General features: G+C 41.7%; 3 protein-coding genes and 2 non-coding genes across 7 annotated transcripts in view; 2 read left to right on the plus strand and 3 right to left on the minus strand.

Annotated features, from left to right (window-relative positions):
• Nucleotides 1-169, minus strand: part of LOC113030143 (complement C1q-like protein 2) — a 4,466-nt gene extending 4,297 nt beyond the window's left edge. For all 3 annotated transcript variants that reach the window (XM_026181313.1, XM_026181314.1, XM_026181312.1), the window contains exon 1: nt 1-169. This exon is cut by the window's left edge. The gene's annotated coding sequence lies outside the window, so the exon portion shown is untranslated.
• A 9,774-nt stretch (nt 170-9,943) lies between these two features.
• LOC113030974 (complement C1q-like protein 4) lies at nt 9,944-22,540 on the minus strand. Its single transcript, XM_026182787.1, has 6 exons — nt 22,374-22,540; nt 13,890-13,952; nt 11,860-11,937; nt 10,374-10,505; nt 10,074-10,270; nt 9,944-9,988 (listed from the first exon to the last, which is right to left on the minus strand). The coding sequence occupies exons 1-6, from the start codon at nt 22,432-22,434 to the stop codon at nt 9,944-9,946; spliced, it is 576 nt and encodes a 191-aa protein (XP_026038572.1). The 5' UTR covers nt 22,435-22,540.
• On the plus strand, nt 21,750-21,822 carry trnav-aac (transfer RNA valine (anticodon AAC)). Its single transcript has one exon. It is a non-coding gene; the product is annotated as a tRNA-Val (tRNA).
• Nucleotides 21,881-32,193, plus strand: LOC113030116 (uncharacterized). Its single transcript, XM_026181263.1, has 2 exons — nt 21,881-22,134; nt 28,459-32,193. The coding sequence occupies exon 2, from the start codon at nt 28,615-28,617 to the stop codon at nt 31,285-31,287; it is 2,673 nt and encodes an 890-aa protein (XP_026037048.1). The 5' UTR covers nt 21,881-22,134; nt 28,459-28,614; the 3' UTR covers nt 31,288-32,193.
• An 18,070-nt stretch (nt 32,194-50,263) lies between these two features.
• On the minus strand, nt 50,264-50,356 carry trnai-uau (transfer RNA isoleucine (anticodon UAU)). The gene is given in 2 exon segments: nt 50,264-50,299; nt 50,319-50,356. It is a non-coding gene; the product is annotated as a tRNA-Ile (tRNA).
• Between the last annotated feature and the right edge of the window lie 21,733 nt (nt 50,357-72,089).

The raw sequence follows: 72,089 nt of genomic DNA on the forward strand, positions 1-72,089 counted from the left end.
AGTGAGCAGAAACACAGAGGAGAAAAACACAGCATTGTGACGGTATGATGGGGAACAGGTGGAAACACAGCTGGGACTAATCTGACATAATGAGACAGGGGAAAGCAAAGCTCAAAACACTGGACACAGGACACGAGACTCTCAAAGTAAAACAGAAAACACAAGCGACACTCACAAGGGTCGGCTGTCGCAGGGAAATGAACTGGAATACAGGGGGGTCATCAACCCAAGGACAGTCAGGGAAAATAGATGAAGATCTTTTTAGACAGGACAGCTACAGCTGTCCGTAGTGGACCTTATCACAGCCACAGAAACTGCCATAAGAATTAATAAATTAACACAACCTGAAGCAGAGCAAATCAGGATGAAGTTTTCAGCCACTCCCTCCAGTGCAACAACAAGTAACCCGATCAAACAGCTCCTTTCAGCTAAGCCGGTGTTTTCCTGGTTCATCTCTGTTGTTTTTAAAGATATCACCATTATCTAACAATCATGCCAACTGATAAGCTTGACACAATACAAGAAACATGAGGATGTGGAATAGAAGACCAGTAAAAGGGGAAAGTAGAGCTCTCTTTCTTTCCCAGCAGAACTTGGTTAGCTTTGGTCTTTGTAATGTTTTTATACAGAGATATCAGTTGGATATGTACTATACATATGTGCATGAAAACCACATTGTTCTGAGAAAATGGTTGTGAGTCAAGTAATAATTAATCTGACACTCAGGGGCTATAAATCTACCCTGTGATCTTTTTCAGTTATGATTAGGAATACAACTTCTGCTTATTAAGTGGTAATAAGCATACGGTAGCGTTCATACAACTAATTTCATTTCACCAAAACACAAAAATATGTTTTTTTAACTAAACTGATAATAGAGTTTTAAAGAGGGCTAGAAATGACTTGTTTTCTACACTTCTTCTCAGTGTTGCGCTCTACCACTTCCTCCTAACGTTATCCGAACATGGGCATGAGCATGGGTGTCTTGCTTTCTATTAAAGAACACACAAATTATAGAAGAAACACATTTAATAAAGAATGAGTTTTAATTTTTTGTCATTTTAATATAATTAGTTATACAAATTTGTTAAACTGCAGGAATGTCTTAAAGATAGAAAGACTTGGGTGACCTCTAATTTCCTGCTTCTAAATTCAGATAAAAAATTATACAATAACTTGAAGTTATTGTACTCAGCCCCCAAAATCTTAAATATGCTCTCTGCTTGTTCTAAATGGCATTACCTTGGCCTTCTTGGAGTCATTTTTTAACAGTATATGTCTTTCGGTGTGCATATGAAACAACTATGTAGGACTGCTTTCTTCCATTTGAGCTGTGGTAATCAACATGTTGTGCAGCTCTGAAGCTGACACTCAAGAAATACGGCTGTTTGGGTCGAAATGTCACTATTAGCTTTGGGCAGAAATCCTAAATTCAGTTTTGTGACTACAGAAAACAAGTGCAGGATATTTGTTTGTGAAAGGGTGACGGGAACTGATGCCACTGTAGGACACTTCCTCATACTTCTGGAGTTTGACAAACTGATGCCAACCACAAAGTCAGCAGGTACTTTTTAATTTTTTAAGTCTTGAAAAAAGAAATTTAGAAAATTAGATTCTTTTTCTTTCATCAGTTGGCTCACTCATGTTGGCTGATTCTTCACGTTGCAAAATGGAGCAAATACAATTTTGTCAAGCACTGAAAATGTACCCTTCTTTTTCTAATAATATTCACGAAGGGAAGCATGCATAGTACAATGTAAAAATACTGGTCCCAGCACTATTAAATAAGGGTTTAAGATTTAAAAGCCTATCTACACAGCCTGTTCATACATTAATCACATTAATTTATAGCAACAGCTATAAACTTATGTGCATTACATCAGTTTCATGCTTTGTACTTGGACTATGTTAAACTGCACTTTCCCTTTTAAATAAATAAATTCAAATTCAAAATTGAAGCATTAATTCATGGGATTGGGCTCTAAAAGCACACCGACAGGAACATATTATTGAAGTTAACTTGAAAGAGTCTAAGTAAATAGAAGTAATTATTAGTGTTTCTGCACATAACGGCACATTTGTGGGATGGCTGAGAATATTTTCTTTTCAATCAAACAATCAATCAATCCAAGCTTTATTCGCCACATGCAGGTTGCCCTGCATTGAAATGGGACCCCCCCCCCCCCCCCCCCCCCCCCGACCTTATACACACAACACAGACATCACATGGGGATACAAGTCGGAGATCGGTAGCGTTACAGAAAAAGCACTGAAATGTACACTACAATGGGAAAGTACAAGAGGAAAAAAAGAGACCTGTTCTCATGCTGGGCTCCCGTGGTAGGACAGCATGAGAACAGGAAACAAAAAAACTCCTCTGCACAAAAAGCACATAAATGTCCACAGCACAACGTTACGAAAGACATAATAAGCCACAGGGTTGGGTGGGGGGTGAGGAGTAATCCGAAGCGAACACAGCAGCCGCCCTGCCCAGCGCTACCATTCCAGCGTGGGCGCAGACCCGCCGTGTTCCCCCGCAGGAAACAAGCATCGAAGGCGTTTGGAAAGGGAGGGGGATGAGTGTGTGCATATCAGTGTGTATGTGTGTGTGCGTGTCCAGAGTTCAGCTGAGACAGTGTCCTTCGCCCTGCCAGGCTAAGTAAACAGTCTTCCAGCCAACCCATTAGATCATTTTCTAATGATCAAAAGAATACTTCAAGCTCAACAAAGTTCTTTTTTCCACACACTAAGACTGTAAAATTACAGTCACTAATTTAACACAATTCCATAAATATGCCATGAAAAAATAAACTATACATATCTAAAATTTGATGCATTGAGTGTAAAATGGAAGCATTTACCCACAAATGACAAACCTTTGAACAGTGGTTAAGTGTTGGGAAATTACCCCAAGGATGCAGCGACGACTCATCCAAGAGGTTAAGTTCAGTGTTCGAGTTCACCACAACAAAGAGACTGGGCAAAAATGTCCTGCATGAGTTCAACGACAAAAACCACTGCTGAGTAAAAGGAACATAAAGGTTCGTCTCAGTTTTGCCAGAAAATATGTTGATGATCCCCAAGATTTTGGGAAAATACTTGGAATGGAATACGTGGAATGACCAAAGCTGAACATTTGGAAGCTGTGTATCCTGTTACACCTGGTGTAAAAGTAATCACAGAAGAATACTCCAGTAAAAGTTGAAGTACAGATTTAACTCATTTACTCAAGTAACAGTGAAGGCTCTGAAATGTACTCAAGCTAAGAAAGTAAAATAATCTCTTTGAAGGAAGTTTCTATTTTTGTGCAAAGCTAACTGAACCAACCTGCTTTATTAACATAATAATAAAATAATATCAGTAGATGGGAATACAAACTGTTTAACTGTTTTTTGTTGTTGTTGTTGTTTTTAATTGTACTCAGATTAAAGAAAAAGAAAGAAACTGAGTTTTGATCTCCTCCATATCTGCTTCATGCCCTGGAGGACGGGGCTGTGGCCCCCCACACCTTCTAGCAGATCATTACTGTTAGGATGCCTGGGTCGTTGACCCAGGGTTTTTGAGTTTATTATATTATTTATAATTTCTAGTCTTTGGGTTTTTGTTAGAGTCATGTCTTATGGTTTGTCTCTGTGTAATCCTTAGTTGCTGTCTCCCCTGTCCGCTATATCCCCGTGTCCAGTCAGTGTCTGTCTGCCCTGGTCCCACGTCTCTGTTCCCTCTGTTGTAGTGCCTGCCTGTGAGTCTGTGTCTTTGTTCAGTCTGTGTTATGTGTTTCCTGTTTTACTTTGAAGGTCTCTGTCTTATCTCATTGTGTTCAGTTTACGCTTCCTGGTCTCGTCAGTTCTGATTTGCCCCAGCTGTGCTTCCCTCCTGTTGTCCATTCCCTGATTGCTCCCTCTATGTATTTAAGCCCTGTGTTTCAGTTTGTCATTGTTGCGATCTACCTTTATCTTGCTGTGTGTTTTGTATTCTTAGTTTTTGTTACCCTTTTGAGTTCAGCATTAAAGCTGTTTTGAGTTACTTTCTGTCTCTGGAGTCTGCACTTTGGGTCCTTCTCCTGCCTGCACGCAGCCGTCACATAACAATTACATGAAGGAACCTTTTAAAAACAAGCGCGTCCATGCTCACAGGTGTACACACGGGTGATCTCACACACACAAACTACACCCTTTTTGGCTCCTACCTCAAAGCACACTGTGCGCTGTCGATCATACGTGCTGCACAATAATGTTTAATATTTAGTATTTACTGTTATATTCCCATATATCATTGTGATGTTGTTTATTCTATTACTCTCGTTCTCTTCTGCTTGTTTTCTTTTTTCTTTCTCAACAGGTGATCCAGGTGATCGATAGATGTGTTTTTTTGTCTACTTATTCTGTTGGTTTTTGTTTTTTGCCCTTCTCCCCCGTCCCTCTTCTCAGCTGTTTTTCTTTCCCCCAGTCAAGTCTGTCCGTATTCAGCAAGTGAAAATAAAATAAACAATAAAAGGTGAATCAAATAGACCAATAAGGCAAAGCTGGGATGGTCCATTTGGCAAAGTAAATTTACCAAATGGACCATTTCTTCACCTTTAGACAATAATTCTGATGCAAAAGAGCCAAACGGGACAGGCAAAAAAAACAAAAACAAAGAAACAAAAAGAAAGAAAAATCCAAAAAATCTCTATTTTCTGTTACCTACACTGTAGGTAGGTTGACTTTGTCTCTAAACAGTAAAATGTGTCCAGTCAGGGGTTAAAATGGATTCAGCAGTTGGGGGACCCTAGAATTGGTTGTAGTGGCTCAGTGTGTGGAAAAGAGTCATAACTCACAATAATTTCTGTTGAGAGCTCCTGTACATTTTCTTAGTGTACAGGCTGTGATCAGCTGACCTGCTGCTCTTTGTGGATTTACACAGCTGAATTGAACCAGATGTGAGCAGATGTTTTATGAGTCACCTTGGCTGATTTCCATCCTCTACACTGACACTACACTGTTTGTGCTGTCTTTTTTCTAGACGATATAAAGTTAGTCTGAAGGTGGAATGCAGTCAGAATCTCGGCATCATCAGCTAAAATTCATATGAATCTCTGCTGCACTTGATGTAATCTTCCTTTCTTTTCTCTCCATGTGAAATACAGCAGCTGGACCTTTAGCAGCAACACACTGTGAGACAAACTGCACACAAACAGTTTTTGTGATAGAAATACTGCAACTTATGGACACCTGCAGTGTTCTGGTGTTGTGAGAAAAACAAAAGCCTTTTCTGTGTTCCTGTTTAGATTCAAATTGGTTTGATGTTTTGAGGTTCATGGTGACAAAATAGTAACTCCCCTGAAATAGGTTAAAGCAAAAGTCACAATTTCATTTTGAATATTTAGGGGGTAGAAAGAACAGAAACGTGTTTCAAAAATCTAGGGAGGAAAAGTACAAAGTAGTCAGAAAAAAACTACTCAGATGAAGTACAGATACCTGAAAATTTAGGTATTTGGGAAGTACAGTAATGAAGTATTTGTACTTTGTTACTTCCCACCTCTGGTTACAGACTTGTTCAAAAATGAATTAAACTCATTTTCAACTCAAAATCCTGCACACAGTACCCCACAATGACATTCTTTTGCTCAGTTATTTGTTGAATCAGTTCAGCCTCGGGTCTTTTTGAGTATGATGCTACATGCATTCTCCTTTGCAGAACCTCTCAAGCTCAATCAACTCAGAGGTGGAGAGTCAGTGGAAGAAGGGAACAGTGTTGTTCACTGACCTCAAGAGAAAGCTTATGAGGAAAGGTGCCAGAAATCAGCCCATAAAACTCTTGTTTTTTAGGAGATCAAATCGGGTCCACATTCCCCTGGGTTGCTTTGAAACAGCCCTTTCCCACTGCACCTCTTCCTCCTGTAACTCCACTGCTGCCTGTATCATTTCTGTGCTCTCCTCCCCACTTACCCTGTTCAACTGGTGAAAATGAGCAGTTCCCAGCCCCTGCTGCCCAGTACAGGCTTTCTTCCAGCCTTACTACAGTGTCTGCTGCCCCTTTGTGGCCTGTTGTGAACCCTTAAAAGCCTGAATTATGAAATAACTGCCAGAAAAAGTAACTTAAAAAAATGAACCTCCTGTTTGTTTATTGAACCTTCTTACAATGAATAAATGAATGAATGACTGAGTTAATATGTACATATGGATTTGAATTTGTATCATATTTGCTCCATCTGGAGTTGTTTTAGCAATTCATTGCTAAAAAATTTATTTTTGTAATTTATTTTATTATTATTTTTTAATTATCATTATTACTATTTTAATTTTTTCACTGAAAATAAATATCCCACTGATGATGTAGAAGTCTGAAAAAGTGTAGGTATTAAATATAATACAATGACAAGAACTGAACGTCACCACTGCTCTAATCTGGCTGTCCAATTAAATCACTGTTCAACTTAAAACCAAGGTCAGTAATAGCAGGTTTAAAATAAACTTCCAGAGGTCCCAAATCAACAGAGGACTCACAGGGACCATTAGGTCCAAACACCAACACCTCTGTTCTTTCCCATTCCCGACTGTGGCAGGAAGATGGCGCCTTTGCTCGGTTTGACTTCAACCTGCCTGCATTGTATTGTATTTTATGCTATTATATCAGCCCTTTAATATATGGCGCTATGCTGCTGTGATTTATGAGCATTCCTCCTTGCTGCACATCGGAGAGTCTATGGAACGTCTTTATGATGATTGGGACAGTTATACGGAAACTTTCCCCCAACAATGTTTTTATTTCTTCCATATTTTATTTCTTATTTCTTCCACATGACATCTTATTTCTTCTAATTTATAAAAAATTCAGATACAGATGAAAAATAAGGAAACATTTCAGACACACATTTTTATATCAAACTAAATCAGCTGTTTACATTTTAGTGATATCATGATAGTCAGATTAAGTTTAACATCTGTTAAGAGTTTAAGAAAAACACCTGCATGATTATCAAAGAAGAGAAAAAAGAGGAACCGTTGTGTTTTGCTCAACTTAACAGGAAAGACTCCAGTTAAAAGCAAACATGTGGGCCAGCAGTCACCAAAATAACAGACTGACCAACACAGGACAGTGGAGCCAATAAAAAACGATGCAGTTTACCAACTTATAGAAAATAGTCATGACCTAATGGAGGAGCAGCACTTTATGAAGAGCCGACTCAAAGAAAGGACAAAGAGAAGAGAATCACTGAGCATTTACAGTTTTTCTCAGTCGCTTTGGTGCTTTTCTCACATCACTATTAACATTTGCACAGCAGTTAGTGTATTTCTCCAACCAATTGGTGCAAACTGCCAAACCTAGTGGATAGGTCACTTGCTCAAAATCGATAATCCATTCCTCAAAAGCAAGTATTCATGTCAATGAAACTGCCAGTGTCATCAAAATGAGAAGTTTTGACACCATCTTGATGAACATGATAGTCAAATGACTTCGTCATGTTTTCAGTGTTTTGCAACGCAAAAAAAGGTCAGAACTCGGCCACACTACCTGAAAATGCTCACGACAGCACTATACACTTTTTGTACAGCCATTTACAGTAAAACCTACAGTAAAGTTAGACATTCCTGTAGTTAGGGAAGTACTTTTACTGTGAAGGCTGTTTGTAATTCTACAATATTGTGCAAAAGAAAAGTTCTCTACAGTCACTTACAGTGGGGCAAAAAAGTATTTCGTCAGCCACCGATTGTGCAAGTTCCCCCACTTAAAATGATGACAGAGGTCAGTAATTTGCACCAGAGGTACACTTCAACTGTGAGAGACAGAATGTGAAAAAAAATCCATGAATTCACATGGTAGGATTTGTAAAGAATTTATTCGTAAGTTAGGGTGGAAAATAAGTATTTGGTCACCTCAAACAAGGAAAATCTCTGGCTCTCACAGACCTGTAACGTCTTCTGTAAGAAGCTTTTCTGTCCCCCACTCGTTACCTGTATGAATGGCACCTGTTTGAACTCATCATCTGTATAAAAGACACCTGTCCACAGCCTCAAACAGTCAGACTCCAAACTCCGCCATGGCCAAGACCAAAGAGCTTTCGAAGGACACCAGGAAAAGTATTGTAGACCTGCACCAGACTGGGAAGAGTGAATCTACAATAGGCAAGCAGCTTGGTGTGAAAAAATCAACTGTGGGAGCAATCATCAGAAAATGGAAGACATACAAGACCACTGATAATCTCCCTCCATCTGGGGCTCCACGCAAGATCTCATCCCGTGGGGTCAAAATGATCATGAGAACGGTGAGCAAAGATCCCAGAACCACACGGGGGGACCTGGTGAATGACCTGCAGAGAGCTGGGACCAAAGTAACAAAGGTCACCATCAGTAACACACTACAACGGCAGGGAATCAAATCCCGCAGTGCCAGACGTGTTCCGCTGCTGAAGCCAGTGCATGTCCAGGCCCGTCTGAAGTTTGCCAGAGAGCACATGGATGATACAGCAGAGGATTGGGAGAATGTCATGTGGTCAGATGAAACCAAAGTAGAACTTTTTGGTATAAACTCAACTCGTCGTGTTTGGAGGAAGAAGAATACTGAGTTGCATCCCAAGAACACCATACCTACTGTGAAGCATGGGGGTGGAAACATCATGCTATGGGGCTGTTTTTCTGCCAAGGGGACAGGACGACTGATCCGTGTTAAGGACAGAATGAATGGGGCCATGTATCGTTAGATTTTGAGCCAAAACCTCCTTCCATCAGTGAGAACTTTGAAGATGAAACGAGGCTGGGTCTTCCAACATGACAATGATCCAAAACACACCGCCCGGGCAACAAAGGAGTGGCTCCGTAAGAAGCATTTGAAAGTCCTGGAGTGGCCTAGCCAGTCTCCAGACCTCAACCCCATAGAAAATCTGTGGCGGGAGTTGAAAGTCCGTGTTGCTCGGCGACAGCCCCAAAACATCACTGCTCTCGAGAAGATCTGCATGGAGGAATGGGCCAAAATACCAGCTACTGTGTGTGCAAACCTGGTAAAGACCTATAGTAAACGTTTGACCTCTGTTATTGCCAACAAAGGTTATGTTACAAAGTATTGAGTTGTATTTTTGTTATTGACCAAATACTTATTTTCCACCCTGATTTATGAATAAATTCTTTACAAATCCTACCATGTGGATTCATGGATTTTTTTTTTTTTTCACATTCTGTCTCTCACAGTTGACGTGTACCTCTGGTGCAAATTACTGACCTCTGTCATCATTTTAAGTGGGGGAACTTGCACAATCGGTGGCTGACTAAATACTTTTTTTGCCCCACTGTATTTAAAATAAACATAAGAAACACCCTTTTGGTCGGGCTGTGCACAAATGTGAACAGTACAACAGTACATATTTTAACTGAACATATGTAAATCATTCTGGCACATCCAGACGTTCCTGTCTGTCTGGCCACATATTTTCATCTACATCACAAGAGATATTTTCCCTTGCAATGCAGCGAGAAAAGTATATCCTGCAGTGGCGAATTCAACCTCTGCATGACTCTGCTGTGATGTCATCACATGCTACATCCATGGCTGCTAGCAGGGCCATTTGCGCATGTGAATGCCAGTCATAAACCTTCCACCAAACCACTGTCTGACCAGATGTGAGTGGTGACAATGGACATTATCCCACACAACAACATACTTGTTGAGTTGGCCTCCACCCCTCTCATTCTCAGGGACAAATGACTAGATGTTGTGGAGGTTGCACTAATGGTTTTGAGAATTTTCATTCTGATCCGAGAAAAGCACCAAAGCGACTGAGAATCATTGAGCATTTAACTGGATTTATTTGAATCAAAGATAACAAGAAGAAGTAAATTATCTGAGTCAGTAGAATCAGAGGAGAAGTTGAAACAAATAAACACAAAACTAGAACCCAACCAGAAAGCGAGAGAGAGCAAGAAACTGATTTCAGCAGGTGATTTACTTCCTGTTTTACTTCTAAAAATGGCTACGCTCCGCCCACACAGGACAGGCCAAACAGGAAGTGTTGGAGCTGTCACACCTCTCACATGGTGAAAATCAGATGACCACTGAAGGTTATGACTGTCATATACCGATGAACTAGCCCAGAGACGTACAGTCACCTGATCTCCAACCTCTAGAAGCAGTGAGGCTCCATTAGAGGCGCTTGGCCACCCCCCAGTTGATTGACTTTCATATGCAAGAGAAATTTTCTCTTCATTCCTGAACAAGAAAGCACCTACAGATGCGCTGTCACGTCCTAGTACTTTCCAGTCAAAGTGGTAGACTCCTCTCACTGGTGCAGTGAAAATACCTGTGGGACATTTGTTTTTGTTAAATGGAAAATCAGCTGTTAGAACATCTGGAACATCAGCCTGACATCAACATAGCTGAGAAGTGACATTCAGTGTTATTACCTGTGTTTTTGTTGTAGGCATTTCCAATGTTTGTGACAACATGTTTGAAGATCAGAGTAGTGTGGCCATTGAAGGGTCCAGTATTTCCATCACCTTGATCCAGCAGAGAGGCTGAGAAAGCCACCTGTGTGACTGAGAGAGAGAGAAAATTCATTTTAAACTTCCTGTTTTAGAGTTAGACTCTTCGCACAAAAGTGACCATGACAAAAACTTTACAGCTGAAAGCGTTTCACTGTCACAGAAGAAATCAAACTCTGTCAAACTGAAATTTGATTGAATCTATTTCAATCAAACTCGTCCTTTAGATCAGACAGGAAGGTATTTTGTAGCTTCTGCCAAGACAACAAACTGTGTTACTCAGTGTTTTAGTTGCATCTTGGTTTGTGCTTCAGACAAACATGAACTCAGTTTAATGTCATTCAGTAAATTAGATGCAGTAATGAACTTAATGTGTGTTCTGAAGCTTAAAGAGTGCTTTCACTTTGATGACCTGCAGAGAGTGGGGATACACCTGTAAGCAACACCTCTGTTAATCACAGATAACAATCACAAAAATCCTCTACTCGCTCTCCTGCTCCCACATTATTAGAACTACAAACATGGCTGCAGTTTTTATTTATTGCAATATCTGAGAGTCAATATTTTACGGTTTGGACTGGCTGTAGTTTCAAATACTAATTTGTGGTGGTGCTTGGACTGTGGTGCCGTGCGAACGTGGAGTTTTAGGCTTAAAATTAGAAACTGGTTGAAGGACGTACAGGCAGACAAACAAAAATCATCCATTCAAAACATTCTGACATCCTGTTGCCGGTTTCACACTCATCAGTATTTGACTACTCAATCACTTGGAGTAAATCAGCAGTACTGACTCTAAATTGTAATTCATATATTGTAATTTTAAATTGCTATTGGGAAGAGTTGTCACCATTAAAATTATGATTCTGCTTAAAAAAAACTACACCGATACCTAATAAACCCTCTCTTAAAATCATCACTGGTAGGTCTAAAAACATGACGGTGGTCTACAACTACCAAATTTGTATCACTACTTCTGATCCAATAGATTAAAAATTGATTAAACCAAGCTTATTAGACAGCTCTTGGCTGGACCTGGAACAAATTTCTAATCTGCCTTTCATATACTCCAGTATCATGACTTAGTTATCTTAATTAATTCCCATCAGGCTGGGAATTCTTAAAAATAAGAATTTCAAGTCTTCACTTATCCCATGTAAATGAACACCCATTAGGAACAATCCAGGTCATAAAAGGAAGATATGAAAATGTCGAGTCATGAGTAACATGTCATAGTCTAGAACATCTTATGTGAAACTGAAACTTGAATTAAAATATGGAATCAGCAAAAGTAATTTTCTTGAATATCAGCAACTGAAAGCCTTCATGTGAAAAATGTGAAATGTGTCTGAAAATGTGTCAAATATAGAGATATTTCAGCATTTCTATATTTCAGATTTTGACACAGTACCATGTTGCTGCTGCTGCTTCATCTGGTTGGCCTCAGTCCTCTGGTTCTGCAGTTCAGTCTTCAACTTTCCTGCTTGTTCTGAGAAAAATGTGAAATTGTCCTTGAGCACAAACTAAAGACATTTAAACACAGTGACACCACTTTATGGACAGATTATAAATTGATGAGCCAAATGTGAGTCAATTATCTGCACCTAACATTTCTACAGAGCAGAGCCCACACCTCCAGCAGAGCTTCAACAGCATCCCGAGGGAGAATGGCAACATTGAGTCAGAATGGACCATGTTCTGCGCCATCATTGCTGAAGCCATGGCCCTGAGCTGTGGTCGCAAGGTGGTTGGTGCCTGTCGTGGTGGCAACCCCCGAACCAAATGGTGGACACCGAGGGTGAGGGGATAGCCACCAGGCAGAAGGAAGAGTCCTATTGGGCTTGGTGAGCCTGTAGGACTTTGGAGGCAGCCGATAGATACCCACAGGCCAAGCGGAACGTGGCTTGGGCAGTGGCTGACGCAAAAACTCGAGTGCTGGAGGAGTTCGGAGAGGCCATGGAAAAAGACCTTTTGATTGCCCCGAAGAGATTCTGGCAAACCATTAGGCGAATCATGAGGGGAAAGCCGTGCTCTACCTGCACTGTGTATAAGGCAGGTGGAGCACTGCTCACTTCGATTGAAAATATTGTTGGGCAGTGGAAGAAACACTTAAAGGACCTCCTTAATCACACTGGCATGTCTTTTGAGGAGGAAATATAGTCTGGGGATGAGAGGAACTATTCGTCTATCTCTGGAAGTGAGGTCACTGAGGCAGTTAAACAACTCCTTGGTGGCAGAGCCCCTGCGGTGGATGAGGTCTGCCCTAAGTTCCTGAAGGCTCTGGATGTTGTAGGGCTGTCTTGGTTGACACGCCTCTACAATGTTGTGTGGAGATCAGGGGCAGTACTTCTGGATTGGCAGATTGGGCTTGTGGTTCCCATCTTTAAGAAGGGGACTGGAGGGTGGGATTCAACTATAGGGGGATCACTAAGTCCATGCCAGGGTGCTGGAAAGAAGAGACTGTCTGTTAGCTGAATCTCAGATACAGGAGGAGCAATGCAGTTTTTGACCTGGTCATGGAACACTGGACCAGCTCTTTATCCTTTCAAGGATACCTGAGGGTGCATGGGAGTTTGCCCAACCAGTCTACATGTATTTTGTGGACTTGGAGAAGGCGTTTGGCCTTGTCCCTCGGGGTGTCCTTTGGGAGGTGCTTCAGGAATATGGGGTTATCTGGCTATTGCTACAGGCCATTTGATCCTTGTAAGACCATTGCTTGGTCCACTTAGCTGGCAATAAGTCAGACTTGTTCCCAGTGGGTGATGGATGCCGTCAGGGCTGTCCTTTGTCACCGATTCTGTTTATAACCTTTTTGTAAAGAATTTCTAGGCATAGCCAAGTGGCAGAAGGCTTTCATTCGGGTGGTCTCAGAATCTCATCTCTGCTTTTCACAGTTAATGTGGTGCTGTTGGCTTCATCAGGTGATTGCCTGCAGCTCTTACTGGAAGGGTTTGCAGCCGAGTGTGAAGCGGTGGGAATGAAAATCAGCACCTCCAAATCTGACGTCATGGTCCTCAGCCTGAAAATGGTGGAGTGCCCATTCCGGGTGTGGCGCAAGTCCTTCCCCAAGTGGAGGAGGATCTCGCCCCTTTAAGTATCTTGGGGTCTTGTTCACGAGTGACGGGAGAAAGGATGGGAGATCGACAGACAGATTGTTGCTGCACCTGCAGTGATGCATGCACTGTACCGGTCCGCCGTGGTGAACACAGAGCTTAGCTCTGGCTTGGCTTAAAAGATAGGGTGAGGAGTTCGGGCCAGCTGAGAGATATTAACTCTCAGCTGGCCTTTAAACGCCTTGGTGTACGGATAAGCTGGAGGAGGTGGGTAGAGATATGGTGGGCTGAGCTTCTGTGCTTAGGCTGCTACCCCTGCAACCCGGCCCCGAATAAACGGAAGAAGATGGATGGATGGAAGGATGGATGGATGGCTTTCATACAGTACCTTCTGACAGCTGCTTCAGCTGGTTCATCTCAGTTTTCTGACTCTCCAGCTTTGCTTCTAGTTCTGAGAAAATACCATAGAAATAAAAAGAAAAATCTCACTGACAGCACACAGTAATTCACAGGTTTTTATCTATAAGTAGGAAAGTAACTGTGGCTCTCATTCTGTTCATGCTACACTGAGCAGTGGCCTCCTCCACGTCCCCACATCCTCCACCTCCACCTCTTCTTTATCCACAGTCTGTGAACTCTGGCTGTCCACTCTGTGTTTTCTGAATGTATGTAAAAGATGGCCACTAAAGCTTACCCCAGATCACTGGAAGAGTGATTTGGGTTACATTCTGCCATGTCCCGTGTGTCATTTTCCTGTCTACTCTCCACTGTTCCTCCCCCGATAATGACTAAAAATGCCTGAGGAAAAAATATAAGATTTGAAGGCTAATCTTTTGGTCATATGTATATCCAGAACTCACATATACTTTTGGAGATATTCTCAGCTGCAACATTAAAAAAACCACCTTGTTGGAATATTGATGTTACACAGCTATGTCTTCATCCATGAAGAGTTTAAAAAATCTGGATGTCTAACAAGTAAAAAGAGCAACTTATATCTGCAGGTAGAGATATAACACAGACTTTAAATGATGGTTAGAATTGTTGTATCAGCAGAAACTGGTGTTTAAGTAAATGTTGAATTATTTAAGCGGAAGCGAATGGATGGATGGATGGATCAGAAGTAGTGATACAAATTTGGTAGTTGTAGACCACCGTCATGTTTTTAGACCTACCAGTGATGATTTTAAGAGAGGGTTTATTAGGTATCGGTGTAGTTTTTTTTAAGCAGAATCATAATTTTAATGGTGACAACTCTTCCCAATAGCAATTTAAAATTACAATATATGAATTACAATTTAGAGTCAGTACTGCTGATTTACTCCAAGTGATTGAGTAGTCAAATACTGATGAGTGTGAAACCGGCAACAGGATGTCAGAATGTTTTGAATGGATGATTTTTGTTTGTCTGCCTGTACGTCCTTCAACCAGTTTCTAATTTTAAGCCTAAAACTCCACGTTCGCACGGCACCACAGTCCAAGCCCCACCACAAATTAGTATTTGAAACTACAGCCAGTCCAAACCGTAAAATATTGACTCTCAGATATTGCAATAAATAAAAACTGCAGCCATGTTTGTAGTTCTAATAATGTGGGAGCAGGAGAGCGAGTAGAGGATTTTTGTGATTGTTATCTGTGATTAACAGAGGTGTTGTTTACAGGTGTATCTCCACTCTGTGCAGGTCATTAAAGTGAAAACACTCTTTAAGCTTCAGAACACACATTAAGTTCATTACTGGATCTAATTTACTGATTGACATTAAACTGAGTTCATGTTTGTCTGAAGCACACACCAAGATGCAACTAAAACACTGAATAACACAGGTTCTTGTCTTGGCAGAAGCAACAAAATAACTTCCTTTCTAATTTTAAGGACGAGTTTGGGATCCTCAAAAATAGATTCAATCAAATTTCAGTTTGACAGAGTTTGATTTCTTCTGTGACAGTGACACGCTTTCAGCTGTCAAGCATTTCTTTCATTGGAGATTAAAGTTTTTGTCATGGTCACTTTTGTGCGAAGAGTCTAACTCTAAAACAGGAAGTTTAAAATGAATTTTCTCTCTCTCTCAGTCAAACAGGTGGCTTTCTCAGCCTCTCTGCTGGATCAAGGTGAAGGATATACTGGACCCTTTAATGACCACACTACTCTGATCTTCAAACGTGCTGTCACAAACATTGGAAATGCCTACAACCCATACACAGGTAATAACACTGAATGTCACTTCTCAGCTATGTTGATGTCAGGCTGATGTTCCAGATGTTCTAACAGCTGATTTTCCTTTTAACAAAAACAAATGTCCCACAGGTATTTTCACTGCACCAGTGAGAGGAGCCTACCACTTTGACTGGAAAGTACTAGGACGTGACAGCACACACACAGGTGCTTATCTATTCAGGAATGAAGAGTTCATTTTTCTTGCATATGAAAGTCAATCATCTGGGTGGTCAAGCGCCTCTAATGGAGCCTCAGTGCTTCTAGAGGTTGGAGATCAGGTGTCTGTACGTCTCTCAGCTTATTCAAGGATTTATGAAAATCCAGATAATCATAACACCTTCAGTGGTCATCTGATTTTCACCATGTGAGAGGTGTGACAGCTCCAACACTTCCTGTTTGGACTAACCTGTGTGGGCGAAGCTTAGACATTAGATAAACAGGAAGTAAATCATTTGCCATAATCAGTTTCTTGCTCTCTCTCTCTCTCTCTTTCTGGTTGTGTTCTAGTTTTGTGTTTATTTGTTTCTACTGACTCAGATAATTTACTTCTTCTTGTTATCTTTGATTCAAATACATCCAGTTAAATGTTCAGTGATTCTCTTCTCTTTGTCCTTTCTTTGAGTCGGCTCTTCATAAAGTGCTGCTCCTCCATTAGGTCCTGACTATTTTCTATAAGTTGGTAAACTGCATCGTTTTTTATTGGCTCCACTGTCCTGTGTTGGTCAGTCTGTTATTTTGGTGACTGCTGGCCCACATGTTTGCTTTTAACTAGAGATGGCACGATACCACTTTTTTATGTCCGATACCGATATCATAAATTTGGATATCTGCCGATACCGATATGAATCCGATATAGTGTTTTTTAATCAACAAAACTGTTTTTTAAATATCTTGCTGCATTTTGTATAAGTTCATACTCAAGTTTAAAACAACAACTACACTAAAGCTATTCTGTTATACCTGTATGCAAAAAAAAATATTTCATAGTTCAGCAATACTGATCAATCTAATAAACTTAAACCTACACCATCCTCCCTATTCTGGTATTTTAAAGAGTACTTAGCGTAAATATTAAGCAACCTAACTAATAGGGTTCCAACTCCCAGCAACAACAAAAATAAATAAATAAAAAATAGGGAACCACCCCTCATGCTCCACCTCATGATGCTTAATCGACGTAATCAACCTTAATTTGATGCAGTGTGGAAAAAAATGCACAGAAATCAATTATTTTTCAAGAAATATTAAATAGATTCAACATCTTTCTTCAACAAAATTGCAGACTGCACAGATGGTACCTTCCCAAAGGAAAAAGTACTATAGCTTACTAGGGTATATATATTAGACTTAATAGTTACTATGTACAGTAATTGACTTCTATTCATTTTACATCAAATTAAAACTTTGGGTGTCAGATAATTATTTATTAAAAGCTCTTTCTGGTGCAAAGTGGGCCAAAAGCAAACTAGAGACACGGACTCGCGACAGAAAAGCCGATCAGCTGATCGTTAAGCAGTTTCATGATTGAAGTAGCAGCCGGAGAGCGAGAGGCAGTCGCTCGTTAAGCTTGACGCAGGAATGCTTTACAAACATTCAGAGATGGACTTACACACTTGCTTTACTTCTCTCGGGATAACTTTGTCGGAGATGAAATGCCGGGTTGCTAGCGAAGCTCCAAATGCTATCCAGACCACCGACAGGTCCCGCATGCCACAGCCGCTCTATCACGTGATGCATACTGCTCCGACGTGCTAACGTTCTGAGGTGAGTTACGGCGTGTTGCAAGTTTTGTGAGGTGCTTTCGTGATATTTAATGGATCGGATTACATTTTTTATTTTTCTCCGATATTCGATCCAGTAATTTAGGTCAGTATCGGACCGATACCGATACGTAATATCGGATCGGTCCATCTCTACTTTTAACTGGAGTCTTTCCTGTTAAGTTTAGCAAAATCCAACAGTTCCTCTTTTTTCTCTCCTTTGATAATCATGCAGGTGTTTTTCTTAAACTCTTAACAGATGTTAAACCTAATCTGACTATCATGATAAAAATGTAAACAGCTGATTTAGTTTGATATAAAATGTGTGTCAGTGCTGTGGAGGAATGTTTCCTTATTTTTCATCCAAATCCAGACACAGATAACTGACTGTAAACTTACTCGGGGTTATTTCTTTCTATTCTTTACTTTCAAAATAAAAGCATCATTGAACTAACGCTGTTGATTTCTTTATGTGTTTGATCACTACCCACAGCTCGAGATCATAGGTGAGGGTAGGGATGTAGATCGACCAGTTAATTGAGACCTTTGCTTATTCACTCAGTTCTCTCTTCACCACAACGGATCTGTATAGTGTATTTATCACTAACCCTTCTGTTGATCTCAGAGATGAGATACTACCCAAGTGAAAGCCTTGCACCGCTTGGCTAGCTAGACATTGAAAGAAAAGCCTTCCTCTATGGAAGACGTGTCAGTGGAAATAGGGAGGTCCTCAAAGTATTCCTTTTTTTTTTTGCCTGTCCCGTTTGGACCTTTAGCCATTGTTGTCTGAAGGCCAAGAAAGATGCCAAGTGGATTTACTTTACCAAGTGGATCATCATGGCCTTGCCATATTGGTCCATTTGATTGACCTTTATTATAATTATGTATTTATTTTATTTTCGTTTTTTAAAGACGGGACAGACATGCCTGGGGGATAGGACAGGGAGAAAGAATGAAAGAAAGAGAGGGAGAGAAAGAAAAATAGAGGGGAGAAGAGATGGTGAGAAAGGGGGGAAGAAAAAAAAGGAAAGCAAACAAAACACCTGGATCATCTGTATGGAGATAAAAAACCAAAAGAGAAAACAAACAACAAAGAGCAACATAATAAAAACAACACCATCACAATAAACTAGCTAACAGTAGATAACAGTAGATTTTACCTGTTGAGAATGAAAAAAGAAAACAAGCAGAAGAAAACGAAAGCAACATAATAAACAACATCACGATGATCTATAGGAATATAACTGTAAATACTAAATATTAAACATTATTGTGCAGCACGTAAGATCAACAGCGCACAGTGTGCTTTGAGGTAGGAGCCAAAAAGGGTGTAGTTTGTGTGTGTGAGCACCCTGTTATCATGGTTCCGAATAGGTAGATATCTTCAGCGTCCTCGATCGACAGTCCCGCCAGGCACACGATCCTCCATTTCTGCCACCCGTCCATCGTGTATCCGGCAGGGAAAGTCCCTCCAGGACACTCGGGCTCTCCCGAGCCCAGACTTGTCATTGAGAAAAGGATGTCAATAGCATCCAGAGACCAGTTGATCAAATCCATAATTCTCTTTAGGTTTTAGAAACAGACTGTGAGAGTGTGTTCCAGGGAAAGTAATACAAAGAACACGAGACTAGACAAGGACACAAGAGGCTAAGCAGGGAAGCTAAGGGAGAGGAGGAGAGGAGAAAAAGGGCATACGCCTCCTCTGAGAGCCATTTGTTACATTATGCAGAGCTTATCCTTCACTTTGGACCACTCATTTATTTTTATTTTCAGTTGTTACAGACGGGACACACATGGCAACAACTCCACTTCATTGTTAGTCCATTTAAAAAACGTGGTGCTTTTCCTCTGCCTTTTGCAGCAGTTTCAAAGAGCCGGAAAGTAAATAAACGGCAGACAGAAATGAGGCAGGTCAAATTGTCTTGTGTTTCACACATGCACTGTACTGGAATGTAAGTGTTTTCGGCCGTTTCAATGTGGACACACAACTCTGTGAAAACAACTGAAAACGATAGTGTGGACGCAAAGCGTTTTCAGACGAACGCGCCGTTTCCAAAGTTATCCGGGCTATAGCCTCAGACTATGCTCTTTGAGCGCAAAATTGATAACATTTCGGAGAGGCTCATGGACCCCCAATGGGTGATTGAGAGACCAGTGACGGACATTTGTGGTGGTGGGTCTCATTAGCAACAGGGATGAGACCAACTACAGAAGTGAGGTGAGACGCCTGGCCACGTGGTGTGCTGACAACAATCTCTCTCTGAATGTGGAGAAGACGAAGGAGATTGTTGTGGACTTCAGGAGAATGCACACCCAACATGCTCCTCTGACCATTGACGGAGCGTCTGTGGAGAGAGTGAGCAGCACCAAGTTCTTGGGTGTGCACATCACAGAGGATCTCTCCTGGACGTACAACACCACAGCACTGGCCAAGAAATCACAGCAGCGTCTCTTCTTTCTCCGCAAACTAAGAAGAGCAGGAGCTCCAGCCCCCATCATGCACACTTTCTACAGAGGCACCATCGAGAGCATCCTGTCGAGCTGCATCACTGTGTGGTTTGGAGCCTGCAATGCGTCCTGTCATAGAACCCTCCAACGCATAGTGAGAGCTGCAGAGAGGATCATTGGTGTCTCTCTCCCCTCCCTCCAGGACATTTACAGCACCCGTCTCACTAAAAAAGCCCTTTGCATAGCGGCTGATCCCACGCACCCAATGCAAAGCTTCTTCAAGCTGCTGCCATCGGGGAGGAGACTGCGGAGTCTCCAGGCCAGGACCAGCAGGCTGAAGGACAGCTTCATCCATCAGGCTGTCAGGAAGCTTAACTCCCTCCCGATTCTGCCCCCTCTCCCCTCTTCTCCTCCACAGTCTCACTGAACTCTGTCACACACACACAAACACACACACTCTCTGACTCACTCACTGGCCTGCACCAGTTACCAGTCACTTTGTGGAGCATTGGACTGCCATTACCTCATAAGACTTTGTTGTTACACTTTCTCTTACCGTACATTACTAAATCTCCATTTGCACTATTTGCCTATTTGCACTACTCTGCCTGGTTTACACTCAATGTCACTTACCCATTATATTGTATATTGTATAGCTTTCTTGTTATATGTAAAATTGTATTTATTTAAATTTTTACTTTTTAATTATTTTACTTGCATTTTTAATCACTTTTATATTTAATTATATTTAAATGTTCATTTGCTATTTATCTAGGGATTGAGAGTAACGCAATTTCTATTCTCTATATGTCCTGTACATGTGGCAGAATCGACAAATAAAGTTGACTTTGACTTTGACTTGACATTTAGATCGACTGTAAATTCGACATGCAGTTGTTCGCACTACAGGAAAACACCATCATTTCATGTGGCTACCATATCAGCGCCAACCGTGGTCTCAAGGCTGGAGCTTAACAACAAATTCTTCCCTGATAACAGACTGTTTAGACTCTTTGCCGCCATCTTACGCACCCCCATCCTGGACTCCAAACGCCTTCGAAGGCTTCCAAGGCCGAGGTCAGACGGCAGGTCTAGGCCCAGTGCTGGATTAGTAGCGCATGGCAAGATGGTTGTGTCTAATCAGCTCACTTCTCACCCCCTTACCCATCCCGTTGCTTGTCATGTGCTTCATGGTGTTGTGATGTCAAGATGTATGTGCTCTCTGTGCAGAGGAATTTTTTTTGTTTTCTGACCTCCCACAAGGAGCCCAGTATGAGTAGAGGTCTCTTTTTTCCCTCCTCCATTTGCCCATTGTATTGTACATTTCAATGTTCTTCCAAATTACTACCTGTCTCCGACCTGTCTGTGCTATGTATGTATGGTTGGTTGTCCAATTCCACTGCAGGTGCAAACTTGCATGTGACAAATAAAGGTCTGATCGATTGATTGATTGATTGATTGATATTTACGTGTTACCATAGCGACCAGAGACCCTTAAGGGGCAGAGAGGAGTATGTTACTCTCATTGTTGTTGGCGTATTTCAGGAGGACCCTGCTGATAAAGTTACACAATTACACAGTGAATTCGCGTTTATTATTATATTTACAAACTAACACTGTCTTGGTCGTATAATTTTATTTTGTTGTATTTATCCGTGACACCTTAATGGTCGGTGAAAATATTGTCGGACATTAAACCGGTCCATGCCGCAAAAAAGGTTGGGGGCTGCTGACGAGAAGTAAACACTCGTGCAACCGAGCTGACACCGGTAGACCGCATACGAGCTTTTAAAAACTATGCTCAGGTGACTTTAGCTGCCACACGGTTTCCGTAGTGTAGTGGTTATCACGTTCGCCTAACACGCGAAAGGTCCCCGGTTCGAAACCGGGCGGAAACATCATTTATTTATCTTATTTCACTTTATTTTTTTCATTAATTTGTCTTCTTTAAGTAACCAAACCATATGCCATGCAGTCGTGTGGTCTTGGTGCGTTGTGGGTAACAAGTGAAACAAATATTAACTGACTGTGTGAAAACTGAATTGTCCGACATGTGTCCCTGAACGCGACCCGTACTCAGGAAGCACGCATGTGTTGCTGCAGCTGTTGTTTAGCGCCGTGTTGCAGTACGTGCTTAAAAAAACTATGCAGCCACAGACTTTCTAACTCTTACCAACCACCGATGTGTTCGTTTTCTGCTTCAGCTGTAGGTAAGTGCTTGTATTTCTGCCCTCGGAGCTTCCGTCCACCCGCCGAGACAACCCACAGTTAGCTTTGCAGTCCTAAGCTAACGTTAGCGCGGATGCCGATGTTGGTGTTTCTGCAGCTCCATAAACTCAACAGGAAACTCAGGGAGTTCGCTTTTAACATAAATCTGTGAAGCTAACCTTTCACCCCTGTCCCCACGACATGCGCAAGAATAAGCGAAGAATCTAAGATTTTCAAATACCTGAAATCCGCTGGTTTGGTGCAGAACTGCAGCCTATTGCGGCAAAGAGTAATGCAGCCATTCCAGGTGGAGTAAAAGTTTAATTTGACGCCAGGGAGGATAAATATTGGAGAAAACAATTCAATGAAGAATTCAAGATTAAATCTGTTCGTTCATTTTAAAAATTAGACTAGGAAAATCCCATATTCATACGAAAATTGTCATATTTTAGCAATTTCTTAAAGTCAAAGTCAAAGTCAACTTTATTTGTCGATTCTGCCACATGTACAGGACATACAGAGAATAGAAATTGCGTTACTCTCAATCCCTAGATAAATAGCAAATGAACATTTAAATATAAAAGTGATTAAAAATGCAAGTAAAATAATTAAAAAGTAAAAATTTAAATAAATACAATTTTACATATAACAAGAAAGCTATACAATATACAATATAATGGGTAAGTGACATTGAGTGCAAACCAGGCAGAGTAGTGCAAATAGGCAAATAGTGCAAATGGAGATTTAGTAATGTACGGTAAGAGAAAGTGTAACAACAAAGTCTTATGAGGTAATGGCAGTCCAATGCTCCACAAAGTGACTGGTAACTGGAGCAGGCCAGTGAGTGCGTCAGAGAGTGAGTGTGTGTGTGTGTGTGTGACAGAGTTCAGTGAGACCGTGGAGGAGAGAGGGGAGAGGGGGCAGAATCGGGAGGGAGTTAAGCTTCCTGACAGCCTGATGGATGAAGCTGTCCTTCAGCCTGCTGGTCCTGGCCTGGAGACTCCGCAGTCTCCTCCCCGACGGCAGCAGCTTGAAGAAGCTTTGCATTGGGTGCGTGGGATCAGCCGCTATGCAAAGGGCTTTTTTAGTGAGACGGGTGCTGTAAATGTCCTGGAGGGAGGGGAGAGAGACACCAATGATCCTCTCTGCAGCTCTCACTATGCGTTGGAGGGTTCTATGACAGGACGCATTGCAGGCTCCAAACCACACAGTGATGCAGCTCGACAGGATGCTCTCGATGGTGCCTCTGTAGAAAGTGTGCATGATGGGGGCTGGTGCTCCTGCTCTTCTTAGTTTGCGGAGAAAGAAGAGACGCTGCTGTGATTTCTTGGCCAGTGCTGTGGTGTTGTACGTCCAGGAGAGATCCTCTGTGATGTGCACACCCAAGAACTTGGTGCTGCTCACTCTCTCCACAGACGCTCCATCAATGGTCAGAGGAGCATGTTGGGTGTGCATTCTCCTGAAGTCCACAACAATCTCCTTCGTCTTCTCCACATTCAGAGAGAGATTGTTGTCAGCACACCACGTGGCCAGGCGTCTCACCTCACTTCTGTAGTCGGTCTCATCCCTGTTGCTAATGAGACCCACCACCGTTGTGTCGTCCGCAAACTTGATGAAGAGGTTGGAGCTGTATGATGGAGTGCAGTCATGGGTCAGCAGAGTGAAGAGGAGGGGGCTCAGCACACATCCCTGCGGGGCCCCCGTGTTTAAAATGATGGTGCTGGATGTGTTACTGCCGACCCGTACTGCTTGAGGTCTTCCGGTGAGGAAATCCAACAGCCAGTTGCACAGTGAGGTGTTGAGCCCCAGCTGGACCAGTTTTTGAATGAGCTGTTGGGGGATTATAGTGTTGAATGCTGAACTGAAGTCTATGAACAGCATTCGAACATATGAGTCATTTTTGTCCAGGTGTGTGAGTGCTGAGTGGAGTGCAGTGGAGATGGCATCATCGGTTGAGCGATTGGGCCGATACGCAAACTGGAAGGGGTCCAGGGAGGGGGGCAGGACAGTCTTGATGTGCTGCATGACTAGTCGTTCGAAGCACTTCATCAGGATGGGAGTAAGTGCAACAGGACGGTAGTCATTAAAGCAGGAGGGAGATGACTTTTTTGGGACCGGAATGATTGTGGTGGCTTTAAAACATGTGGGGACGACAGCCTGGATGAGTGATATGTTGAAGATGTCTGTGAAGACATCAGTGAGTTCCACTGCACAGTCTCTCAGTACACGACCAGGAATGTTGTCAGGACCCGGAGCTTTACGTGCATTGATCCTGCTGAGGGATCTCCTCACGCTGTCCGGTGACAGAGTCATCACCTGGTCACCAGGAGGGGGTGGGGTCTTCTGTGCAGTGGTGCTATTTTGGACTTCAAAGCGAGCAAAGAAAGTGTTCAGCTCGTTCAGCAGGGGGATAGTGCTATCACAGGTCTGTGGTGGGGGCTTGTAATCTGTGATGGTCTGAATGCCTCGCCACAGGCTCCGTGAGTCTCTGCTGTCTTTGAAGTGATGAGATATTTTCCTGGAGTACTGTCTCTTAGCCTCTCTGATGCCACGGGAAAGGTTGGCCCTAGCTGTCCTCAGGCTTGCCTCGTCTCCATCTCTGAAGGCAACATTCCGAGCTTTCAGCAGCCTGTAGACCTCTCCTGTCATCCATGGTTTTTGATTGGCCCGGACAGTTATGGTTTTCGTGACTGTTACATCCTCAATACACTTGTTGATGTAGGCAGTAACAGTCTCTGCGTACTCCTGGAGGTCAGTGGTGTTGTTATAGGTGGCAGCCTGCTTAAACATGTTCCAGTCTGTAGTATTAAAGCAGTCCTGTAGAGCCTCTGAAGACCCCTCTGGCCACACTTGTATCCGCTTACGAACCGGTTTGGTCACTTTAACGAGCGGTCTGTAAGCAGGCATTAGCATGACAGTGATATGGTCTGAGGCGCCGAGGTGGGGGAGGGGAAAAGCTTTGTAAGCTCCTCTCTCGGTGGTGTAAACAAAGTCCAGTGTGTTATTTCCCCTTGTTGGAAAGTCAATGTGTTGTTGTATTTTTGGAAACACGCACTTTAAGTCTGCATGATTGAAATCCCCAGCCAGGATGAGAAAAGCATCAGGATGGGCTGCTCACTGATGTGCTGGTACAGTTCATTCAGTGCCTCATTCCTGTTGTTGACATTGGAGGAGGGAGGGATGTACACAGCGCACAGGAGTATGGCTGTATATTCCCTCGGTAGATAGAATGGCCGGCACTTAATAACCATAAACTCCAGCACTGGTGAGCAGTGTTTGCAGACCGCAACAGCATCGCGACACCAGGCATCATTGATGTAAACACAAAGTCCTCCCCCGCGGGTCTTACCTCCCGCGACGATGACTCTGTCAGCACAGTAGCATGTTAGCTGGTCGAGCTGAATGGCGCGGTCCGGGACACTGTCGCTGAGCCATGTTTCCGTGAACACAAAAGCACAGCAGTCCTTTACGTTCCTTTGAGATGAACGTAGCAGTCGGATGTCGTCCATATGATGCATATGCAAGAAAATCTGCAAACAATTGAACCATGATGCACTTTGACCCTTTTTTCTTAATGAGCATTAATGCCATTGTAACAATCATTTCAATGTTTTTTTTTAAGAGGTAAAAGTAAGTATACTTAAGAATACTGTTAATGCATGTTACTGTTGTTATTAGATGTCAATAAAAACTGAGGGGTTTTGCTTGTATGAAATCTTTATTTGCTTCTTAAAAATATGAGCCACACTCACAGTCGTGACAGAACAACAAAAGGATAACAAACTTGTCTTATTTGCACATTTTCTTAAATGTGCAAACAGCGCCTTCACAGCACGCTTATGGCCACAATTATGTTACACCCACAGTGATGATAACTACTTCAGAGAATAAATAGGAGAAGCTAAGAAAGATGAGCCATGAGTCCATGTGCTGGACTTTGAACGCTTAAAATATTAGTGGGCGGATCGATCCAAATATCGATGATATTGAAACCTATCATTGTATTGATATTGATCGATATGAGCTTAATGCGACTGATACTTTAGTTTCTGCGGTTTCATCAAAGAGGCAACCTGACTGTCTAAGTACCGCTGCAGCACAGAGCAGTCATCTAACTGAAGCACGTTGTTTAAAGAAAAACATTTAGTGCAAATGAAAATTCACCAAATATAATATGGCTCAGGTTTGATTGAATATAATTACCCTTTTGTGTTACCTGTGAAAGTAGATGTGCTGCAGACTTAAACATTTTATAATTTATGTCCTGGGTTTTAACTAATTCATAATCCAAAGGAAAAATCCCCCAAAAACACTTAATGGTCATGAAAATTTATTCAGATCTGGCAATTTGATGATGAATCACCCTTAATTATTAAAACAAGTATTAGTATAATTGATCCTGGCCCTGTAGTTTCTTGCTATCGGCTCATTACCAAATCTTGCAGTACTGCATGCCAGTAGTTTAAAATAAATTAGTTTCTCAGTGTACTGTGGATTTGAAGTGAACACAACTCATGTGTGTTTTACTGTTTAAAAGATAAAACTGAGTTCCTGAACACATCTTTTACATCAATTCTTTTTTTCCATTAAAATACTTTAAAATACAAAACAGTAAGCTAAAGTAATATTTTTACTTACAGTAAAATATTCACCAGCTGAAGTAAAACGTTATTGCAGGTTGAGCTTTAATAATTTCTGCACTGTGCATTATCTCGCACAACCTTTTTCTTGAAGCTGCATTAGTGACACATTCACACAGTATTTTGGTGTCTGGTATCTGCTGATACTGCAGTGCTCTCTGTCAATATGTAAAATCCTCATGACCTTAAATCTATTGACTTGTGTTGTCAGACAGTCTTTCTTTTTACTGATTTGTGCTGATGTGTACAAAATGAATATTTTCCACTTTCAAAAGCGGGAAGAAAAGAGTGCGGCAATCTGTGCTACGCAGGCCTTAAACAGTGTGTGCACAGTACAATTAGCTCAATGTACTGTGCACAGAAAAGAATAGAGAATAGATAAAAGTATAGCTTTTCTTATGTCTTTTTTATACTCTTTTCTTTATACTTTGACTGCATTTTATTTTGACTTTGCACTTAAACCACTTAGGTGTGGCATATTTTAAACTAATTTTCAAATTCTTTCTGTAGTTTAAGATAAGATAACCTTTATTAGTCCCACATGTGGGAAATTTGTTTTGTCACAGCAGAAAGTGGACAGTGCAAAGTTAAATTGCAAAAATTAGAATTCAATACGAATAATATACTGAACACAACTGTATAGAATAGAGTAGAATAAAATTAAATACTATACAGTAGAATACAATAGAATAAAATAATCCAATAAGATTCGTTTCAATCCTAACAATAGGATAAAAATAGAATACAAATGATATATACAACTGAGTAAACATACAAGTTTTTAGAAAAAGAGTATTGCACTTAGTGTTATTGCACGTGTGTGGGTTTGTGTGTTTGATCAGCTGTAAAAGTCTTTGTTGTGGAGTCTGACAGCAGTGGGGACACCGTGGGTGCCGCAGCCACCAAAGGAGCTGCTCAGTGCTGTCAGAGTCTCCTGCGTGGGGTGGGAGATGTTGTCCAACAGGGATGACAGCTTAGCCACCGTTCTCCTGTCACTCACCACCTCCACTGGGTCCAGAGGGCATCCTAGAACAGAGCTGGCCCTTCTGATCACCCTGTTCAGTCTCTTCCTGTCGCCAGCAGACCACACCATAAAAAATAGCTGAGGCCACCACAGAGTCATAGAAGGTCTTCAGGAGTGGGCCCTTCACTCCAAAAGACCTGAGTCTCCACAGCAGGTACAGCCTGCTCTGCCCTTTCCTGTAAAGGGCGTCCTAATTATGAGTCCAGTCCAGTTTATTGTTCAGATGAACACCAAGGTACCTGTAGCTGTCCACAGCCTCAATGTCCATACCTTGGATGTTCAGTGGTTGCAGTGGAGGATGTTTGTGCCTGCGGAAGTCTAAATGGTAGAACATGATTGCAGAGTCTAATTGCTAATATGTTAGTTATAAAAATTATGAGAAAAAAAAAGATGAGAAAGAAAGAAACTCAGAATGAGCAGAGCTGCTGTAGCAGGCTGCCACACACGGGGGCGCCGGAAGCAGCTAAATGAAGCTCCAAAAACGTATTTTTAGATTTTAAGTCTGTGTTACTCTGTTTTTATTAAGCACGGTTTAACTCTATTTTACAAGTGCTCAATATTTTTTAATGCATACATCACATGGATTTTGATGAAATCAGATCCTGTTGCTTTAAGATTTTTCTAAGCCTAAATAATTGAAACTGTTTTGTCTTTACTTACAGACTGAGAAGATGTGGCAGTGAAGATGATGCCTTCAGATAATATCTTGTTTTCTCTACAAGAAAGCTGTCTAGGAATCTAGCCAGGTGCCTGAGCAAGGACCAGGATTTTTGACATAATCTAGCAGTTTCTAATGACTTTGGGCTTTAAATGTCAATATGGATGGCATTGAGGAGAGCTACATCTGGGAGCGCCGCATTGCCCATGGCATTAGGTATCAAAAAGGAGCAGTCCCCTTCCCAGAATTGGTTGATATTGGTCTGGAGTTCAATGCGGCACTTGAAAGGAAGGAGAAGTTGGATCAGAGCCTGCTGACGAATAGTGTTATGCTGGAAATTTGTCAGTTTGCCAAAACAGTGAACAGGTCTGAGAAGTATTTCCTGTTCGAAATGCTGGAGTTCAACTTCGACCTTGGCTTTGACATAAACAATGACAGTCTGTGCTACATCTATGCAGTTCGTGTCCACAACAAAATTAAACACCTGAAGGAGCAAATAAAGATGAAGCCAAATAGATGGAAAGAAACATTTCAGTTGCCAAATCCAAGTGTTTTAGCCGGGTCCAAAGAAGACGTGTCAGGACGATACTGTCCTAAATGGAACAAAATTGCTGATAGTTCAGTGCTCACTGTCTCCAGCAAGAACTGTCAGTCTTCAGACAACCACGAAGCTGAAACTACCAGAGATGCTAGCAATAAATACACTGTAAAAAAACAAGGAGGAATCCGTTTAAGAAAAACACTGGGCGCTAACCCTTTCTGTGCACAACTTGGTGTGACCCTAGCTATTCGACCAAGTCACGCCCCCAAACAGAAACTGGACCCAAGTCTGCTCACCAACGGTGTGATGATAGAGATGCTTGATTTTTCCCGAGTGCTGTGTGGAAAACACACTTACCTAGTTTATGAACTGGTCAAGCACAACTTTGGTTATGCTTTTGATAAACCTCAGTTCCGAATGTGTCTAAACAGGGTGATAGAGAGAAAATACACCTGTCTGACAGCTGAGGACAAAGACACTTTCAGAAAGGAACTTTTTAAGATCCCGGCTGAGAAGAATAAATTGGAATATAAAGGTAAAAAACGAAAAACACCTGATGCAGATAACCAAGAACTGGAAGCACAAATGCTGGCCACCAATAAAAGACAAACACGGAAGCAGCAGGCTAGCAAAATGGAGGAGATGAGGGAGGATGATTTGTCATACATGTGTCCTGTTGAGTTTGAGACTGAATTGCAGTCAGAAACAGAAGCTGAGCCAGAAAATGTGGAACCTGAAAGTTGTTTGTCAGGAAAAGAGGTAGAAATGAATGTGCTGCAGGATGTAAAGCCAGAAGAGGAAGAAGTCTTCATCTCACCGATGCAGCCTCTGAGTTATGGCCACAAATCTTCTTTGTCACCCACACAGACAAAGGATGCAAGTCAAGAATCGTACTGGTGTCTGTTCTCTGAGGGAAGATGTGCAGAAACCCCAAAGCAGAGGCTGTGGCTGAGGCGCGCCGCTCGCACACAACAGATCCTGATGTCAAGCCGAGTCAATGATATGTTCGCCCACTGCAGAGAGATCGGATTAGACTTCAACTTTTGCTCACCAAAACGGAGCTTAGATCTACAACTGTTGACCAACTGGGTAATGTGGGAGGTTTTCAAGTTAGGAACTGCTTTGTCGAGGAGTGTACGCAGTTTTTTATTTGAAATTCTCTTAAACAACTTTACTCTTACGCTCCAAGATGAGCAACATGAGCGCAATTTCTTAGTTTACATGATGGCAAAACATAAAAATCTTGTGAACCACCCGAAGAGTCAGAATATGGATTTTCTCTGCAAGCCTTTCAAACTCCCTGAGATATACCACATGGTTGATGTGACCAGCAGTTTTCAGACTCAACAGGAACTCCAGAGTCAAGGGCAGAAAGGGTTAGATTCATCAGATTCAGCAAAGAGGGAAGAAGCTGAAAAAGAAGAACACCCTTTTTGTAAAAAGTTGGGTCTAAATCTTTGGTCAACCGTAGAACGCCCGTCAGACCAGAAGCTTGATTTGACCATCCTGACAACAGGCGCTGTGCTTGAGATCTTCAGCTTTGTAAAGGAGCTGTGTGGTGAGGCCCGCAATACTGTTAATGACATCCTTGAGCACAATTTTGATCTTCATCTGCAAAGTGGTGAGACTGAGGCCGCGCAGAAGATCCAGAGATGGTACACAACACAGAAAAGCTTGATGAAAAAGCAAAACATGTCACCGAAAATCAACAGGTGGTTAAATATGATTGTCCCGCTGAATGGCAACTTGCAAGAGATTCCACACTCACCAACCGAAGATGGGGACCCAGATCTAGAAGGGGAATTGGATGGCTTTGGTGGATTTGTCAAACGCTTTGACTACCAGAACTGCAAGGAGATCGGACTGGACCTCGACCTCAGCTCCAAATCAGAAACCAAAACGAAACTTGATTTGAAGGTTCTGACAAGAGGAGTTTTGTTTGAGTTGCACCAATATGTGCAACAAAATTACAACCGATACGTTCCTGCTCTGTATGAGATTCTGGAGTACAACTTCGACCTGAGCTCTCAGAGCCACCGGAAGGTCGAGTTCGCCTGGTCCATCGCCTCACAGGTCCTAGCCATGACTGGCAAAAAATGCAGAAAAGGGGATTACCTGACCAAAGTTTTTGAGCTCCCTTTCGAGGCCCCCAAGTTCCCTGAGTCTTCCCAGGTGGTCTTTAAAGAGGAGCCGAAGGATGACTTTGGCGAGCCGGACCTTAATAATGACAATGATGACCTTGTGTTTGTCCGAAAACTGAAGCCTGTTGATATGGAAGTCGAGATAGAATAAAGTTCTAGCTGCTGTTTGTATTTCAAATGTCAGTTTTCAGGATAGAGTTGCGACTGAACTGCTTTATATCTACCAGGTTAAATCAGTTAAATTCACCTTTACCCATTCATATAGAAATGGGGATCCTCTTTCTGTTTCTGTTCAGCATGTGCCTAAAATCCAACTTGACCTTAACCCTGGTGGGCATAAAGAGGATGAGACTGCTTGATCGAGTTTTGTTTTGGTCTATAAAGTGGCAAAAAACAGCTCTCGCAATCACATTTTTCTTTTTTTAACTGTTGACATCTTGGGATTACTTGTAGCAAATATCTTTTAACTTGAAGAAGAAATACTTGCATTTAAAAAACTGAAACTTGATCATGTTTGAATTCAGTCAGGAAGGCCAAATACATTTTTAGGATGTGCTGCAGGTGTTTACAGGGGCAGGAAAAATAAAGATTCTCTAACTTGATTTCTTGAAATCAGAGTTTAATGTTAGTGCCCAGCAGATCCAGCTGTGTCTCAGGATGTGGGGTCTTTGCAGTCTTAGACGATAAAGGTTCTAAAATGTGAACGACGTGTTACTGCTGGGCCTCCTCGACTGGTTCAGTGCTGCTTTAGAGTAGAGTAGAGTTCTTTTGCTGTAGAGTTCTTTTGCTTACCATTAGGTGCGTTACGACTGGAGTGTAACAGAAAAAAGCGGTGCCACTTTTTTTTTCTCCAAACGAGGAAGTAGACTATCCACGTTAATGTAAACCGGTCGAAATTCAACCATCAGTGACGTGAGTTAAAGAGGACAGAATGAATGGTCACGGCTGGCATTGGTATTTAATTGTTTTGACTGATTCGTGATGTCACCTCCGTCATTTAATAAAATGTGAAAGAAAACATTCCACCTTAAAATTTGGTCAGTGTTCATTATTATTTGTCTCTTGACTTTATTTCAGTAGTAAAGATCAAAAGTCGGTGAAATATCCTGTTATTGTAAAAGTTTACATAAAGCCGCGCTCACTGCTGTGGTTTAATGTTCACGTCGCTCATTTTCTTGATTTACATGAAAAAAAGAAAATGAGTTTTGAGCTTTCGAGTCATGACCAGATGTTTTGGCAGGGGGTACAGATGTTCCAGTTCATATTTTGTTTATTTTATATGTGAAGGAAAATCAGAAGTCATCATTTTTAACTTTTATTGGCAAACCAAATTTATTCAAAGATTCAGTGTTTTCTAGCTTTTGAAATTGTCTGTGTGCAAAATATCGGTTTGTTAGTCTGGTCAGCCCTTAAAAAGTTGGTGGATACTTTTTTAAACTTAGTTTTTACATTAAACGTGACATGCATGGCCCAGGTAAATAAAAGTGATCACAACATGCACATTAATGGGACATCGAGTGCTCTTGAAGTTCTGACTGCAGGATTGTAGCTTGCAGCTCCTGCCCAGGATGTTAAATCTTTTATTCCTTACTAAATATTGTAAATGTGTTAAAAACACCTGTTAAAAATGTTGAAACCTGCACAAACATGTGTGGACTTGTAATAAATCACAAATGTGCTTCAACTAAACTAATGCAGCTTGCAGTGTGCTGTCACAATAATTACAGGCTTCCAGTGGATTATATAACCAACCCTGCAGATTTGAACTGATGGAGTCAATTTGCATTTTAAGTGATTCAATTCAAAGTGTAAAAATAACCCAATGAGACTAATTGACTTGTAAACTTTCATTAGTATATCCTCACATGATGGGTACATTAATTTTTAAGTTGATCATTACACCATATTTAGTCAGGCTTTTTCAGGGCTTCCCATCATGCACTCTGTCATGGCCCATTTATCCTCTGCAGGCTGCAGCTGGGATGCTTTTGGTCTCAAATTAAACAGGTGTCACTCATCAGTTCCTCTGAAAGCCTTCAGGACATTTAATAAACAAAGGAGAGGAGATGAAGCTGCAGTGTTTCTGTTCAGTGTCCACTAGATGGAGCCAAAGGCCAGGTTTATAAATTTGCAACAGGACAACTGATATAAAACGATGCACTTAGATTAACTGCACAGAAAATGAAGTTTTACATTTTGATTATATTGGAGAGGTTTTTTTTCTCACTGGAATTTCAGCCGAGTGCACGTCAAACAGAAACCGTCTGCAGCTTTTATTTTTCGGTAAAGGAGACGCCATCTTGTAGCCCAAACGTCCACAGAGCAGCCCAGCTCAACAGCCATTCATCTCGCTTTGATGAGAAGCTGTTGTGTTCCTTTCTGGCACCAGCAGAGTAGCTTTGCTTGATTCACAGTTCAGAATAATCCTTTCTGTCAGTCTGGGCCTTGATTTCATTCGTCCTCTGTTAAGTAAGTGGTTTAGCTTCTCCGTTAAACCAACTTCTTTTTCATGAACTGTTGAAAAGAAACGCTTGAAGATCCAGTGGGTGGGGCTTCTGTGCCTGAGATAACCATATTAGGAGCTTCGTCTCTGTGTGACATCAAACAGAAAGGATACACACACACACATATATACTGGCGTGAGGAGAAGCAGTAAGGATCCACTTTAAGGAGGATTCAGAGTCTGGGTTTTCTCCTGGCCTGCTGCACGTGCTCAGTGTTTTATTCTTCTGCCCACATTGATTTTTTTTTCTATTGTGATGACATCACAGAGAAAAAACACATTTTTCTGAATCCTGAACAAATCCACTGAAACCTCACTGGATTAAAAGCTCACAAAAGTCTCATTTTTAAGCTGAAAGTTTTCTTTTATTTTGAGTGACCCCTGGGTGACAAAGAGAAAAACCTCCACGCAGTGTCTTAGCCGGGTGCTGGGCAGCTTCAGCGCTTCTTATCATTGACTCTCAAAGTATCCTGGAGGATGGACACTGAATTTCCCACTGATATTCCCACACTGGGACTTTTGGACCAACAAACCGGTCCAAAAACTCCCAAATCTGTTGACTGTAGGGCTCACTGGATATGACTTCCATTAAAACACTGAGTCAGTGATCCTCGTGTCCTGAACATGGAGGCATTTCTTTAACAGATTGTTAAAACAGAAGCATTTTAAAACAGGTTCAAAATCAGAGTCTTGCTTCTCAAACAGCAGATAAGAGATTTATTTTGCTGTGTGTTATTTAACCATGTGTGATTATGGATGCACAGCAGCCACCAGGACACGTCCCGGTTCTCCTGATGGAGAAAGACAAAAATCTTTGCCCCTGTTTTGCAGCAGGTAACATGTAATCTGAAAGTAACACATCATGATGCCTTCATGTGCTGTTATTTGTTAAAGGGTGAATGCGGGGATCACATGTTGGTGTTTGTTCACATCTGGAGATAATTCTCAGGGTTTGGTCTCTAAGTTCAGGTGAAAAACGGACACTGATGGGAGAAGTCTCGAGTCTTGAGTCTGTGATGGTGAAGCCGAGTGAAGCCGGCAGCCTCCGTCCCCGCATGGATAAAGGTTTTTAAAGAAGCGGACGGGCTGGAGCAGCACACTTTGGTCCTGTTGGATTATGACAGAGCTCTGCTGTGAGCCCACAGAGTCTCTGAGCAGATCATGAGCTGCGGTGAAGACGAGTGGGAAATGTGTGGGAGAGCAGCTGCAGAGGTGAGGAGTGTGCACATCCATATGTCGGTGCAGATGAGGCACTCTGGGGATGGAGCGTGTCGCTGCTTGGAGAGCTCAGATTTGTCTGTGTGACACTTTGGAGTATAGCACACACACATGTAACTGCACTCATCCTGTGTGCCCTCATGCTGGTGATGGGGGTCATATCCACGGGAATAATTCACACCTCTCATTGTGAACACACACACTCACACACACCGAGCACTTTATTACCTATCCACCTGACAGCTGCTTCACAAAACCTCGAGAGCAGATGAAAACTGGAGTTCACAGATATCCAGGATTCATTTAGCCCTGACCCGGTTTCAGTGAGGCAGGACTGTCAGTTATGACGGAGGCTTACTCTGTGCAGTCAGCTGTTCCACATTTTGCTGTGGTTTCTTTAGCCTGCACCGACATGCTCACAACGCTTTTTTTAAAGGTCCTCTCCTGCAACGCTTCGTCTGAGCTCCCTGTCCTGCAATAGCTATCAAGCGACTACGCTCTTAAATTGACGACTTAATGAGAAATTCATAAAAACAAAACAAACAAGCAGAGCTATAAAAGAGAAATCGTCTATCCAGACTGTGTTTTTTCCGGTGTCAGGCTCTAACATGTTTATTTCTGCTGTAAAGTTGGATGTTTTAACATGAAATTCTATGTGGACTCACTCAGTTTTGCAGCCGACTCAAGTGGCCAAAAGAGGAACTGCAGTTTTTCACATTTCACTGTCTGTGAAGGTTCTCAGTAATCTAAGGTCCACTGTGGACAACTGTCCTTGAACAGAGGGTGGGGCTTATGACACCACCTGTCTGTTATCTATAATCCAATTTTGAGACTTCTTCCCAGACGCCTTAACGCCCACATTCTTGCCCTGACAGCCAAAGGAGCAACATCTCCAGATTATTATTTTTCTGTTTGTACCGTGTGTGCCCTGGCCTGAAGAAGACCCTGCGGGGTCGAAACGTTGCCCCGGGCACACTACCATTTGGCCTATTTTGAATTTATTAAAAATTTATTTGTTTTTTTTATTTTTATTTTATTAAACTATAATACCAAAGGATGCATCATCCACACAAAACTTTGTCATTAGATAACAAAGGCTTCATCACAGACAAGGGTTAGGGTTAGAGCCTTCAGTTTTCAGGCCCCTCTTCTGTGGAACCAGCTTCCAGTTTGGATTCAGGAGACAGACACTATCTCTACTTTTAAGATTAGGCTTCAAACTTTCCTTTTTGCTAAAGCATATAGTTAGGGATGGACTTCCTAAGGATATATGCTGAGAGGAATCCCCCCCCTTTTCATAGTGAGTATGAAAGAATTTCTCTACTTTGAATGTCCTCTTGTGTTTAATGTTGTATTTACTGGATGCTGAGGTGAGGGTTGTGTAAGGATGAGGGCGACAGTATTAACAGGGACTGTCTCTGTTTGTGTTATGTGGATTGTATATTGTGGCATAAAATGGAAAAATTCAAGTAAAGCACCAGACTTCACAAGCACAGCGCAGCACTGCAGACTTCAGTCATAGCAGATTGGCTTTAGTCGACCTCGGCAGTTAAATCATAGGAGACCGGCTCACACTGGCCCGCTGAGCAAAAGGCTTTCTGCTATCTATACCGACATGAAAGGAGTGTAAGAGCAGTGACAGCTTCATTTCCTCGATCACCAGCATGGCAGGCAGGCTGTAAGGAGGTCAGGAGTGAGCGTCCGTCTCAACAGTATTCCTGCAAGCTGCACAAAGACAGCTGAACGCAATGTTTTCCTGTGACAGTCCGACTCATTAAATCTGCACTTTAGTGGCCTCGGGCTGCCAGTTACTGTAGTCACGGCATGTTGGCTGATGTTTTTCCACTGAAATCTTAGTTCATTGACTGCAGCCGTCACTGAAACTGAGCTGGAGGCGAAACAGAAAAGAAGAAACACATTCTTTTTTTATCTGTGGCTCCCAGTTAAAGAAGCTGTTGCACTTCAGCTCTCAGACAGTATAAAAGATGGAAGCAACTTCTGAAGAATTGCTTTAAACCTGCAGTCTCACTCATGGCCATCCATTAGGAAACAACCTTCTTCACTCACCTCCGCACATCACTTCCTGATTAGTTTATGAAGTCAGACACTCATTTGAACTCCCACTAAAAAAAAAAAGAAGATGTTCATTTTGTAAATTTGGAGTCATTCTTAAAGTCTGAAAGGAGAATTAACCAGGGACAAAGGTTGGCTCTGCATAATCCTCTTTATCAAAGGAAAAGTAGGCTTCATTCACCAATGGATAAGGTCACAGTGACTACATCCATCTTTTATACTGTGTGTTGCTAGTTTCAACAGTGTGGAGGCAGGAAAATAATCCAGGTTTAAGTGAAGTCTTGATTTTCTCATTTTTAATCTCCCTGTTAGTACAGTTTCATTAATAACAGAGGAAATGGTCTGCAGCTCACTAACCCCCAGGCTGCTGCAACAAGGACTCCAGTCTTCAGTGTGTGAGTCATCAGCTCGACCAGGTGATGAGGTAGCGTTGTTTCAAACTGTACGGGGCGCATTTTAGCTGAAATTATGTTTGCAATCCTTCACCAGCTGATTGCTAACAACCCCATTTTGTCACATCATTTTCTTAGCTGGTTAGCTTTAGCTATAATGGTAACTTAGGTGTCACCTTTGACTCGAGTCTCACATTGGATGGGCATGTGAAATCTCTGGTTCGGTCTTGTTTTTATCATTTAAGAAATGTGGCTAAGCTAAGCCCGATTTTATCTCGCCCTGAACTGGAGATTGCTATACATGCATTTATTTCGTCACGCTTGGATTATTGTAATTCGCTGTTTATGTGTCTAAGCAAAGGTTCTCTGGATCGTCTGCAGGTTGTGCAAAACGCTGCAGCTAGGCTTTTGACGAAATCCTCCAAGTACTCACATGTGACACCGTTGTTATCTCAGTTACACTGGCTTCCTGTTAAATTTAGAGTTGATTTTAAGATCCTAGTCTTGACCTACAGAGCTGTGCACGGACTGGCACCAGCCTACATCTTTGATCTGCTACAGCCCGATGTCCCCAGCAGGTCTTTGAGGTCATCTGATCAGGGCTTACTTGCTATAAAAAATACTAAGAGGAGGACTGAGGGTGACAGAGCTTTTGCCACTGTGGCCCCGAGACTGTGGAACTCTCTCCCCATTAAGAACTGTGGACTCAGCAGCTGTTTTTAAAAAAACAACTCAAAACTTACCTTTTTAAAACTGCTTTTGGTTAATTTTTTGCCTGTTTTATTTTCTCTTTTTAAATCTTTTTATGACTTGTAATCTTATGTGCAGCACTTTGTGATTCTGTCTTGAAAGGTGCTATAGAAATAAAAATGTATTTATTTATTATTTAACGTGTCCCACTCCTGCTGGTGGAAATTTGGGTGGTTTCTCTCTTTCTGCTATGTACCCAAGATGGCAACAACTGACAATGAGAAGTTACTGTATGAGTATTTTGTGAATACAAAATCCAGCATCCACTAAGATCTACGATCTAAGACGCCACTACCAGTGACCACAACCGCAGATGGGATTGTTTTGTAGACATACAGTGAAAACGATCCAGCTCCACAAGTGCAGATAAATGACCTCTTATTATGGATGTTTTTTCCTTTTTACCTCATTTGACCTAAGGTCTGATGAGGTTATGTCATGGTGAGGTGTCCATCCATCCATCTGTCCACAGTTCATAAGACCTGTTACTCCTCTGAATCTAAACCACTTACACACAATGATAAACTAATGGGTTCAAAGTCACATTTGTCATTTTCCTGGCAGCAACCTTTGAACTGACGCTCTGGTTTCAGACCAGTCTTTCAGTTAATCTGTAAAAGACTCGTTCGTGTGCAAGTGTAGAATTCAGAAATGTGCATTCTGATGGTTTATGGTACTTTACTCCTCCTTTTTACAGGTGAAGGAAAGAAGACGTTTTATAGAATTTATTCCAAAGTCAGAACTAGAGGACCAGAAGCCAGAGCTTGTCTGTGTCTTTGGGGGCCACTCCACTTCCTGTTAATACTGTTGTACAGATATTTGCTTCAGTTCAAATGGAGGTGAAAAAATGGGTGCTCATGAGATTGTCCTCAAAATTGATGAATGAATGAAACCAAAACACTGCTAACTGTCCACCTGTGGCTGAAGAGCAGCTTGTAGCCCTGACAGTTCAGACGCTGACCTGCTGGTAAGCATCGTTTAAGGAGGTCTCCTGGGAACTACTGGCCCTCCAAAACGTTATATTCTGCCTACACTCGGATATTCTGAACCAATCAAATGCAGAAAATATGTGCATGCTTGGTCAGTTAAGGCACCCTGTCGCTCTGTTAAACATCAACAGAAACGTCCTTGTGAAGAAGCCAGTTGTGGTGGTTGTCAGGAAGTTACTGACTTGAAGTGTTGTTTGATGAGAAAAGTCAGAATGTTGGATGCTGCAAAGTACCTGATGGTTCTGTGGCGCCTCTAATGACTCACAGTTATTCACTCATGTTAAAAAACTGAAACTGTAAAACAAAAAATGTCTGAATTATTGGTTCAGAATATCCGAGTGTAGGCAGAATATAAAGTTTTGGAGGGCCAGTAGTTCCCAGGAGACCCCCTTAAATGATGCTTACCAGTAGGTCAGCCCCTGAACTGTCAGGGCTACAAGCTGCTCTTCAGCCACAGGTGGACAGTTAGCAGTGTTTTCTAGCCTTTACAAGACAGTTTCACTGTGATCCTCCTGTTTCCTCTCCTGTTATGTAAGTCCTTCTGTCTTGTGGAGGCGTCTTACATAAGCACTGAGGCTTAATTCCTCCATGCAAACCCCAACAAAACCCTCCTTGTCCTTTTTCTACAAATTTTCCCCTTGTTGCTTCTTCTTCTTCTGTGATATCCTCTCGCTTTCCCTCGTCTGTTGTTCCTTACCTCCTCTTACCTTTAAACTTCCTTCTTCCTTGTCCTGTCATACTCTTTTGTTGGTTGCATAAATTAAAACAAAACTCTGTAAACACTTTGCAGTTTCAGGTGCACCCAAGCTACCTCTGTCTCGTCAGGACCTGTGCAGGTTTTGGAGCCTTAAGGTGAGATGACGTCTCGGCCTGATAACGTGAACGGTGCAGAAACACCACAACCTGCAGAAGGCCAAGCTGCAAACTGCAGGTAACTTAGGTGATAGATGAAATAAATAAAGATGCATTTAACTAACTGCATGCACTCACTGGGTTTGTCTGCTTTTGTTTAGTGCAGGACTTTCACCTATAGAACATAAAGAGTTGACATCTTTCATGAGCATGAAGGGAACTATAGCTTGTAAAGAGCTCTTAAAACACACACAGGACCACAGACGTGTTAAAGTGAAGCCATTCTTTTTTATTTTTTTTTATTGACATTTTAGAATCACTATACAATACCATCAACTTCAGCTATCTGTCAGTACATATATTTTTTTCTTTTTTTTTTCCATATTTAAACAACTAAAATATCCATACAATAAGAATGAAAGAAGAAGAAGCAAAACAGGAAACAACAAACAAAATAAATAAAAAATACATAAGGAAAAAGAAAAAGGAAAGAAAAATAAATAAATAAATATAGGGAGTGTGTTTTTGTTTCCATTAATGTAACTAATATTTCCTCTAGTCTTCTAGTAGTTAACAAAGTCAAAATCTAAAGCAAAAGCAAAATGTGAAGCCATTCTGCTCCTTTATATCCTCAGACTCTAACAGAGTGGAGTTGTACGATTTACTGCTCAAAATAATCCTTCTGTACCTTATCCCAGGCCTCAGTTCTATCAATCAATCAATCAATCAATCAATCAATCAATCAATCAATCAATCAATCAATCAATCAATCAATCAATCAATCAATCAATCAATGTTTAGGACGAGCGTCCTCTGCTGTAAGAGCAAAGATATGACAGAAAATAAGGAAAAGCAGATATGAGCACTTAAAGGCCACAGAAGGAGCAGGAGCAGTGTAAAAACAGCTGACTTGGTAGAATTGCAGAGTTGGTTGTTTACCTGTGACCTACCTGACAAACACCACAAATCCATCACTATTTCATAAAGCACAACACGTGCAGTGCTTTCCCAGTAAGTTTTTATCACTTTGCTGTTAAAAATTCTGTCTCATGTTCATGAAAACATGATGGAAGGCGGCACGGTTCAGGTGGTTCTCCCTGAGATGCCTCAGGATGTTACTGCAGAGCTCACTCACAGCCTGAACCAGAGAATGGAAGGAAAACAAAACAGTGACGTGCTCCTGCAGCACTGCTGTCCTGATGCAACACCTTTCACTGAAATCAATTTAGACAAACAGCAAGATTAGGACATGCAACAGCCTGACAGACGGCCGAGGGAAAATCACATGCACACAGTACACAAGTACCATGAAGCACCATCTATGTGCTACACCTACTGAATGTGCTGTGGACAGCCACGATGAAGCTCCTGCCACACAGCTTATGTTAATGTGGGAGGAGGTCTGGAGCTCCAGCAGAGAGCCAGTGACCCCCTTTATGTGGACTGTGAGCTGTTGTGGCTCCTCGGTGCTTCCCCTTTGGAAGAATACCACTTATAGCTGTCTGTGGAAAATTACACAGCGGCATCCTATGACAGTACCACACTGAAACTCAGAGGCAAAAATCAATAAAGTACAGATGCAGGAAGAAGAACAGGAAATGCACAATATACCAAAATAAAGCAGGTAATGAATGCAACTGAAACATGTGAAACCACGGTTGATACTCAGCATGAGATCTGACAATGATGACAAAGCCCGAGGCTCACCGTGAGAGAAAGAACAACACTTTCATTTAACTTCAATTGAAATCAGGTTCAGATGTTTTTTAATGAGTAAAGTCCAATAAATGTATCGAGTCCAGAGAGACAGCCCATGGGTTGTGGTTCACTGTCAAAGACTCTTTTTCAGCAACTGCTTTTGGAGAAAATCCCTGAAATATTTCCCTCAGGCGTCGGTGGAGACCAAAAACAGAGCAACAAGAGTTTGCATGATTTAAAACGGTTGTTACGCTAACAAAACAAAAATGACATCATCCGACTGACTCAGTGAGACGGAGTAGATCCTCTTGGTTTAAATATTCAAACTGCGTGTCTGTGTGTGCGTGAACTGAAATTAAAATGAAAAAGAAAGAAATGCATCCGCATTGGCGTTTGTGTCCGTGTCTCTGTGCGTGTGTGGTAGATGGTTGGAGGGCTGTTGAATGATGCAGAAAGCGAATGTGCTCTGGGAACAAAAACACACCAACAACACACACGGGGGACTGCAGAGAGGGAGGGAGAGAGCGAGGCAGGGGAGTACAGCATGTTGGAAAGTGGAAAGATTCTCCGCGTGGAAGTCCACACTCACACAAACACAGAGTAATAAGATCCTTTTCACCACCTGGCTGAGTCCGAGGTTGCTGATCTTCCACATATGTTGTGCTGTGGAGTGACAACACCTCGTAGGGTCATGAGACGCAGCGTGTTTCCTGTTTCCGGCCAACACAGAGACGACCTCAGCTGCTCACCACAGAGGGGGACGTTAGCTGAAGCCATGAAAGACTTCTCATATTGGGAGAAGTTTATCTGACCCAACCTTAATGCATTTCTTTAAACCATCCGTGGTTCTCACCTCAGATGTTTCTGATTTCTTTCCCTCTGTGAGACATCAGAAGTGTAGAAGCTGGATTAGCATCATGGACTGTGGGAACGTCAAAGACTCGCACACAGATACACGCTAATTACCAACACTGGAGCCTGGACTTCTAGGATGGTCAACACGGGGTACACCTCTCACACCAGTATCCGGATGGCTGACGTTGTTGTTCTGAAGTTCTGACTGTAAACGTGTTTATTTCTGCTTTGATACTGGAGTCCGTGCAGACCGACATCAAGTGGACATCAGAAGAACTGCAGATGTTTGGGCTTCTGCGCTGACAGCTTCGGAGGGTGCTGTCGATGTCCCAACGCTGTTGCGATAAGGAGGCGGCAGAGATGCACAGAGTGTGGCCCCGCCCACTTCAGTTTTACTCAACCAATGGAATGTTTTTTCAGACTTTAGCTTCCGAAATGTACATTTTTCTTTTTCCTCCTGTCCTCCAGTTTAGCCAATCTGGAACCAGTCACACACACACACACACACACACACACACACACACACACACACACACACACACACACACACACACACACACACACACACACACACACACACACACACACACACACACCATCTGTTTTCTCCAATTCCCTAAATCTGTCTGAATCATCTGGAGTCACAGCTAAATCTCCTTCAGGACTCAGTTTGTGTGCCTGTGCATGTGTGTACTTGTATTACTCATATTGGGAGGACAAATATCTTCCCCACACTCCCAACTTGGGGACTCATCTTCCTTCGGGGGACAAAAATTAAGTCCCCATAAGGTACATCGGTAAATTTCTGGGTCACGGTAAGGGGAAGCTTCCAGGATTAATACAGGCTGGAAAGATGGAAGCATGTGTGGCAGTGAGTATTTCTATCTTTGTGAGCACCAGTTTGAGTTTTAGACTCAAATACTTTAACACGAGCTTTCAAAGTTTTTTTCCTTTTAAATTTGGTTGCAGGTTAGAATGAAGTCACTGCACGTCCTCACAAAAAATGTGTTGATGGCTGAGAGCAGTCCCAGCTGAACGTGGAACAGAGAGTTGCTGATGAGTGAAATATTTGTCCTTTTTTTGTTTTCTAACAGCACGCTGTCTCCACATACTCGGCTTGTCATCTGCCTTTTGCCCTCCAAAGTAAATGATAAGTCACTGGATGATAATACGTCACTTCATCGCACGACTGGAGCCTGAGAAATTCTAAATACACAAGAACACACATGCTCCAGGCATTTGTTTTTTATGAGGTTGATAGAAAAGGTCAAATAATAGATAGAATTCATTTTTTTAGACATTTTCAGATGCTTGTATTGCAGCAGTAAATTTTTCTGTAATTATGAGGGATGTCACAGCACAATCGTTACGATTTAAGGCATGAAGGGAGGATAACCTGTTGCATAACCAGGTCCTGTGAAAGGCTGTACCCCCTTTGCTTTGTGCTCTCCGTTCAAGGTTTCCTCCATCTAGCATCTACAGACAGGGAAGGCGCTGACTTGACGTATGTAGGCTCAGACCTGTGGGGAGGAGAGGCACTGAAATCAGAATAATAATCAGACCACTTCATTGAATCCAGAGGAAATTATGTGCTGCAGCTCATGAAGGTAAATCAGGGGAAAAAAGATTGTTTTCTTAAATGTTATAGTGATGAAATAAGAATGAGTTTTAATGACATTTTTAAGGAAACAATATTGAAAATGTGAAAAGTCACAGACTATAAGAAGATCCTTGAATCTCAGCTTTGATCAAACTTGCATGGTTAACTTTGCCATCTGTCTGTCCATCCGTCCACACGTCTGGGTCATGGGGGTATATGTCAGTGTTACATGGTGAGAGGCAGCTTTACAGACTGTTCTACTTTAAATAAAGCCTGGCTAACAGTGACTTTGATGTTTTTTACAGAAAGTCGAACCTCTACAACCGAGAGTAAAAGCAGAAAGGACAGAAACGTGAATGCTTCTGGTACACAGCAAAACTGAAGACGGATGTGAGCGTGAGTGATGTCTTTTATTTTTCCTGGGAGTGTTGTGTCGACTGGTAAAGTGCTTAGAGAGCATGAAGCAGCTGGACAGACCTGATAACTAGTGTGCTACCTGCCAAACACACACACACACACACACACACACACACACACACACACACACACACACACACACACACACACACACACACACACACATTGTGAACTTATTCATGTAAATATTCAAACATTCTTCTTGGTTGTTTTCATTTAAAGAAAAAGACATTTGAACCTCTTTGAAATAGATAAAGGAGTGCTTCTTCTTGAACAGAGAAAATTAGCATTTCCAGTCATTAATTCAACCAACATGAATACATTTTAAATCTTTGGCATGTTTTCTGAAAGACATAGTTTCTGTGTATTAATTTATAGGAATGCATCCCCAGATTCACCTTGAATGCTGAAACTGAGGAAGCTTTCGGGTGACCTCGACATGAGGTGAACATGCAACCCTCTCAGCTGGAATCAGATGCGCTTCCATTGCACCACAAGGTCCCACTTGCACACCTTCTTTTCCTCTCTACACAAGTTGTTAAATGCAGGCCTGTAAAAGGACTAATTTGACCGGTCAACAGAACTAGGACTACCAAAAGACACCACAAGGCCAGCCAAAAATAAGCCAGCGGATACCAAGACCTCCTCACTGGTCAACATGAAGCTAAGTGTTTTGGGTATGTCAAACTGGGAGACCAAGGACCCAGTGGAGAGGCTATGCCTCTCAGCTGGTGTGAGAACACCTCAGTGTCCCCCAGCAAAAGGTGGAGGTTGGAGGAGGTGGCTCTGGAGAGGAATGTGCAGCATTTATTTTACCACTCTGCTGGCTCCATAGTTCTGTCCAACATGTTTCCTAAACAAACAACCCCAGAAATTCATTGACCCAGATGTGATGAGAAAACAGATCACACAATTTTGTCACAAGGTCCAGTTGGTAGCCAAAAAAAGTTTAGGGAGTTTTGGAAATAGATAAAGTTGTTCTTGAACAAAAAAAACTTCTTCAATTGTCAACTCAACAATGTGTAGTAACAGAACAGTGCCTTCAGCTTCGACTTGGAAGTTGAAGGCACTCATTTTGACCTTGGCATGAGTTGAACACACAACCTTCTGAGCTGAAATCAGATGCGCTACCATTGCGCCACGAGGCAAGACACATGAGCTGGAAAAGTTTATGGAATTTTTTTCTCATTGAAAAACTTCAAGACTTCAGTAAATCTGAACTTTTTGTTTTTGAAGCCTGACGAGTCAGAAATGGAACCCCCCAGTACACCACCAGTTTCATATTTTGAAGGGGTTGGTTGGGTCGGGTAAATTGACTGATTTTCAGTTACAACCTTGTTTTCATGCTCTCATTATAGCAAAGGGTCTGCTTGTCCCGCAACATAATTAATATGGGCCATGAACACTACTACAAAGAAGGACGTCAAAGCAAGAGTATACCTGCTGCTTGGACTGTGGCATTTCCTTAGACTCTGGTAACACAGGGTTGTTTTTTTGTAGCCATTTCCCCCATTGCCCGATTTTAAAAATGGCTGTTTTAATTTTCGTAAACTAGACGCTGCCAGCTGAGGTTCTTTCTAATAGTTGAGAAAGTGGAGTGGGTAGGGGTGAGCTGTTGTTACTTTTAACCCATCGTTTTCTCCTGTTTTTGGATAGGACAAGGAGGTCAGACTCTGTCTTTGTTTTGCTTCTTTTTTCTCTCCATGGGGTTATAAGTGCGGGCATCATAGCTTAGCTTTGTGCTGTTTATCATTTTGGCCTCGGCTGACGCTGAAGTGTTGATGCTCCTGTTCTGTTGTTTTCCCTCAGTACTTCATAAATAAACGCCATGTAATAATCAGTGTTTGTTTCCTGTGGCTGCTTGGGTCTTGGGGGGTCAATAGACTATGTGCCTCATCCATTGCAGGAGCAGCCTGGACCCAGAAACAGGGAAAAAAACGAGAAAAGTAAAAATATAGTTAGTTGAAAACATTAAATGTTGCGGGTATTTTACAAACTGCTGAGACTGTTTGATTTTGTTTGTTCCCTCCAAATGTTAAAGTTTCATTGGGTTACATGTTGTAAAGTAAAATGTCCATTATAAGAAACTAACTGCTAAAAAGCATTGTTAGTAGCCGTGTTTCAAAGAGAAGTAAATGTTTGCTAATTCATATACATTACAGCATTTCTTTGGGTCAGTAAGTTTTATTCTGACTCCTCATGTTATGCTTAAAAACTGTTTACGCTGCAGTTTGGAGTGTCACGCTAAAATTACCTAAAGATAGCTGCAACTGCTGTGTGAATGTAGCGACTCAAGCTGAGCACTCAACACGCCAGACGTTAACCTCCCCGTCAGCCTGAAATGTACCTGAGGATGATGAACGACTGCGAGGAGACGAAACCGAACACACCAAGGAAGAAGAAAATGACCATAGAGAGAAAGTACTTCTGTTTTTAGACATTTTGCTTTTCTTCATTCCTGGAAGTTGTTCTTTCTGCAGATGCTGTTTTTTTCCCTCTTGTTTCCTTCTGTCTGTCTTTTCTCCAGACTTGGTATTTTGCCAGGAGCAACAAGGTGAATTAACAGAGGACCCTAATCCAGACGGACATGAGCCGGTGGATCCTGTCGTCCACAGGTTAGCTGAAGGCTAATCAGTAAATTCAAACTGACTGTCGGGAAGAGACGCTGCTTATCACACTCCTGAGGGAGGAAGAGCCAAAGGCATGCTAACTCATTTTATATAGAAAGAAGAACTGATGAGGTAAATGGCATTCTACAAACTGAAATTAACAATTAACATCGACTGTGAACGATCAAGCAGCCTGTTTATTGTCATCATGAATACATTTAAATAACTTTTTCTCCTGCTTTGATCACATTTTTTCAGTTTTAGTGAAGTTGAACCACAGTTTTATGACCCTACACCTGTTTTTATAGCTCCTGATACATGTCAGGTACACAACGTGACCCACTTTTAAAAACAGTCCACAGCTCGAGGTCGGAAGGACTGGTACTGCCAGCGAATCACTGCTCAGCACATTGTCACAGCAACTGATTTTTATCCTCTTATTAATTTCATCTGTTTCTAGTATAGATAAAACCTAATTGGTTTGGTGTAGGCAGTAAATGGTTTGGGCTTAACTATGAAATTGTCCCTGTTTAAAAAGCTCAGTGTAAAAGACAGACTGTGACGCCAAACAGCTTTGAAGTCCTGATATAAAGTTTCAAGCTGAGGCTTTTCTCAAAACCAAGGAATGGATACAACTCATCTGGAAATTAATTGTCAACCACAAGTTGTTAGCCAATGGGCAAACCTTATGCAATCCTACTTCTTACATTTAGAGTGACCAAAATTTACTAATTGGAATGAATATTTCATGCTGTGAATTAAAATATGCTGTATAGCCCACAAAGTCATCGGTTGTTTAGTTTTACTGGATGGCTTTTGAAAGGAAAACACATAAAGGCACTTCTGCGTTGAGTTTGTACTCTTTATTGCACTGAAGACTCTCAGCAACATGTGCTGAAGGCACAACCTCACTTCCAGAATGTTGGGTTGGTGTGTAAAGTGTAAATAAAAAATAGAAGTCAAAGATCTGTAAATCATGGAAATTCGTATTTTATTCACAGTAGAACAAAGCAGACAGACAAAAAGTGACATTTTGATTCTGATGGCAGCAACACATGTCGTTGAAGAAGGTAACAGTGGAAGAATTAAATCCTTCCAGTACTTACTGACATTGCTGATGAATGTAATCAGACTCAAGCTTTCAAGACCTTTCAGTAACACAATGTCCTTTTTCAGAGGCTGCCTCCTTCGGATCCACCATCTACACAGACTCTGATGTTTCAACATGTAAAAGCACTGATGGACATAACCAGCATACAATTTGATAACCCCAAATCAACTGCACATAGCTCACTCATGCGACGGAACATTCGTTCAGACAGATCCAAACCTTTGTCCCTTGCGGTTGTCTTTCTGTGTTTCGGTGCATGTTTGCCTTGTGATGATCAGTGAGTTGAGGTGGGAGGTCATCACGCTTCTTAATTCTCAGCTGCATGGCTGCAAGCAGGGAGGGGAGGAAAGCAGAGTGAAGAAGTGGAGGTTTATGAAACAAACTGATGGCTGGAACAACTGCGTAGCACATATGGCCTTAGGCAGGGAAAGACAGGAGGGGAATACAAGATGGAAGAGGAGGACTGAGAAAGGAGAAGTAAGAAGAAGAAAATGAGAGAAAAAAGCTGGCCTTACACCAAATCATCTAAAAGACACAACCTGAGGCCTGTTTCAGATTGTTTGGTTGGAAAGTCCAAAGTTTCCCCGTCAGAAAGCAGCACATCCTCGTGTCCAAAATGACCATGTCTTTTTTCCTACTGCCACAAAGGTCATCAGTGATGTTCTGCAGACGGTTATGACAAAAAGATCTTTTAAAAACAATCAGCTTTGCTTAATCCACCATTTCGGAGCTAAAATAAAAATATATAAATGGAAACAAACCATAAACCAAAATGTTCATGTCAGCTTTTTGTTTGTTCCCTTTAGAACATCCATACAAACAACCTGAAGGAAAGCTTTTAAAGAATAGCAGCGTCAAACAGACGAGCGCTTGAAGTTTGTTTTGCCAGATATTTACTTGGTTTAGGTACCAAAACCACTCAATAAAGAAAATTAGTGATTATCTTAGCAGGTTTTTACACTTTACCATGGAATCCAGTGTGTGTTTTGTACTCCTACAGTGCAGATGTTATCAGTGTGAGTTATGGTGTCACATTCTGTTGAGGGGCCTGAAAAAACGTTTAATAAACCAAACTCAGGACATCCATCCATATGACCTAGTTAGAGTGTTTAGATTTAGTTTATCCAGCGGACTTCTTCACACTTTCTCTTTCCTCCTTCCAGCTATACTTAGTGTTACTCGTCCCTGTTTGTAAACTGCCACAAATCCAAACAGGGATTTAAGAGTTTTTAGTGTGTCAGCGCCTTCCTGTCCCCTCCAGATCCATTTTCTCTATCTTTTTTTGGCCCAGTTATCCGAGGAGGATCCAGAAACCTGTCAGGCCTATCAGCACTGCCCAGCGGAGCATTGGAGCCAGACGGACAGATTGGACACAACGGGAGAAAAATGAGCAGAGACTCGTGGGTAATTTGGCGTGATGATACGATTTGATGCAACGTCTGCGACCATTTTCTTTCCCACTGAGTTTCTGTTTCTATGAGCCTGCTCTTTAATCAGGAGGCAGTTGTCTGTTAAATGGATGATTGAGTTTATGGGAAAATAGAAGATCTGTGTAGGTTCGGGGGCTGGACTGAATGAACTGGATTGAAACTAAAACTGTATGGATAAATTACTGCATAATGAGTGGATGGAAAGGCTCGATGAGTCAGTATATGAACAATGCATCACAATTGTTGTTGCTAATTTATCTTTTTTGAAGATACAACTCTGTAAAAACAAACTGAGTAGAAACAAATTGAGTTGTCAATTTCAAACAAAACAATCCTCAAACTGAAAAATTAGAATTGAATATTTAAATAGGAGGCATGCTTTTTAATGTTTGGTATCATGTGAACAGATTTAACTGTTGATCACTCATTCACTATGCTTGTTCCATCTACAATAAACACACACATCAGAGAGCAACATGGGGTTGGAATCTTGCCCAAGGATATTTGGCATGGAGACTGGAATAGTTGGTCCCAGAAATGACAACCTGCTCTACCTCCAGAGCTACAGGCACCTCACATAGTATTGTTATTTGTCTTATCTATTATAAGTAAGAACAAGCCTAAAGACACTGCTCCAGGTGAGGCTTGAACTCACAACCTCAGCATTGCTCAGCCCAGTACTGCCTATAAGTACCACGCGCTAACCGATTGCGCTACTGGAGCTTCAGGTAAATGATGTCCTGATGTATCAATCAGCAGTTTGCTTCTGTCCACTTTTGATCACCTGCTCTTATTTCACCTATTGTACCTGGAAGTTGATGATTGTCACAGAAGGATGTCACTGCTAGTGGCTTCCTGTGTGGATGAGTCCTCTCAGGAGATATGTCAAACTTAGCAATTCAGAAAACTGAACTTTACTTTGTCTGTAATGTGCTTTTTCACATCTACTGCTTTTCATTATCGAAACCTAAGCAAATTAAAGCTTTTGCTTAGTGTTTCCTGACACACTCTCTCTCTTTTGTGGTGTAAAACTAGTTTTTTAATCTAACCTGTCATGTTCCCCATAGTGAGGATTTTTAAAGCAGGTAAATGTCTGCATTTGGAGGGTTGGGGGTGATAAAGGTGGAGATCATTTTACTTCTGACACCCCTGAGAAACCTTCTGTGGTATTACTTTCCCGTTAATAATCTTTCATTAGTGTTTGATCAGGTTTCAAGAGTAAAACTACTCGATTAGGTTTACAAGGTAAACCGTTTAGATAGAAAATAAAATAACTGTAAATAAAACTAGGTTTGGGTGTAAAAAATTGTTGCTACTTTTTCTTGTTTGTAAGGATGATTTATCCCGGAGGACTGAAAAAACATCTGGTAGACCTGCAAACAGGGCGTGAAACATACTGTATCATAGTTTAATTTATATTGGTTTCAAAGTTTATTTGAGAGAAACAAATATTCAGCGAGTCTGCGTTCAAAACAGAGCCCAGTCCAATGGACATGTGGGGCATAATTAGTATAAGCCTGCACGCACATGAAAAGATTAGCTTACCAAAGGTAGCTTGTTAGCATTACTAGCACCAGTTGTTTTCCTTTGTTGCATGCTAGCATCCACACACAGGTGCCAAATGTGGTTACACATCGCTTCAGTAGCACCACAACATGTTTGAACCAACATGGAACTGGAGTTTTATGTTGATAAAACATGAAGAATTCGTTTTACCAACGAATTGTTTTAGTGCTGACTAGCAGGAACACCAACATTAAAATGTATCCCTAGTCCCTCAAGACAGGTCGATCCTTCTATTGTGGCCATTTCATCTTTTGTCAAGATATCAGGCTGTGAAGTAGGAAAACTGATTAATTACTGGGCGAATCATTGCATACCCTCAATAATTTCAACTGTGTGACTTGATTAATGATAGAAGGATTGATAGTGATGAACATTAGTAGACAAAATAGACTAATGAGTGATGAGATTAATGGATTGAAGTATAGATGAATAAACATGTGGCCTGCCTGTGTGCTGTCAGAATGGATGGATGGACGAGTAAATGTTGGATGCTGTATGTGAGGATGATGGATGGAGCCCTGCTGGCTCTCCAGATTGATGGATAACAGACTGGATGGGTGGTTGAACTGTAAGCATGAACCGTGAAGTGTTTCCAAAAATATTCCAGTCAGAAAAAACAAAAACTCCACCTGACAAATTTCCCAAGCGAGGAGGAGAACAATGGGAAAAGTGAGTAAGTGTGCAAATAAATAACCGAGTTCAGCGGCTTCACAAAGACATGAAGAGGATTAAGATGAGAAAAATAAACACAACACAGTATAACTCCAAAGGGTTTATGAAGAGGGCAACAGTTTGATATGAAGGAGAATAACAGGAGTGGGCATGCTGTCACAATCATGTGTGGAGAGTGTGTTTACTCTGAAAAATAATGCAGCGAGTGCTGTGTTATGATTAATCATCCCGCCTTAAGGCTGATTTTAATCGGCCGGAGATATTATGTTTTAAACAGAGATCAGAAGAAATAAAGTCTGTTGAATACATTTTTCACTCTGCATTTACTGGTCAGCTTTCTTTGAGATAACGTGAACGTGCAGTCAGTTGTAGAGAAACTCTTAGTACTGATGCACTTTGACGTATCCATCCATGCATTCTCTGCTGCTTATCCAGGTTCGGGTTTAAACAGGCACATCGGGACTTCCCTCCCCACGGCCACTTTATCCAGCTCATCTTGGGGGACACTGAAGCTGGGTCTGCCCCAGGGCTCTCTCTTCTCCCACTAAAGGGCATCCTAGTCCTTCAATGTGGATGAGTAGCAGCTCTACTGTGAGCCTCTCAAATGGTAAATGGGCTGATGTACATATGATGTACATACAGTGCAGACAAGTACTTTGTCTGATATTTGCACACACTCCAACAGATGAATTAGTAGCAAGGATACTACAGGGTCACCAGTAATTGGACCGGCGACCCTCTGACCCACTCTTCCTCCTGTGTCAGGGTTGGTTTTTACAGCCAGCAGTGACCTTGTGGAGTTTAAGCTGTCAGCTAAAACAAGCAATTTTGGTGGTTGTATGTGTGCCAAGTTGCATCACTGTTACGCAGAAAACTAATCACGCACTAGAATTTAGCTCGACAATTTTAAGTGCAAACTTCATGGACCATCTATACCACACGGCCAAAACTATTGTTTACAAGTGATCACATTTAAGGTGTAGCAGCTGTCACCTGTAGAAAGGGCTACACTTCCTAAGAGACTAAGTTGCAGAGTTGCAACACAAAACCAGAAATTTTGAAAAGTGCACAAAATAAAGTGTAAGGTTTATTTTGTGCAGTTCCCTCCTTTACATGAGCAACTGTATACTGTAATACTGAAGGTGAGAGTTGTGTGTATAAAACGAGGAAATTAAATGACAAAATGCAGAATCATTCCTTTGGGTGAAATAACCTGTTACTTACACAGCCCCTCTGTGAGTCTGAGTCCCTCCACCTGTCTAAACCAACCAATGTGTGTCATGAGAAACGGCACATATTTGTGGCAATAGTAAAAAAAAACAACTATACAGGTCAGACCTCAAAGACCTCGTAATTGTTTTGATTTCAATTTGGATTTACGCCATCAACTTATCAGAAGGAAGTGAGTCATTGCTATCCATCCCATTCAGATTGTTCGCAGGGACCCTTCAGTGCACAGTGCCATTAAAGTTATTGAAGGCAAAGATGGTTTCCAGATGCTGTTTTGTAGGTAATATTCTTGATCCCTTCCTTGCTGTTGGTACCAGAGTTTTGGTGTCAGATTGATGGTTTAGAACGCCAAAAAGTGTTGCCCCGTTTATGATGAACAGCTTCTGTTGTGCACAGTGAGCCGTGGATGTGGAGGTGTTGGTTATTTAGCAGGCTTTGTGGTGAGTCATCATTCATCCTCTTGTGAGGTTCATCTGTTAAACACTCTGCCAGTGCTGTTGTTTTTCAGGCATTAACATACTGAACCAATGAGTCTGCAATATTAGCATAAAACTAAGCCTTCAATGGTGACACTTCATCATTATTGTGGATATAAACGCCTTTTTCAAAACTGCAACTCAAGTAACTGTCTCCAAACTTTAGCTTGTAAACTGGATATACTTTTGTTTTTTCAGACTATTCTTGGTAAACACTGAGGATGGTTGTGTGGGAAAATCTCAGCAGACCAACAGTCTCTGAAGTACCAACCCCACCCTAGCATGATTGCTCATGCTACATTCAAAGTTACTTAAATCAACTTCCCATTTCTTCCCATTCTCGTGATTCAGCTGAACTTCAGTAGTGGTGTGACACACCTGGTTATAACGACACTCGTTATAACCAGGTGTTATAACTCCTGGCTCTGTAAACACTGCCAGGAGTTTATGGCTCAGTCTCTTTCGGGTCATGCTGCATAAAATATACATTTTGTTTTGTTTGGATTCACAGTCGAGTCCACGCCTTGCGTGTCACACCCTGTTTCAAATACCAAAATGGTGACAGCACAAACACTCATCTAGAGGCTCCATAGCAAGACAAACCAGTGGGGGGCGTCACCGTGGATACGTTCATCTTTTATATTGTCTATGGTAGTGACACTCTCAGGGGGCCAGCACTTACCTCCCGTCACCATGTGGGGCTGCCGGCGTACAAACACGTCTCATATCTCATGTAATACAACTTTCCTGCGTAGCTCCCTTTTGATTTGGATTCAGTTGCTTCAAAGGCAAACGTCCTTTTACAAGAGAAGAAGAACCACCTGCGGGGCCGTCTCACCCTGAAAAGTGTGTCTGAAAGAAAGAAAGAGTGTGAGACTCTAAATTTGTACGAGTGTGTGTGAGAGGAAAAATTGTGTGCGTGTGTCTTGTAGAAAGTCTCGCTCCTCATCTCTGACATTTCCAGGTCACTCAGTTATCAAATGGCTTCTCCGCCCCCTCGCTTTCCTCTCCCTCTTTTTCTCTGGTTTTACCTCACCATCTCTGGGAGGCAGAGAGGGTGAAAGAAAGGAGGAGAGGAAATCAGATTAAAGGTGGAAAAGACAGAAAGAAGAGTGTTTGATTTGATTTTGATTTGATATACCTTTATTAGTCCCACAACGGGAAATTTAATAAGGCTGCCGACGTATTGCACGCAATGGCGGCACCATCTTACCCTCCGACCATACATACAGTACATTACACAAAACATCACATGGGGAAGACAGGTCAGAGAGGTCTAACAATGGAAAATGCACCACATGAGGAAAGATAAGGAGAAAAAAATAACTCCCCCCAGACTGAGCTCCAACAGGGAGATGGAGGGGGGGGAGTGTGTGCATATCAGTGTATATGTATGTGTGTGCGTGTCCAGAGTTCAGTTGAGACAGTGTCCTTCGCCCTGCCAGGCTAAGTAAACAGTCTGCCAGCCAACCCAGGTGGCCTTGCATGGAATGGGGGGAACAGACTAAACACAGTCGTTATCAGGGTGTTTTTTGTTCGGCTCCAGCCTTGAGACAACAGCTGGTGCCAAAGGGGTATCCGCATGAAGTGATGGTGCTTTTTACTTTAGTGCGAACAACTCATATGAATTTCAAAGCAGTTCTAACAGTCCAACACTGGTCTCTCAATCTCCCATTGGAGAGCCGCGGGCTTCGCCATACTTGCGTTCTGTGATGTTGTCATTCTTGTGCTCAAAGAGGCGATTTCTGAGAGCTCACGACAGTTTGCCTCCCCGAGATGTAATCCAGTCTGCAGTCAGAGATCTTATTCTGAGTATTTACAGCAGCCGTAAGCCTCTCCAAGATCTTATCCGTGCTGCACTCAATGAGCCCATTTTGAGAAACTCACGCCTCTCCCATCGTTTCAATCCCAGCGGGCAGCCTTGTGGGGGGTTTGAACAGCCGGTTCCGCTTCCTTAATTCTTCGATAAGTCAGGGCCAAGCCAGCTCCGATCAGCCAGAACCCTGTTATCATGGTTCCGAATAGGTAGATATCTTCAGCACTCAGGCTCACCCAAGCCCAAACTTCTCGTTGAGAAAGAGGTGTCAATTGCATTCAGGGACCAGTTGATCAAATCCATAATTCCTCTTTTAGGTTTTAGAGAACAGACTGTGAGAGAGTGTTCCAGGGAAAATACAAAAAAAACCCCACGAGACTAGACAAGGACATAAGAGGCTAAGCAGGGAAGCTAAGGGAGAGGAGGAGAGGAGAAAAGTGCGACCGCCTTCGTCAAGAGCAAGAGCAGAACCCATGATGGAAGTCTGGTGGGTTTTGCTTAATCAGTATGTATAGAGTCCCACAGGGTCAGCCAAATATCAAAACAAAAGTCTAAATCTCTGTGGGTTATAAACAGCACATATTCTAATAATCCAATAATCAGCCAACTCCAGAGTAAACTGATTATCCGGTCGTTAAGTGATGACGTGACGAATCCTACTTCCGGGTCTAAAGTAGTCTGCGTTTAATATGGCTTTTGTGTTGTTAACATGTTTAATGTTTTGTATTTTCTTCTATTTAATCTCAAAAAGCTCCTAAAACAGTCAGTGATCACGTTAACTTTTATCAAGTGGGAATAAAGTTAGCTTGTTTATATTATGCTAACATAGCTGTGTCGCTAGCGGTCACGTAGTGCATCATTAAATACCAGCTAGCCCAACTTCAGTAACCCTACAAACGTCACTGCTGTTTAGTTTTCTGTCTTCATTTATGCTGGAAGTGATAACAGAGCTGTACGTTTTAATTTGTTTCCAAAACCCCGCAGTCAGGACATGCTATATTGTATTTAGATAGAAGCTAGCGAGCTAACTTCCTGCTAACTTCTAACTCTGTTAAATGTCATAAATTCCGTTTTCATGGATGCCTGGATGTTAAACTCAATTGTTACACCTGGTAGAGCAGAACGCTGATCATTTTATTAAAGATGAAAGACTTTAGACAGTTTTTCAACTCTCAGTAATGCCACAGTGATCGTTTGATATATGGACCTGCAGCGGAGTTTAGGCCCAGACACGGCTAGTGACGTCAGACTTAACGACTGGATAGCTGTCAGCTGCAGAAGTGTTACTCCACATCTTTCTCTCACAGATGATTGACGTACTGGGTGAGTTTGCCCAGATGGTCCACAGTTAGACTTACTGATGATGGACACTGGTCTCCCTCAGAAATACCATTTGTCATCGATTCTTTTCATAACTTGAGAAGAAGAAGAAGAGTCATCTGCAAGTTGTCGTATTTGGTGACCACGGGATCGCTTCTCTAGTGTTTTTGCAAAACCTCCATCTTACACCGAGGCAGTTTGTAGAAGCATGCAAAGTAAAAGTGCTGAGAATTAACCACTCCAAATCTGAAAATCTGTAAATCTGTGGCACAATCTGCTTATAAATGGGGAAAAGGTGGAATGCCAAGTCCGGGTTAGGGAGTTTTTCCTTCCCACTGTCACCAAAGTGCTTGGTCATGGGGGTGGTGTGACTGTTGGGGTTTCTCTGTATGACTAAAGGGTCTTTACCTTACAATATTAAACACATTGAAGTGACTGTTGTTGTGATTCAGCGCCATGTAAGTTACACCGAACTGAATTGACATGACTGTCAGTCATCTCTAGCTGCCATGTTGCTGCTAGTCACTTCCTGTGTGTAGGAGGATCCGAGTTTGCGCCACTACTCCTCCATACTGTTAAGGAAGTGGTTGGAGAGAGGGAGGTGACAAGTGAAGTAATTAAGTGCATTTATCTTTATTTTTACTATGATAATGTGTAGAGACACCTTCTACCATAAAGATGAAACTGCTCTGAATTAAATTATGATAAACTTTGTTTGGCATTAGTGTCACAGCAACCTCAACGTTAAACACAATCTCCAGTTTGGCATTTTTCCCGTGTTGTTTTGAAGTCGTAACTACTTTGTGTAAAACATGAACCACTGAAAAGTTTGCAGAGAGTTTCACATGTTTTTCTTTAGTTGAGTCTGATTCTGTTCACGGTTTTCATCTGCAGGCTTCGTCCAACAAATAGAAAACCTCGTGCTGTCTGTGTCTGAGGAACAAAGCAACAGACGAGCTTCAGTCTCTGGAAAACAAATTGATTTCTGCTGTTTAAAGTTTTTATGCTGCGCTTCCACAGTCTGTCTCTGAGAAAACCAAAGATAAAACCTTTTATTACTTACTTTACTTTTATTTTCTTCTTTTATTGCAGCTGTTCTCCAACGTCATAAAGTTTAAACTTTCCACCCACAGATGAATATGAAAGACTAAATAATAACACATGAATTAGTGACACCGTGGCAGTTTCCTCTCTAACCAATAATCCCTGAAGTCAAAGTCAAAATATTCTACACTTTGCCCAGCAGTCAGAGACCCAAACATGTTGAGTTAGCTATCAAAGAAACAAGGAAATTGGAAAAAAATCCCCATTTGGGAAGTGGTTACCAGCAAAGACCCAATCAGCTGTTTCCCTTTTGGCTTTCTGCTGGTTAAGTAATTGATTAATAAATCAAAGCTCAGCCGAGGCTACCAGAGTGCTCCCCGCAGAATGCTAATGTTTCCACGCTACCCTTCCCTCTTTTTGTTTAGCTCTCCTGGTTAATTTCTTGTTAATCTTATTATGTTTATTTAAAACTGAGAACACATCACCCTCCGTGCAGACCGCAGCATGGGAAGGCTGGATGTAGACGGAGAGTTATTGTTCATCACCAGAAAATAGAAAAAAATAAGCTGCTGATTTTAACCCGTATACATGTCCAAATTCTGAAAGGAAAATGGAAGTGATGAGATTATGCTTTTTGTATACAGCACACACATTTCTACAGAGCAGCAGTGTGTGTGTGTGTTTGTGTGTGTATCAGGGAAACTGTGCGTAGGAGGGGGAATACACAATTTGTTGTGCTTACAGCTGAGGTGCTGAAATCAGCAAAAACATTTTGCTTCAGAAGAGTTTTGCTCCCACTTACGGCTGCTTTCACTGCACATTCCCCTGTTACAGCTGAGAGGGACGCAGGCGCGCGCACGGCTGCTGTAATTGGTTCGCTTCACCTGCTGAGACTCACTCACTCACTCACACACACACACACACACACACACACACACACACACACACACACACACACACACACATACAGGTGACAGGTAAACAGAATTGTCAAAATGACAAGACAACCCTGTTTAGGGAGTCAGCTGACTCCCAAAGCAGCAGCCCAACACTCAGAGCTGGATTAATGCTCCAGAGTGAGGACGTGATGAAATATTCTGCCCTGCTTGTTAACTGAACACACTCACAGAAATTTGGTCCAAACCAGATTAGAAGAGGTGGTTTCATGCACTCAGGGCAGTAACCTGAAGAGTTTATCTCTGGGGAATTCATGGATGGGAAGAACCTCTGCTTAGTATTCCACCTTTAATCTGTTTACAAAATAATATTTAATTAGTATTTTTTTTTCAAATATCGAATTTTTAGTGAAATGGGAGCCTGTGTTGGAGGTTTCAGGTGTTAAAAGTCTAACATAAAACCAAAAACGTCCTTGAATAATCACATTACTTTGATATAATATTCATTAAGCACTTAAATGTGCTCTACGCAATGGTGCTTTCATGTATTAGATGCTTTTTATGCCAAGTACACATTAACTTCATAAAAAAGTGTTTGGTTTTTGCTAACATCATGTGCATCATGTAACATCATGTAACATTTATTACGTTTATAAGTTAGTGAGGAACATTAGCTACTGTTAGCTTAGAAACCGTGAATCACTAACACTATCAGTTAAGATAACTCTTTATTGTCATTGCACAGTCATACCTAGAACAGTCCGATGAAATTAGAAACTGTCCCACGGTGGCACTACGCACAACACAACACAACACAACACAACACAAACAAGACAACACCACTCAGTAAGTTAATAAATAAAAAGAAGAAATAAAAAGAATGAGTGTATGGATGCTCCATATAAGAACCTGTCCATTTACCATTTACTGTAGATTGTTGTCAAATGACTTCGCCAGCTAATGTAATTCATGATACTAAACAATGTCAAACAGCATCTAAGCCATCAGCTATCTGTGACTCAGCTAGCTGTGGTGAAGCATTGGGAGCTTCATCATGAAAAACCACAGATTTCACTTAAATGGCTATTGGTGTTCTTGGAGCTGCTCTTTAAGCTTCTTTATGATATTTTAAAGGTCTTTTGTGGGTTTTACTGAGGCGGATTTACTGTTTTCTGTTTTTGTCATGAAATGCTTGAAATAAACAGCTTATAAATAATAGTGCCTTTTTCAGCTCTCATTACTGAGTCATTTTTTATTATATCATCACTGGTTTTTCTTTACACAGTGAGGATAAGAACAGGTGCTGTGCTGCGTCAACAATTACTCTGACATTTACAGTGAACGATGATGGAGGAAGCTATTGCTCCTCCATCTCCCACATCAGCCCAGAGGCAAACAGATCAGCAGTATCTGGTAATGATAATATGGCGGTATGAAAGTACAAACACACGCTCAGCCACTGTGCAACTTCCCAAAGAGTCCTCAAATAAGGGGATTTTTTTTGTTCTTGCTTTATAAGTTAGATTAGATAGTAAATGTTAGCATTTTTTCTAATTGGTTCAATACTTGTCAGCCCAGACTCTTTGATTTCATGTTTGCAGTGATTGAGATTGCATAGAGATGCTTTAACTTCTCACAGAGTGACCATATGCAGATGGCTGACCAGTGTGATGCTTTTTTTACAGCCTGGATATTTGTGAGAGTTAAGATGTAGATCGATTTGGCATCTCCAGTGTTTTTCAGGCCTTTTTTCAGCTGAAGTGCTTCTGACTCTGGGCTCATTCTTTGGAGATTCCATCAGGTCTTTCCTCGTCAGCAGCTAATGTCTGATGTTTTCTGGGAGAGTTTTGTGAGATCCTCTGGGTTCATAAACTGGGAATTTGTACTTCAAGTTCAAGTCAGTCCTGTCTTCTCTAATAAATCTTACTGGCCATAGTCCAATCATTTTCAAACGTTGGCGGATTCTGGTTCATCTTGTCATCAAAGTCCTCAAAGAAAGAAAATGCTGTTCTGTACGGCTGACCAAACAAGACAGCAAGTATCTGACGAAGATGCACCAAGCTGCAGTTGCCCATTGTGGGGACAAACAGACCTGGCTGGGATCTGTTTTGCCCTGTGAGCTGAATAAATTCATGAGCAGTCGTGACTCAGATTTGTTCAAGTGGAAGAAAATGATAGATGGAAAATTTCCCTTACTACATTCATTAGCTCAGTAAAGACTTGTGCTGGATCTCTGCACTTGTGAAAATGAGCTACTGTTACCTTAAAGTGCAATGTTGGCATTTGCTGCTCAGATATTGATGGACAAAGCTGATACACTGGTATACATAATTTTTGTTTTGCTCATTCTGCAAATTCTGTGCGCCGATCTGGGTCATCCCGATCTGCAAGCAGTTTGCTGACTGTAGCATGGGAGATGGGTGGTCTCGTAGGGTGTCTTACATTGAAATCTGCTGCAATGACCCGGTTACTGCGTTCACCAGATATCAACACAATTTCGATCCGCTCCTCACGTGTTAACCTCTTCGACATGTCAATGGCTGTGAACAAAGAGAAACTTGTAAATAACTCATGAAAGAATAAAGTTAGGTTGAAACCAAGCACACCATTGTTGTTCTTGTGACATTACCAATAAGTTTGATGTGTCACATGATCGTCTTCCTATTGAAAAAACAAAAATTGTATCCAAGATGGCCGAATTCTAAATGGCCACCGTGGTCACCACCCATCTTGAGGAGTTTGCCCCCTCACATATACTAATGTGCCACAAACAGGACTTTAATATCACCAACCATTCCCATGTTATTACGGTGTATCCATATAAATGACCCACCCTGTACATGGAAACAACATCACCATGTGTCTTTCTGTGGTTCTGTTCTTTTTAGCTTTGACCCAGGAGATGATGTCAGGGTTTCAGCCATGTTTCCTGGGACTGTGTTATTAAAGGAAGGCGATGATGTTAGCCAAAGTGCACCTTCTCATCCAGCCAGCATTCATCCTTGAGGTCTTTTCACTTGCAAAACTGAACAACAGCATTTGAAAAGAGTAAACCTCAGCTCTGTGTCACATGGTGTTTTTATGTCTGCCCGATGAAGGCCATGCGCTGCAACGCTCTGCTTGGATAATAGCTGTTCTATAATGTTGTTGTGCGCGCTGTCTTTGCCTTCTTTAAAGACGCCCTTACATACAGATGCTCACGTTGGAGAAGGTCGTGTTGAGTGGACGGTTTAACAAAAGTTAGGTTTCGGTAACTGTGACAAAAGTTTCCCTTAATCAAGTTTGGGAGAGTTGACGGGTGTGATTAACGAGGCCCCGTGCTTTCAGGCCAGTGTTATCAGGTGCATAATTAAACCTGTAAATCAGCGAGACATACATGTACAGTAAGCACGATATGGCTGATATCGTCTAACACAGAGTTGTGTAAGAATTAAGAAGCCCCCTTGCTGTCCCTGTGAAAGGCTTTCTCATTATTACAGCTTCATATTGGACTCACAGGAGCAATAGCAGCAGTGCTTTATTAGCCTACAGATCAGGCTATTAAACATTTTAAGATGAGTTGAGCTTCATTAACGACATCCTGTATCCATATGTGTCATCTAATCTGTCTGACCTCAGGGGAGCTGACGCGGGGAAGGAGGAAGGATGGAGACCTGTTATTTTAGGGTGAGTAACAAGGAAAATCTGCCTGTTTTTCCCACACAAACAACATTCACGTTATTTGATTGGTTATGAAATATTAACCTGAAATACAAAACATGTCCCAGCAGGCACCTGAATCTTTAAACGCACTGTTCATAATTCAGAACTCTGATCAATAAATCATAACAGGGGCGATCGTGGCTCAAAGAGTTGGAAGTTTGTCTTGTAATCAGAAGGTTGCCGGTTCGAGCCCCGGCTCTGACAGTCTCGGTCGTTGTGTCCTTGGGCAAGACACTTCACCTGCCGCCTACTGGTGATGGCCAGAGGGGCCGATGGCGCGATATGGCAGCCTCGCTTCTGTCAGTCTGCCCCAGGGCAGCTGTGGCTACAACTGTAGCTGCCTCCACCAGTGTGTGAATGTGAGAGTGAATGAATAGTGGAATTGTAAAGTGCTTTGAGGGCCCCGGAAAGTGCTATATAAATGCAATCCATTATTATTATATGGATGAAACGGGCCGTGTATTCAGGGCTGACTTACTGACTCAAACAACAGCGTGGATGTGTTGCGTTATTTATAATTTACACTCAGGGTAAAAAGGCAGTTCGGGGTTATTAACAGTAACCTTACAAACGTATTCAGATGGTGAGAAAGGCAGACGGCGTGCGTGTGTACAGCTCAATGATTTCTTTCCACATTAATCAAAAAACCTTGAACTTAAGAAACCACACAGAGCTCTCACACACTCTGATACTGTGTGTGTGTTTTCACTGCATAATAGATGACCGACACAGCGCCCTCCCTCACACCGCAGGCCAACACGCAGCTTTACACGGACACAGGAAGTTGTTCGTCTGAACCACCACTCCGTGAAGAAGTGCGTTCCCAGGCGAAGCGTCAGATGACAGTTCTGTGCAGTCACCCCTCAAATAAGGAGGCGCTGGAAGTAAGATTATGTGGTTATTTAGTGTGACATAAACTCATTTAACATCTTATTTTAATGTCTTGTGGTGCCAGAACAGTTTAAAGTCTATGTTACCAAAGTTCACAGGAAGCTCAGGCTTTGAGACCTGAGTGAGGAATTTGTAGAAATGATAAAAATCATTTGGTCCTGGAAAGATAAAGTAAATTTGAGGTTGTCAAAGGAGCTTGCAAAGAAAAGCGTCTGGACTTCTTTAAGTTACTTGAAGACGTTTCACCTCTCATCCGAGAAGCTTCTTCAGTTCTAAGGTCAAATGGTGGAGAGTCCCAGATATAAACCTAGTGGGAGTTTCCCCCCACAGAGGGACAAAAGGACCCCCTGATGATCCTCTAATCGCCTGAGCCAAGGTGTGAAACTGGGTGTGGGTCACAATCAGCCAGAGTTTCGGGTGAGTTCATTGTGATACCTGGCCCCACCTTATCATGCGAATTCCTGAGGTCAGATGGCCCAAGATGTGAGTGGGGGGAATTCCCACTAGGTTTATATCTGGGACTCTCCACCATTTGACCTTAGAACTGAAGAAGCTTCTCGGATGAGAGGTGAAACGTCTTCAAGCAACTTAAAGAAGTCCAGACGCTTTTCTTTGCAAGCTCCATTGACTATGATGACCTGGATGACTGAGAACCTTCACAGACATAAATTTGAGATTATATGGAAAAAGCAAAAGAGGATCCCAAAAGAAAGACTTTACATTAATTTCTTGTGATTTATTTAACATTATTAAATTTTTTTAATCCATATACGTCTCAGCTTATTCAGATTAAAATAATATTTTTCAAGAGTGTTCAGGCCAAGACGGAGAAAAGAAATAGACCTTCTGTTTCTGAAAAAAGAGGAAAGGAATGAAACACAAGTGTGGAGTCGTCCAACAGGAAACTTTCAGTGTTACGAACTTCATTTTCCTCACAGGGGAGTTTAAGTTCACACCAATCACACATTCATTCTTTTGAATTCACTGAACTTCAGAAACTAAAGAGTTTTTATGTTTCAGAAGGACAAACATTGCTGCATGTTAAAAAAAATCTTAAATCTGTGACAAACTTGGTCATCAGTCATATAACATACTGATGACTGCTGACACTCCACCCACTCCACCCTGCCTGCACCTCTCTGCAGTGTCACTCATTAATTTCTGTCTGACTTTCATTCATTTTCTCTCTGGAGCATACCTCCACCTCCACCTCTGTAGGTGCTCCTCCACCACCTACTCTCCTTACAGTTTTCTATCAGGCTGGAAACTGTTGGGGCAGGGATAGCTCAGTAGGTAAAGTGGTCGCCCCATGATCGGAAGGTCGGCGGTTCGAATCCACTTAACGGCTACCCTGAGGTACCCCTGAGCAAGGTACCGTCCCTACACACTGCTCCCCGGGTGCCTGCTTAGTGGGCTGCCCACTGCTTCACTGAGTGAATGGGTCAAATGCAGAGAAAAACAAGTAATTTCCCCATGGGGATCAATAAAGTATCCATTATTATTATTATTTCTGCTGTTTTTCTGTCTCGACTCAGTTTTGGAACTAGTTTTAGCAATAGCCTTGTGTTGCAGCCGTACTGATAGCTTATCAATGCTTTATCACCACGTCATTTACTTTTATTCAGATAATAATCCAAATCAAAAGAAAAAAGTTAAGACTATGTGATAGGATAAGAACAACAAGCTCCATGTGAGTGCATATTTTCTCTTCTTTTTGAAACATCTGGACTTATTTGGTTTACTGAGAGCTGAAGCTTCTGAGCTTCAGAGGTGTGAAAGCTTTGTTTATGACGCGCAGCTCTCTGCTGCTGCTGAAGCAGAGTTTAAAGTAGGCCACCTAAAAGGCAGAACAAAGCACAGAGAATGCTGGGGTAACTTTTGCTTTAAAAATACATGAGGCGGCGCCCGCCACTCCCCACCTATCAAACATTAAGGAGCAGCGGAAAACACGTTTAACGCACACTCGTTCCCTCACAAGTACATGAAGATACACGGAGGCAAACATCAGACACATGCAGACCTGAAGACGTGCTTTTAGAAACAGACAAACATACACAGATATATAAGCTGCTCCTTAACAGTACTTTAAACACACACACACACACACACACACACACACACACACACACACACACACACACACACACACACACACACACACACACACACACACACACACTGTGGGCCACAGAGGCTTTTACTCGCTGTCAGCTGCCTAATCACCCTTAAAGAGTCTTAACGAGCTCAGTACAACCTGGGAATCGATGACATGTCTCACTTTATTCTGAGGTTAATCCACCACATCTGTCGGCTACTGTCGTTTGTTTTTAAATGAGATAATGAAGTATTTGTTTTTTTTATAGTAAAGTATGATTACACAATGAAAGATTGTGGATCATAAATTCATCGAACAGCAGATGTGTTTATCTGCATGAAAGCCATGAAAAGAAACCGATTCTGAGGTTTGTAAAGCATGCAGTGTGTTCTGACTACAGAGAAACTTGAGAAAAATTCAGGATGTTTTAATGGAGTCTGGTGACTCACTGTGAACAGGTAAGTTAAGGAAATCACAGCTCTGAGTTTAAATATTTAATCACATGAAACTGGAGAAAACCTGCCAGGCTGATTTGAGCACAGTGTAAATTTAAAATTGGAGAACACTCACAAGCCACTTCATTAGGAACACCTGTAAAGCCTAATGTATTCCAACCAATTGGATGTAAAGTAATAGTTTTACGTGAGAAGTTAAAACTGAACCGAGTGGCTGCATCGAGGTCCAGCAAGAGATAATCAGGATGATTGTGAAGTGAAAATCATGCAAAGCTAATTTAGTAGAATACAATAAGAAAGCTTTGGACTGTCCTCCTTTAACCTCCTAGGACCTGGCGTCCACATATGTGGACATCGCATTTTGGGATGTCTAGACCAAAATACTTAATTTTTCTCTACAAGGGCCTGATATCCACTTACGAGGATGTTATACTGCCACTGTTCTATCAAAATTTAAAACCAATGTCCTCATATGTGGATGTCATTTGTCTCAGAAACAAAAATAAGGTAAAAAAAAAAGATCTGGTAATTCTTTGTTTTACATTCATCAGGTCCCAAACGACCCAAATAGCAAAAAAAAAAAGAAAGTAAAAATACATGCCATGAAATAGTTCGGGTGTTAGGAGGTTAAAGTGTTCCTAATATTACATCTACCTGACTAACATATGTTCAGACTTAACAGTATGACATTAATAACAAACACTAAGTTGGCTTTCACAACAGCAATCAGCCTCTCTTCCCAAAGCTCCTTTCCTAACGCACACTAATGATGTCGTACTGCAAACATTAGTAGATCGGGTTCCTGGGCCATTACTGCTGATACCGATACTTTTAACCTAAATTGTCCTGAGTTTCAAAAGTTCTGAACACATTAAACGCCCGCTTAATCACCGTGATTTTGGTTTTCCACAATGATTAGTTAACAAAACAAAACACACCTTTCAGTAATTTAAATTTTGTTTTTTGGAGACCTTGAATATAAATGTGTGTGTTTAAATATGCTACAGGCTTAAAATCACCAGAAATGACAATCAACTCAAAAAGGTTCAGACATTTTCCATAGTGCATGTTCCAGGCTTTCCCCGCGACCCAGCCCCGGATAAGCGGAAGAAAATGGATAGATGGATGTTTCAGGTTTATGTTTTCATTTCTCCAGCACTGGTATCAATACTATCAATATTGGTATCGATCCACCCACCTCTAACATGCACAGTTACACATGAGCAGTCCTCATATGAACGAGCATCAGCCAAAATAGAGACTGCTACAACAGAGGCTCTATTGTATGTACTGCATGAATGATGAATGGCCTACAGTATGCTCCATAGTTTATCTCACAACGCTAATGGTGCTGGTCAGTCAGTCCTTATCAGGAAATGCAAAGCAGGGTCTGAGGGTTCCAACATAAAGCTCCATGATTACGACATTTCACTGCAGCTTTTACTGCAACAACATTAGACTCAAAGTAGGGGAGAAACCCGCTGTCATATGGTCTACGTGCTGCTGCTGAGGAGAGACATTTCTGTAGTATATGTCGGGATGAGGAACGTGAGCATTGATGCTGAGCTGACGTGAGTTCCTCAGGAAGTGGATTTTCATGTAAACCACATGATGGCTTGGTTTGGAAAAGGAGTCGCTTGCTGTGGTTGCAGAGCGGATAGCGAGCGAGTAGGGGAACTCTGGTTAACAGACCAAACATTACTCGAAAATCCACTGGCCTTAAAGTCTGGCTTCATGGATTCATCCTTATTTTAAATGCCTCTTCATGCATTCATCTTGGAGTGGTCTGGCAGTAGTAGGTAGGAATGTTTCTTTTCCAATGAATGAATAATGGATAACTTTTTTAAATACAGTTCACAGGAACTGACCATATTCTTGTCGTTCCTAACAGTGAACACGGAGAAAAATTTAAATTTTTCAGGAGTTACTGCTGGAGGATTCTGCTGCATTGCTCCTCATCCTACACCCGAGGTTTCTAATAACTTTCTGTGTGTGTAGTGAAAGATGTGCAGGAGTGGCTTCAGTGATTACAAAGCCCTGAGTTCCAGAGCTTCACAACAGATACTGCATGGACGCTTTGGTGTAACTGTGAGCTCAATGGTTAGTCAGTCATAATTAGTGAAGAAGCATACACAGTCAGGAAATATCAGTTAGGTCCAAAGACTTTTAGTGAACACAGGTAAAATAAATGTGACTCAGAGTGGGCAATCCCGAGTACACTGGCAACAACCAATGGAAGTGAGAGTTTCCATTGACAGAAGATTATGTAGAAAATGTGTAACTGTGCTGTGAGCACAGACTGACATCATCCACTGGTTTCCAAAGCTTTGTTTCAAAGCCTTAAGGAAGACATTTGCAGTGATGTGGTGACCAGAGATTAAAGATGAGATGATGGGTGCAGTAAGTGCTGGGATGGGAAGCTGGAAGGTCTTGAACCTTTCCCAACTTTGAGACAGGCGATCGAGTCGACCAATGAGAGTGAAGGATGCATTCATTGGCATGTGAGTTGAAAGATCTTGGCAACCGACGCCTGCAGTGTCCACTAGTGGCCAATCAGCAGTGACGAAGCAGTGTGAGATGAGCTCCCTTTTAGATCCATGATTCCCAAAAACAACGACGTAGAAACAATAATGACTTATTTTGTTCAGGGCAGAGTTCTCGACCTGTGAAACACATGCGGTCCTGCAGTATCCTCCCCCTGTTACATCCAACACCTGTGCCGTTTGCAACAACTGAAACACTTTCTATGTGGATGGGGTCTTCAGGTTTTCCAGTCAAGTCAGACCTGTACTTTCCTTTGTTTCTAAATTTGTGATTTATTACCAGCAAACTTTGGGTTGTGCGTCTGGATGTGAAACCAGTGCATAAGAGCCTTAGACCTGCTTTCTGTCGTCCATCGCTCCAGAGTAGATGGGCTATTTGTTTGTGTAGCTTCCATTGAGGCTCCAGTAGTCAGCAGGTCTCGGACTTTGTTGAGTCGTTACAATAATTATCCATTTAAATAGAGTAATAGCAGCACACCATCCACCAAGCAGACCAAACAGCTTGCTTTTATTAACTGCAGTAAGCACCTCTGAACAACATCTCATCACAGTGGTGTGTTAAACATGCTGGAGTCCAGCCCTGATCACTCAGTGAGGCTTTGTTGTGTTTCAGCCTGTGTGCAAAGCTGGAGACTGAATCACTCTGTGAGAAGGAAAGCAGCCCGAGGACACTGCTGTCATTGTGTGTGTGGTGCTGTCAGAGTTTGTGTGCGATCACTGGATGTGTGTGTGTACTGTCAGCAGTGATGTATTGATGGCTGAGAGGATTTGATTACACTGAAAAGCTAGAAGGAAAAAAAAATCTCAATTACTTCTTTCTTCATATTTTTGTTGAGGAATGAAGAAAGGATAATTAGGACGACCCTGTTAATGTTAGAGTCACACCCTGAGCTGAATCTCGCTGTGTCAGCTGATCAACAGTTAGGATGAATTTGGAAATCATCTGGATTCTGATTCAGTGGAAGGTCTGAAATGTTTTCAGGTTTGAATTAAAGACATTAAAAGGTCTCTACTACTCAAACTTTAATGGTACAGAGTCTAAATTCAGAGTTTAATGTAATAAACTACTTTTCTCCATGGATGCATTAATAGTTCTGGATACAGCGCTGCAGCCCAGGCTTGCTGCTAATCTTTCCCCGTGGAGTCCTGGTATAGAGACACCTGTGTAAACCGCTGACTACTGTTTTGACTCTTTCTGATATGAATTTCAGATTAATGCAGGTGTAATAATTGTAAATCCCCTCAGAGGTTGAAAAAGTCTGCTTTTTTGTACCCATCACCCGTCACAGTCTCATACCTCCCAGTCGCAATCATTCTCCCAAACTGGGGTTAGAATTCAGGGTTATTAGAAAAATGTATTCAGTTAAAATTTAAGGAGGTCAGGTAAAAAAAACTCAAACATTCATTTACTGTCAACAACAAGATAAGAAGCTTCTGAGAAACGCGTCTTCAGCGCTTGATTAAAAAAAGGAAAATGTGTGCTCTGAGTTTCACTTTTTCTTTTTTCCTTGACTCTGTTTCACACGAACAGTCTGAACAAACATTAGTAACAGCGTCAGCTCGTCTGCTCTCGCTGTTTCTGTTTTCACACACAGATGTTCTTGACGTTTCTCTGGAGAAATGACCTGATTGGCTGAGTAGTGTCACATGGGATGATTTACAAAGCATGTGATTGGTCGGTGTGTTTCCTGTGTGCATAATTTGACTACTGTGTGAACAAATAATTAGATCATTAAAATAACTGTGGATAGAGTTAAATAGAAACAGTTTGTTAAAATCTAATGGGTCCTTACAGAGTGAAGTCTGGGTCCAGACCGCCGTCTGCTAATTGGTGACCTAGGATTTAGAATCAAAGATGGCTGCAACCTCGTGGGGGCGCTAGTTTAAAACACTCGTCTTCTTTCCCCACTTGTTGGCTGTGTTTGCTGGCATGAAAAATCATTGTGCAACAATTTCTGTCCATTTTACTAACAAAGAGATTTTCAGTGTCAAGAGAGCGTCTTGGTTAATTAATTCTTTGCACAGGTTCAGCTGAATGTTGTAAAAACAGAGGCAGCAGCATTCGAACAGCAGTGAAATCTCTGTCTTTCTTTCCTCTGCTGCATTCAAACGCTGCCAAACCAGCAGAGCAGCGTTTGGCTGTCAGTCAGGCCGTGTTGCTCCAGAGGAGAGCGGCAGACTCAGTAACAACCTGCTGACTAACGATAAACTGCGACACCGAACAAGTGAGATGTGAACTCGACACCTGCCCTGACAGCATGACTGTGTGAATGAAAACAGATGATTGTGCTCTTCAAAAGGATGATCGCAGCTCAAATTCACACTGCAGTTTAGTCCTAATCTGGAAGCAGTTCAGCAACACACTGGCAGTCGATCAAGCTGCAAGTACACATGTTACAGCTGTAGGACAAGAGCTCCGGAGATAAGGAGCTGCAGTGATGTAGCATCGGAGTGTCTAAGAGTGTCTTTTAGTCATTCTGTCTCGGGCCCAAACAATCTGATTCACAAAGAAAAAACAGCGAGGAAAACATTACCCGACACGCCGCCAGCGCATCAACACGGACAGCATTGTTTGCTTCATCACAGCGGCTTTATTTCTAGTTTGGTAAACTGTTTGTTGATTGGTTGTTTTTCTTTGCTGAGGTGAAGCCAAGCTCATGTTTTTCACAATTAAATACCAAATTAAGACCCAAATATTCACATTCCAGATATGAACTACATGCTTTTTGTTCTTACACGAATCAGTCTTTACATCAGCCTCAAGTAAGTAAAAACAACCTTGAGATAACAAACAAATGGCACACGCACAGGTGAACAACCCCGTGGAGTCTGGGATTCCTTTGCAAAGGAGACGACATTAGAAAGCAAAAACTAAAGATTTACAACAAGTTCTGCTTCAAGCACCGACCACTAGAGCTAAAGAATGAAAAGTGCGAGGTATAGGTAAGATAAGATAAGATAACCTTTATTAGTCCCACACGTGGGAAATTTGTTTTGTCACAGCCAGTGTTGGTCAAGTTACTTGAAAAAAGTAATCAGTAACTAATTACTGATTACTCCCCCAAAAAAGTAATCCCGTTACTTTACTGATTACTTATTTTCAAAAGTAATTAATTACTTAGTTACTTAGTTACTTAGTTACTTTTTAAAAACACGATTTACAACCTGAAGAGGTGATAAAGTGATAGATCTTTCAGCCCAATTCTACTTTTTCTACATAATCCATCATACAAAATGTAATCAAATGGAAAAGTCTCTTTTTTTAACTTGTTTTATTAGTTTTAATCTTTTAACTTTATGCATCAAGCAAAACATTTAATTATATGCAACATTCTCTGACTGGAAGAAATTAGTTTAACATTTAAACCTATTTTCTACACATTCCAGCACATAAAATAAAATATTTTTTGTGTTTTCACTCAGTCTTTCAAACAGATGCAAGTAAAACACAGCAGAAAATAAATAAAGTCAAAGACTCAGCGGTCCTTTTGCTCTATTTTCACCTGTAAAGCAGGAGCAGGGTAGGCGGAGGGTTACCCTGGTGTAGGTGTGCTGCGGTCAGTTGAAGAATCCGCGCGAGTGTCTCTGTGAGTTTCCCATCACGTCGTAGCTACTCGGTGCTTGTTGGAAGTTTAGGGGTTTTTTTCGCTGTAAAAAGAAGTTTTCTTCCCACGCACGATGGACGCTAATGTTTTTGTCACTTTTTATGGAATCAAACTCAAAGTAAGGTCAGTACTTCCACGCTTTAAA

This window comes from Astatotilapia calliptera, chromosome 10 (genome assembly GCF_900246225.1).
Source record: "Astatotilapia calliptera chromosome 10, fAstCal1.2, whole genome shotgun sequence".
NCBI classification, from domain to species: domain Eukaryota; kingdom Metazoa; phylum Chordata; class Actinopteri; order Cichliformes; family Cichlidae; genus Astatotilapia; species Astatotilapia calliptera.

Excerpts from the sequence above, each read along its gene's own strand:
- LOC113030974 (XM_026182787.1), bottom strand. The coding sequence starts at position 22,434 with ATGGCTGCATTACTCTTTGCCGCAATAGGCTGCAGTTCTGCACCAAAC. Across the intron at positions 13,953-22,373 it reads ACCAAACCAGCGGATTTCAG|AACTAGAAGCAAAGCTGGAG; the intron begins GTATTTGAAAAT and ends GTATTTTCTCAG. Across the intron at positions 9,989-10,073 it reads AGGTTGGAGATCAGGTGACT|CTCCAACACTTCCTGTTTGG; the intron begins GTACGTCTCTGG and ends GAGGTGTGACAG.
- LOC113030116 (XM_026181263.1), top strand. The coding sequence starts at position 28,615 with ATGGATGGCATTGAGGAGAGCTACATCTGGGAGCGCCGCATTGCCCAT.